General features: G+C 38.4%; 2 protein-coding genes and 3 long non-coding RNA genes across 5 annotated transcripts; 1 reads left to right on the top strand and 4 right to left on the bottom strand.

Moving 5' to 3' along the window:
- Positions 1-492: 492 nt before the first annotated feature.
- On the bottom strand, positions 493-3,525 carry LOC131434056 (ubiquinone biosynthesis protein COQ9, mitochondrial-like). Its single transcript, XM_058600706.1, has 4 exons — positions 3,481-3,525; positions 2,586-3,218; positions 2,305-2,514; positions 493-2,114 (listed from the first exon to the last, which is right to left on the bottom strand). The coding sequence occupies exons 1-4, from the start codon at positions 3,523-3,525 to the stop codon at positions 2,076-2,078; spliced, it is 927 nt and encodes a 308-aa protein (XP_058456689.1). The 3' UTR covers positions 493-2,075.
- A 25,774-nt stretch (positions 3,526-29,299) lies between these two features.
- LOC131437931 (suppressor of cytokine signaling 6-like) lies at positions 29,300-31,307 on the top strand. The gene is made up of 2 exons (XM_058607622.1): positions 29,300-30,120; positions 30,189-31,307. Exons 1-2 carry the CDS (start codon positions 29,408-29,410, stop codon positions 30,481-30,483), a joined length of 1,008 nt encoding a protein of 335 aa, XP_058463605.1. The 5' UTR covers positions 29,300-29,407; the 3' UTR covers positions 30,484-31,307.
- Positions 31,308-33,555: 2,248 nt separating this feature from the next.
- LOC131439071 (uncharacterized) lies at positions 33,556-34,434 on the bottom strand. Its single transcript, XR_009231054.1, has 3 exons — positions 33,951-34,434; positions 33,732-33,865; positions 33,556-33,664 (listed from the first exon to the last, which is right to left on the bottom strand). It is a non-coding gene; the product is annotated as an uncharacterized LOC131439071 (long non-coding RNA).
- A 2,422-nt stretch (positions 34,435-36,856) lies between these two features.
- Positions 36,857-37,506, bottom strand: LOC131438018 (uncharacterized). Its single transcript, XR_009230867.1, has 3 exons — positions 37,252-37,506; positions 37,033-37,166; positions 36,857-36,965 (listed from the first exon to the last, which is right to left on the bottom strand). It is a non-coding gene; the product is annotated as an uncharacterized LOC131438018 (long non-coding RNA).
- Positions 37,507-40,158: 2,652 nt separating this feature from the next.
- Positions 40,159-40,808, bottom strand: LOC131438229 (uncharacterized). The gene is made up of 3 exons (XR_009230892.1): positions 40,554-40,808; positions 40,335-40,468; positions 40,159-40,267 (listed from the first exon to the last, which is right to left on the bottom strand). It is a non-coding gene; the product is annotated as an uncharacterized LOC131438229 (long non-coding RNA).
- Positions 40,809-72,089: the final 31,281 nt, after the last annotated feature.

The raw sequence follows: 72,089 nt of genomic DNA, 5'->3' as shown, positions 1-72,089 counted from the left end.
CCTGAAACGTTTGGCTAAAGCAAACATCAAAGTAAATTTGAGTAAATGCATTTTTTTTGTTTCTGAACTTGGTTATCTTGAACACATTATAAGTGAGAAGGGTTTGCTGCCTTGTCCAGAAAAGGTTTTTAACCATTAAGAATGCGAAAATACCGAAAAATGCCACAGAATTCAAATATAAATGGGTTTAATCAATTATTATAACAAATTTATTCCATATTTGTCCTCAAAACTGCATCATTCGTACAATCTTTTAAGAGATAATGTTAAATTTAGGTGGGAGATAAAGAGCAAAGCTTTTGAAGATAGTAAGAATTCATTATAGTCTACTACATTTCTGAAATTGTATGACCCAAAAAAAACCTTTAGTTGTTGTGTCGCTTCAGGTTATGGTTTAGGGGAGTAATTGCTCACATTGCGGACAAAAGTTTTTTGTATATACAAACCATAAACCTCTGGTTGGAATTTTCGGAAGGGAAGAAAAAAATACAATTTGTGTTACAAGTTACAGCGTTGTATATTGGAACTTTCCATTTATGAGATTCGTTAAAGACCTTCTACGAAGATGAGCAACGCGGATTTTTGTTCACGTTTCCCTTTAGAACAACAAGTTCCAAAAAACTAGGACGTAGATATGATTAAAAGCATTAATTTCAGTAAAAGTTTTCCGATTGATCATGCGAAAATTGCCATGGAGACAAAGAATGATAAATTTCTGCGAAATATTATTGTATTCCTGCGTGATGGTTGGCCAAAACGTATTGATAAACGTTTTGTTGATGTTGTTTCAAATCAACACGAATTAAAAATTGTAGACGAGTGTTTGTTATATAGAGACAGGGTAATAGTACCACAATCTTTACAAGGCGGAATATTGAGACTTTTGCATGCCAACCATGCGGGGATGGTAAAAATGAAGCAGTTGGCTAGACGGTCGGTTTCTTGGTTTGGAATTAATACTGATATAGAAAGCTTTGTAACGCGTTGTAGCACTTGTAATTCTATGGTCATTATTCCAAAAGTTAAAACTACATCTAAATGGATGCCAACTAAGGGGCCATTTAGTAGAGTACACATCGATTTTTTTTCATTTTTCACATCATAAATTTTTATTGTTCGTGGATAGCTATTCCAAATGGATAGAAGTTGAATGTATGAGTAAGGGTACAGATTGTAATATAAAAAATTATCCCATCCTAGCATGATCTATTCTAAGTACAGTTTACATTCAATCCCAAACCAAATGCGACATTTCCACGTTTTTGGATATCCCGGTCATAAACCTTACAGAAATGCGCGTATCGCATTTACCTCGACCTAAGACCGAAAAAAATCTTTACTTCTATATCCGAACCCGACCAATACCTGTCGAGTTTAGGTTCGGCTCGGGTTTCGGGTATTTGTACCATGTCTAATTAGTGTACGTGTAACTTGGAAACAACATTTTTGCCTTTCTCTATAAAAACGTAATAGAACCCGAAAAACCGACCTTCGAAAGGAGCCTCGGAGGCCCATAGTGTTATTTACCATTCGGCTCAGCTCGACGAGATAGGAAAATGTGTGTGGATCTGTGTGCACCTTTTTTTCGTGATCAATTTTCTCAAAAATGGCTGAGTCGATTTCAACAAACTTAGGGTCGTTTTAAAGCTACAATATTTTTGTATGTGGATTGACCGATATCAATAATTTCAGGGTCATTTGCGACTAAAATTGGCCTGTGGGTCAATTTCGAAGATCATATGACTGACATTTCAAGTTTCGTAGATATCGTACAAATGACGTTATCGACAAATCATTTCTTTTTATTTACCCACAATTATTTCAGAAAGTGATCAATGAACAGGTTCAAATGTATTATTGCTGATGGCTTGGCCCGAAAAATATTGCCGAGTATGTGACATTATTGAATGCTGCTGTTTTGGATCTTCCATTGTTGCAATTCGTATCAGCACTGAGTCATTGTCTATTGAACTCTCATATGCTGAATAGTCGTAAATTAAAATATAAATCGACTAAAGGTTAGACAGCTTAACGAGACTAGTACTTGAGAATAAACTATGTGATTAGCTTCCGTATCATCGTCTTTCGAAGTTCAGGCCTAGTATGGTTCGTGCCTGCAAACATAATGTTAATCATTACTATCAACACTATTTATAATAACGGCGTATTGATTTTTCGATCGAGCTTCGTTCGTAGTCCCAAAAACTTCAAAATCAAAGGGAACTTTGATTCAGTTGAAAAATCAATACGCCGTTATTTAGAATAATGGCGTATATCTGAACGCTTAACCGATATGCACATTACCGTAGAAAAAGCAGAACCAACTGCATTCTGTAAATGAGATGTAGCTCCTTCTGACTTGATGAGAAAATCGTGAACAACACTCGCTTCTTCCATGCGACGTTTGAGGAACTGCCAGGTTTTTTCGTAGTCGATTGAATTATCTTGCATCATATATAGTTCAGTTGCTTTGTAGATACTGGCTAAACCTATTCGTCTTGTATACCAATTAAACTAGAATATCAATAGCAAGAAAAATTACTAAGCAAGCAAATGTTTTAGAAAAATCACAAATAAATATCTACATCAACTGATCGATCACCAGCATAGTAGCAAATATCATCCACCAAGGTAAGCATGCTTGCTAATGCATTGGGAACATTCGGTGGTAACGTCATGATTCCCAGTGCTTGTGGCCACTGTTTGATGTATGGGATCAGCATACGCAATCTCAATTCGATAGCACGTCGAGCGAACTCGGTTGGGTTTTGTATTCTATCGATTTCCCCGGCTTCTTGTTTTAGATATTCTACAAACCTTTCATTACATTGTCCGTAAAAAAACTGAACTAGTTCGACTCCACCACGAGGAAATAAACCATTGGTTACGGTTGGGTAATCGATGCTCAAAGCACCTTTTGCGATTGACTGTTTTGACCACCCATATGTGGGCACAAAATTTAGAGCCGCGTTTAAAATAGCTTTTTTCGCAGAATAAATATCCTCGTTGTCATTTTCGTTACCATTGTTAGTAAACGATCTAGATATATTTAACTCGAGGTTTTCCTGTTCCTTTAAAACTTCGCGTGCACGAAAATCGTCCAAACTTTCTCGTGATAGATATGTTTTCGAACTGCTACCGAAGAGTTTAGATTCAGCAGAAAAACTAATCGCGACATGGGAGATGGCGATGGCCAACGCTCGAACATTGGGTATTGTCTCTAATGACGAACAAATTGCTTCAATGAAATTCAATGAACAAAATAAAGGTGGTTACGTTTATGGAAAGTTATCAAAGGTACATAACAGGGCGCAAGCTGAATTGAAACATTCTCAAAGAATTGGACATAGAAGCTCGGTAAAGGATCGATTAGGTTTTAAACCATATACACAGTCTGATGCGATGGCGAAAGGATAGAGGACAACACATAAATCAATGTCGTTCAAGCTTGCTGGTTGGCGGAATAGTCAAGATACCTACCGTTCGGAAAACAGGATCTGCAATTGCTGTGGGATTCGAGGACATCTGAAACGGAAGTGCTATAAGCTAAAAATATTGAGGAAGGAGGCAGTGAAGTTTATGGATTCCGCAGAACCGGGACCGAGTACTTTGAGCGAGCTGTTCGACTGTTTTAGACCACATGATTCGGGAAGTAAGGATGAGAAAGATTCAGGTGATTTTGAATGCATGTTTGTTTCCTCCATAAATCATATAAATGCCACTTGTTTAATTGACGTTGAAATGAGGGCAAATCTCTCAGAATGGAAATTGACTGTGGTTCTTCAGTGTCAGTTATTGGGAAATCTATTTTGCTAATTTTAATAAACCTTTGGTGAAAACTTTAAAACGATTGATAGTTGTGAATGGGGCGAGACCTAATGTCGTTGGTGAAGCAAGTGTTTCGGTTAAATTAAAAAAAAATCGGCTATTTTAAAGCTATTAGTACTAAACTCTGATAACAAGTTTATTCCCTTATTAGGACGCCCATGGTTAGACGAGTTTTTCTCTGACTGGAGGAATAATTTTACTGGTGATTTATCGGTTAATAATATTTTGTTGGACGATAATAGTTGCCATACAGTTTTAAAAGATATTAAACAGAAATTTTCTAATGTATTTCAAAAAGATTTCTCTACTCCTATCAACGCTTTTGCAGCTGACGAAACTAGAAAGTGAAAAAGTAATTTGACGAAACTAGAAAGTAAAAAAGTAATTACGCCTATTAAAACGAGCAATAGGGCTTCTCCGGTAGTAGTGGTTATACAAAAAAACTGTTTTAATTCACCTAGTAGTGTAATGATGCCTTTCTCATGTATAATATTGTGGTATTCTATTCAAAAAATTTCTCTTCGATTTTTGAAAGAAACCAAGAGATTGTTTGTGCATAACATACAGAATGAAACAGTGCTTTGCTCGCGTAGATCATTCTTAAGAAAACGAAGTGGGTTCACTATTATATGAACTTCCGGCACCGGAACCCGAGAACCGGTATAATCAAAGTCGGTTCGTACGGCCACCAACTAACATGACGTACAAACTCTACTTGTTCTTATTCAAATTTTGAAAGATTTATACAATTTTGCCATCGCACTCAAAATGACGATTTGAATGTTTGTTGTATCCGAAAATATGCAGTAATTTTTGGTAGGGCCATAAGACCTTTCATATGACCCTAAGATTGTATTGTGAATAACGGTATTGAGTCCAGTTTACATTTTTTACAGTTTTTGTTCCGCCAGTTTAAGTGACGGTGTACAATATTGAATACACTTTACCCTACAACTCCGGAAGCGGAAGTCGCAAATTCAGGAATTCCGTATGAGACCGGAAGACCTTTCATTTGAATCTAAGTTTATGGAAATCGGTCAAACCACCGCTGATAGTGCTGATTTGGCAGACTGTATAACAAAGTTGTATTTGGTTCTGAAACGTTTGGCTAAAGCAAACATCAAAGTAAATTTGAGTAAATGCATTTTTTTGTTTCTGAACTTGGTTATCTTGGACACATTATAAGTGAGAAGGGCTTGCTGCCTTGTCCAGAAAAGGTTTTTAACCATTAAGAATGCGAAAATACCGAAAAATGCCACAGAACTCAAATATAAATGGGTTTAATCAATTATTATAACAAATTTATTCCATATTTGTCCTCAAAACTGCATCATTCGTACAATCTTTTAAGAGATATTGTTAAATTTAGGTGGGAGATAAAGAGCAAAGCTTTTGAAGATAGTAAGAATTCATTATAGTCTACTACATTTCTGAAATTGTATGACCAAAAAAAAACCTTTAGTTGTTGTGTCGCTTCAGGTTATGGTTTAGGGGAGTAATTGCTCACATTGCGGACAAAAGTTTTTTGTATATACAGAACATAAACCTCTGGTTGGAATTTTCGGAAGGGAAGAAAAAAATACAATTTGTGTTACAAGTTACAGCGTTGTATATTGGAACTTTCCATTTATGAGATTCGTTAAAGACCTTCTACGAAGATGAGCAACGCGGATTTTTGTTCACGTTTCCCTTTAGAACAACAAGTTCCAAAAAACTAGGACGTAGATATGATTAAAAGCATTAATTTCAGTAAAAGTTTTCCGATTGATCATGCGAAAATTGCCATGGAGACAAAGAATGATAAATTTCTGCGAAATATTATTGTATTCCTGCGTGATGGTTGGCCAAAACGTATTGATAAACGTTTTGTTGATGTTGTTTCAAATCAACACGAATTAAAAATTGTAGACGAGTGTTTGTTATATAGAGACAGGGTAATAGTACCACAATCTTTACAAGGCGGAATATTGAGACTTTTGCATGCCAACCATGCGGGGATGGTAAAAATGAAGCAGTTGGCTAGACGGTCGGTTTCTTTGTTTGGAATTAATACTGATATAGAAAGCTTTGTAACGCGTTGTAGCACTTGTAATTCTATGGTCATTATTCCAAAAGTTAAAACTACATCTAAATGGATGCCAACTAAGGGGCCATTTAGTAGAGTACACATCGATTTTTTTTCATTTTTCACATCATAAATTTTTATTGTTCGTGGATAGCTATTCCAAATGGATAGAAGTTGAATGTATGAGTAAGGGTACAGATTGTAATATAAAAAATTATCCCATCCTAGCATGATCTATTCTAAGTACAGTTTACATTCAATCCCAAACCAAATGCGACATTTCCACGTTTTTGGATATCCCGGTCATAAACCTTACAGAAATGCGCGTATCGCATTTACCTCGACCTAAGACCGAAAAAAATCTTTACTTCTATATCCGAACCCGACCAATACCTGTCGAGTTTAGGTTCGGCTCGGGTTTCGGGTATTTGTACCATGTCTAATTAGTGTACGTGTAACTTGGAAACAACATTTTTGCCTTTCTCTATAAAAACGTAATAGAACCCGAAAAACCGACCTTCGAAAGGAGCCTCGGAGGCCCATAGTGTTATTTACCATTCGGCTCAGCTCGACGAGATAGGAAAATGTGTGTGGATCTGTGTGCACCTTTTTTTCGTGATCAATTTTCTCAAAAATGGCTGAGTCGATTTCAACAAACTTAGGGTCGTTTTAAAGTTACAATATTTTTGTATGTGGATTGACCGATATCAATAATTTCAGGGTCATTTGCGACTAAAATTGGCCTGTGGGTCAATTTCGAAGATCATATGACTGACATTTCAAGTTTCGTAGATATCGTACAAATGACGTAATCGACAAATCATTTCTTTTTATTTACCCACAATTATTTCAGAAAGTGATCAATGAACAGGTTCAAATGTATTATTGCTGATGGCTTGGCCCGAAAAATATTGCCGAGTATGTGACATTATTGAATGCTGCTGTTTTGGATCTTCCATTGTTGCAATTCGTATCAGCACTGAGTCATTGTCTATTGAACTCTCATATGCTGAATAGTCGTAAATTAAAATATAAATCGACTAAAGGTTAGACAGCTTAACGAGACTAGTACTTGAGAATAAACTATGTGATTAGCTTCCGTATCATCGTCTTTCGAAGTTCAGGCCTAGTATGGTTCGTGCCTGCAAACATAATGTTAATCATTACTATCAACACTATTTATAATAACGGCGTATTGATTTTTCGATCGAGCTTCGTTCGTAGTCCCAAAAACTTCAAAATCAAAGGGAACTTTGATTCAGTTGAAAAAGCAATACGCCGTTATTTAGAATAATGGCGTATATCTGAACGCTTAACCGATATGCACATTACCGTAGAAAAAGCAGAACCAACTGCATTCTGTAAATGAGATGTAGCTCCTTCTGACTTGATGAGAAAATCGTGAACAACACTCGCTTCTTCCATGCGACGTTTGAGGAACTGCCAGGTTTTTTCGTAGTCGATTGAATTATCTTGCATCATATATAGTTCAGTTGCTTTGTAGATACTGGCTAAACCTATTCGTCTTGTATACCAATTAAACTAGAATATCAATAGCAAGAAAAATTACTAAGCAAGCAAATGTTTTAGAAAAATCACAAATAAATATCTACATCAACTGATCGATCACCAGCATAGTAGCAAATATCATCCACCAAGGTAAGCATGCTTGCTAATGCATTGGGAACATTCGGTGGTAACGTCATGATTCCCAGTGCTTGTGGCCACTGTTTGATGTATGGGATCAGCATACGCAATCTCAATTCGATAGCACGTCGAGCGAACTCGGTTGGGTTTTGTATTCTATCGATTTCTCCGGCTTCTTGTTTTAGATATTCTACAAACCTTTCATTACATTGTCCGTAAAAAAACTGAACTAGTTCGACTCCACCACGAGGAAATAAACCATTGGTTACGGTTGGGTAATCGATGCTCAAAGCACCTTTTGCGATTGACTGTTTTGACCACCCATATGTGGGCACAAAATTTAGAGCCGCGTTTAAAATAGCTTTTTTCGCAGAATAAATATCCTCGTTGTCATTTTCGTTACCATTGTTAGTAAACGATCTAGATATATTTAACTCGAGGTTTTCCTGTTCCTTTAAAACTTCGCGTGCACGAAAATCGTCCAAACTTTCTCGTGATAGATATGTTTTCGAACTGCTACCGAAGAGTTTACTGTGCGGTATAAGACATGAAGACGACTTGATTGCTAACGGATGTCGATTTATTTTCAATTGTCCAATAGAACTATTAAATCGCTGTACAGCTGCTGAAAAAGACAAAAAATCAAATTACTGTTTGCACTTTTTCGTCGTTAACCTTTAGCATACAGTCCTCCAAAAACTCTAATAGCGTACATCGGGAGTGAGGGTTACCGCACGCGACTTTGATCGCGTAAAACTTTAGTTTTTTGGTAGATTTTGATTTTTTTATAAAACTTGTTTTTGCAGTTTGTTTCTAGCCTCGGTGAGAAACAGTTGTTCGACACTCATGCTACAACAAATTTTGTTTAAACAATAGCACTTTCGATTCTATTGCTCAGCTGATAGAGAAAGCTGATACAATCCCTCGCCGTTTGAGGCTATAACCATGTTGCCTCTGTCTGTTGAGGGGGTTGCAGAAACCTCAACAGTCCCGGAAGGCTCTAAAAAAACAAGCGCTCACAAAACTGATAACAAATAATTTTCATGCTCAAAACTAAATTTTATTGTTGTTGCTCTTCCGCGTTCTTTCATTCTTCCTCATCTCATCCATCTACCCTATCCTCCTCTTCTACTCATGCATGCCTCCTTCTTCTCTCTACTCCCACGCTACAATATTTCGCATGTTAAATCTCTGCTTACGGACTAAATAATTTCAGCTTACTCACTAGTTACTACTTATGTGACTCACAACTCTCGGGGCCTTCTGCCGTCACTCACGCGCTGTTGCTAAGTCTCCCGCACTATTCCTCGTTGCATTCCGAGCCCTTTGTCTGGGTCACAGGCATTGCGCGAGCCACACTCCAGCGCATTGGCCTCATATGATGATGATTCTTTCGTTCAGCTGCGATTGTCTCCTTCAGTTCTCGTTGGATAACAAGCGCCGTAGGGTTTGTTTCCTATCTCGTGCAACTGCAACGTGCTACTGCAATCCACTAGCAAAGAGCGAAACTAAAAAGGAAAACCCTACGATCCAACGCAGTTAGTTTTGCTGGCAAATCAGAACCGTAATAAGCGACTTACTTCCAATGGAAGGTTTTTCGTATTTCCTCTTCGTGAGAGCAATTCGTGATCCTTTGCGTGTGTTGCTAAGTTTGCTTTCGTGCCGTGCCTATTTACCGTCCTCCAGATTCTGTTAATGTGCCGGAAAGAAATCTGAATCTGCCACAAATGAAGCATTCAGTTTTGCTGGAGTTCTAGTTTTACGTACAATTTAGACTCACTACAACATCCACCTTTGCGGGTTGTTTTTTCGGCGGCCTTTGTCCCCATTTACAAAATGGCGGTGCTGACGCCAGCCATCCGGGATTTTCCTAGATTATCACGCTAGCTTTGTGCCGTAATGTGATTTTTAGTTCGATTACCTTTTATAGAAAGTTGTGTGTCTACGCCGAATTGCGGATTTTCCTTGTTGGCCTTCTGACTGAGGGATAAGTGATGTTTTGGGAGAAATCGTGCGACGGAGCGTGATTGAGTGAATGTAGTACAATATTCTGACGGAGGGATAAGTGATGTTTTGGGAGAAATCGTGCGACGGAGCGTGATTGAGTGAATGTATTACAATATTTTGTCCTCTAATGCTATGCCCCAGTTCTTATTCTGACTTAGTCTATTTGTGCTTAGAGCAAAACAACATTAAACGTAACACAACTCCAACAAAGCGAGAGAATTTTTCATAAATCGGTGATCTTGCGATTTATGAAAAATTCCAAAACCATAAGCCCATCCGTGAGGAAGGCGATCAGAGACAAATCGGCCAACTAACATTTGAGCAAACCTCAAATTACTTCCGTACATTTCTAAAACGTATACGCATAGCCTTTGTTGCTAGCCAAATCGATTCTCCTTAATAGCTAAATTTTCAATCTTAACTTCATTATTCTGCTTGTTTCCGCCAACTTCATATGGCATACTCTATGACCTCGCAAATCATCTCTGATCAAAATCCTTGATTGCTTAAGGATTAGTAAACTTCGAAATTCGATTCTAACCAATTTTATTGCTAAAATTGGTTCAATCGTACACAAATCATTAATTACTTATGTTTATACTACAATTAAACGAAATTAGTTTGATTTGGTTTGTGCGGTATACTGAGAAACGAAGCATTTCCGCTACTCAATCGTCATGAGTCCTTAAATAGGGTTTTACCGCGCCCCGATTCGCGTTTCTTTGGGATGAAGATTTCATAACGATCCTCAGATCTTTAACCCATGGCCATGCACAAAATTACCCGATACACTTTAGAGGCTTAGTAGGCACTAATTCCGACTTCGGCGATGATTGGCATTGTCGTGTTTTGTAATTTTGTGACCGGTGCTGTCATAGCTGTGTTAGACAATTTTAGTATCTCCCCCTCTGCGTTTCTTTTACGGTACGCTAGCGGACTGCCTGAAGAAGACTCGTTCCGTTGTACTTGGGTGCGTTTTCTCTCGGTACGCTAACGGACTGCATAAGAAAGGCTAGTTTCGTTGTACTTGGGTGCGTTTTCTCTCGGTACGCTAACGGACTGCCTAAGAAAGGCTAGTTTCGTTGTACTTGGGTGCGTTTTCTCTCGGTACGCTAACGGACTGCCTAAGAAAGGCTAGTTTCGTTGTACTTGGGTGCGTTTTCTCTCGGTACGCTAACGGACTGCCTAAGAAAGGCTAGTTTCGTTGTACTTGGGTGCGTTTTCTCTCGGTACGCTAACGGACTGCCTAAGAAAGGCTGGTACGTAGTACTTGGGTGATTTCTTTTTTTGAGTTGTCGACATAACTCAAACTATTTTTAGCTTGAATCCGTTTTCTCGCCGAACGGTAACGTGTGGACATCCTCAGTCTTTCCAGGGAGGAAGTCCGATCCCGTCCCTGACGTCTCGACAGCAACTAGCTGCGACTGTCAGTTGTCTTGGGCCTTCCCCGACCAATCTGTCCACCTTATGATTCGCTATCTTCCATCCTGTGCTTGGATCGACCAGACTCCCGAGCCTATGTTTCGACTATCCGTTTTCTCGCGTTACGGTAGCGGCCGCCCTACTTGAGGCTCGCTTCTGTACTATTCCCTGTTCTTGAGTGCGTTTTTCTCTCGGTACGCTACCGGCCCGCGTGTGGAAGGCTTCTTATTTCGAGAATCGTAGTATAGGTGTGCGTTTTCTCACGATACGCTAACGGCCGGCCTACTTGAGGCTCGCTTTTGTATACTTCCTTATTCTTGGGTGCGTTTTTCTCACGGTACGCTACCGGTGAGCCTGGAGAAGACTCGCTTTCTCACTACTTGGGTGCGTTTTTCTCCCAACCCGCTACCGGTAAGCCTGGAGAAGGCTTTGGTGGTGGCTTTATTCTATTAAGCAAGGCTAGTATAGACTTGCTGCTCACCGCACCCTGATGGTCTATGGTTTATCCCTTTCACTTACGGTATTTCAGGAGCTTTCCAACTCTTTGTTGACAGGCATGGCCTGCGGACATAGCTGTATAATTTTGCTTTAATCGGGTTTAATGTCTTTTGCGTGATATCTGTCTTTCTTGCCACTCAGGACATCTTCCAACACGTAAAGATTCGTTCCGATGATTTCTTTGACGATTGCTGGAATGAACTTCGGCTCTAGCTTGCTATTGATCTTATCCGTTTTAGATGAGAGAATGAACGATCGTCTCCATACCAAGTCTCCGATTTTGAATGTCACTGATCTTGCGCGGAGGTTGTATCTATATTACACCCTGATGGTTGTTGTATATTACACCCTGATGACTGTTTTTTATGCGCTCTATAATCAATTTCTGAATCCGGCGAATCGTTGATAATCTCATGTCCTGCGCCACCTTCGAATCTTCAGGTGTGTTTAGATGTTGCTGCGTGTAAAGATCCGTGTGTAACAGTAGGTTTCTTCCGAAGTTGGCTTCATGTGGACTTATCCCCGTTGCCTCATGCCTCGCGGCGTTTATGGCAGCCGTGATTGCTGGTAGCTTTTCGTCCCATTCTCGATGATCGCCATCTAGGAGTGTCCGAATACATGTGACTATGACGCGATTGACGCGTTCTGCGTTGTTAACTTGAGGACAGTAGTAGGCAGTTTTCATGTGACCGATTCTGTGCTTTGCAAGCCATGATTTGAAAGCCATTGATTCAAACTGCTTCCCGTTATCAGACAATATCAATCTCTGGCGCGAAAACTTTAAACACACATCCTCCTCAAGGAATTCCACCATTTTCTGTGAATCTGCTGATCGCATTGGCTTGACAACTACGTAGTTGCTTATCCAATCAACTACAACTAGCAATACCGTATTTCCTAGTTTGGAGCGCGTCAGGGGTCCAACAAAATCCACGGAGATCATTTCCCATGGAATCTTTGCGGGTTTCTGATTGCCCATCTGCGGCATCATTCTTATTCCCGGAGCTTTGCTTGCTTTGCAGGTTTCGCATTTCCTTATATAACTGCTGACCTCCAGTTGCATCTGCGGCCAGTAATAGTGATCTGGCAGCTTATGCCAAGTCTTGTAGAACCTTAAAGGTGCTGCTGCTGGTTCATCATGGAACCTTCGAAGTAAGTCTAATCTTTGTTTCTTGTGTACGACCTGTTTCCATTTGTGGTACACTGCGCCAGTTTCATCCTTGCAACGGCAGTTTTTGAACAGTATATCGTTTGCGATACGAAAATCAGGGTAACTGTCACCTTCCTTTTGTACTTTCTCTAGGAGCTTTCTATACCAAGTGTCCTTCACCCGATCTGTTATGAGAACTGCTTCCGCTACGATTCTTGAAAGCGGAACTGGAACTACATTTATGGAGCCTTTTCTATAGCGGATTTCAAAGTCAACCGCGTTTTGCCGCAGAAGCCATCGACTCATCAAAGCCGTTGGGTTTTTCATTGACTTTAAATAACTGAGTGCTGCGTGGTCACAATGAACGACGAACTTGATTCCTTCCACATAACCTCTAAACTTTTCGATAGCTCGAATAACTGCGAGACACTCACGTTCAGTGACGGAATACTTTCTTTCCGATTCTGATAACTTTTGGGAGAAGTAACTGATTGGGTGTTCCTGACCGTTGATTTCCTGTGTCAATACTGCACCAATCGCTGTGTCGCTTGCATCACATGCGATCGAGAACGGTTTATCGTAGTTCGGCATCGCTAGTACTGGAGCTGAAACGAGAGCTGCCTTCAGTTTCAGAAATGCTTCTTCAGCTAAAGGTGTCCAACAAAATTTCGACTTTCCTGATGTTAGATTCGTAAGCGGTGCTGCCAGCTGTGAAAATCCTGAGATGAACCACCGATACCAGTTACAGATGCCTAGAAAGCGCTGCACCTCTTTTCTTGTAGTTGGTGTTGGGAATTGAACGATGGCCTGGATTTTTTCTTCGTCTACTCGCCAACTATGCTCATCAATGACGTAACCGAGATACTTCATGTTTTTTCTGCAAAACATCGACTTTTCCGCGGAAATCGTAAGATTTGCCTGTCGTAAACGACGTGCTACTTCTTCGAGCAGAGTGATGTGTTCCTCGAAGGTCTCCGAGCAGATTATTATGTCTTCTAGGTAATGGAAGATCTTTGGCTCTAGATCGGCAAACAAGTGAGTCATTAGCCGTGCAAGTGCTTGGCTAGCTGTACATAATCCGAAGGGTACCACCTTGAATTGGAAATGTCCTCGTGAAGGCACCGTGAACCCCGTGAGGGGTCTCGAGCTTTGATTGAGAGGCAATTGCCAGAAAGCGTCTTTGAGATCAACGGATGAAATGTATTTACTAGCTCGAAGGTTGTTGATGATCGCTGAGATCTGCGGTATGGGGTATCCTTCGTTCACCATTATTGAGTTGAGGTAACGGGCATCTAAGCAAACGCGATATTGTCCTGTCTTTTTTTTCACGGCGACCAAGGGGTTGTTCCACGGAGAGAACTGCGCTTCCTCGATCACATCGAGTGCGATCATTCGATCAATCTCTTTGTTCACCTCTTTCAAAACGTAAGGCGACATGGGATAGTGTCTTTCGCGGCACCGCGTTCCCCACGTCGATTCGGTGCTCATACAAACTCGTTCTTCCTAGTTTTCCTTTTATCGCCTTTGGAAATTTCCGAATTGCCTCATCTAAATGTCTATTCTGTTCCGGAGTTAGCTGTCTCATTTCAAGATTTTCAATCTTACCGTCGACCTTTTCCGTTTCTATCGTGCAGCATACCGCTTTTACTCCGAATTTATCCCAGAAATTCATTCCCAAGATAATGCAGTCTGGAATCGATGGAACCAATAGAACAGGTAGAACTTCATTCCGATCATTGTAGACTATTGGTAGATATACGTAATTGGTAATTGCGTGCTTAGTGCCATCTGCTGTTCGGATTCCAGCACTGATAGTTCCTTTCTGTAAGCTGAGTTTCTCAACCAGTTCAACTCTTCTCCAGAGAAGCAGTAGAGGATGGCTTGCGGTTTCGGGCAATCCATAAACCTATGACCTTCTTCGTCGCAATTCCAGCAAGTCGTGGTTAATCGTGGGATATTCGTGTTGTCTCGTTGTATCTCAAAACTCTTCTCTACTTGGTTGGTTGGATCACGGTGATTTCGATGAGCTATTTGGTCATCGGCATTTGACTCTTCCACTGGTGTGAAATTACTCCGATGCGATTGCCAGTAGCGATCTTTTGTTTCCATTTGCTTCAGCTGACATGCTGAGGTGCGTGGTTGCATGGGTGTACTAGGTAGCCGTTGCTGCAGCCTTGGAGATGAATTTGCTTGCCTAATGTGGTATTGTTGTTGCTGATTCTCCGTTATCGTCTTGCAGTTGTTTCTTCCGAATCTTGTGTGTTGATATCCTGGCCCTAAGCCGTTTGTTCTTTTCGCTCTTGCCCGTGCATACCAATCTATGGCATCTCCTTCTAGCAAGTGCTTAATGGAACTCAATAAGGTGGCATCATTCATGCCTTCCGATCGAGCAAAGGTCTCTACCCGATCTAGAAAAACGTTGAGTGACGAAGTGTCCTTGTCGCCTCTGAATTTAAACGGCCAATTGTTCACTGCTTTCTGCTATCTTCTTTCCTCCGCCCGTTCTGGAGCGGCTCTTTCCCGCTGCATGATACGGTCTATTTCGCTGCGCATTCTGCGGTAGTCTTCTTGAATTCGCTGTTCCATGATCTGTATTTCTCTCATCCTTGCCTCCAACGCGCGAGTATCCAGACCGTTTGTAATTTGTCGAGCCCTTTCATTCTCCCTTTGGCGGTAGGTAGGTGGCGGTGAACTATACCGGTCTGGACGTATCTGCCTTCTGTCGCCGTCTCGTGTTCGCCCACGAAAGAAGTTGGATAGCAGTGGCTGTCTGTCTAATGAAGGTTGGCGGCGCTGGTGATCGTTGCGATGTAGGCGGCGTGCATTGTTGAATTTGGTCTTCGCCAACCTGATTCGTGTTGTCTTCAGTTCCTCCCGTTGCTCCCTGTTCTTCGTCATTTCTTCTTTCTGGGGGGCTCGCCTGATTTGTTACACTTTCATTGCTTTGATTTCTATTCACTGCACTTGTTTCGATCAACTTATTTAACAGCACCTCGACGTGCATGGTCAATAGCGCGTGTGTCTCTTTCAATTCACCCGGTGGTCGAATTAAACGTAATCGGTCGCGGTAATGGTTAAGACGTGTACAGATTTGACTCAATGCTGCATTGTCGTCAGTGCGGATAGCCGCTTCTGTGTCAATGTGCAATTGATGTATTTGAGCTTCACACCGTTCGATATTAGACTGTGAACTCATTATGTGATCTGAGCAAGTGGGCTTGTTGTCCCTCAGAGATTCTTCTTCCACAAGCGCCTTCAACCGAAGGACTTTGCCTCTATGTGTCGTGGGACCTAAGTTTAGCACGTGACGTAGCGCTAACTCATAGCATACCTCTTCTTCTGTCAAGTGCGTGTAATCCATTTTGTGTAATTATGCATATGTGTTAAAATTGGATTATTTTACGAGACAATAATCGAAAACACAAACCAAAATTACTATGATAAAAACAAACCAATTTTCACAAAATGCTGAATTAAATTTTGTGGATTTTCAGTTGGGCGCCAATGTTGCCTCTGTCTGTTGAGGTGGTTGCAGAAACCTCAACAGTCCCGGTTGGCTCTAAAAAAACAAGCGCTCACAAAACTGATAACAAATAATTTTCATGCTCAACACTAAATTCTATTGTTGTTTCTCTTCCGCGTTCTTTCATTCTTCCTCATCTCATCCATCTACCCTATCCTCCTCTTCTACTCATGCATGCCTCCTTCTTCTCTCTACTCCCACGTTACAATATTTCGCATGTTAAATCTCTGCTTACGGACTAAATAATTTCAGCTTACTCACTAGTTACTACTTATGTGACTCACAACTCTCGGGGCCGTCACTCACGCGCTGTTGCTAAGTCTCCCGCACTGTTCCTCGTTGCATTCCGAGCCCTTTGTCTGGGTCACAGGCATTGCGCGAGCCACACTCCAGCGCATTGATCTCATATGATGATGATTCTTTCGTTCAGCTGCGATTGTCTCCTTCAGTTCTCGTTGGGACTATTGTCGTCGGATCCCTATGCTCTGCAGATAACCAGCGCCGTAGGGTTTGTTTCCTATCTCGTGCAACTGCAACGTGGTACTGCAATCCTCTAGCAAAAAGCGAAACTAAAAAAGAAAACCCTACGATCCAACGCAGTTAGTTTTGCTGGCAAATCAGAACCGTAATAAGCGACTTACTTCCAATGGAAGGTTTTTCGTATTTCCTCTTCGTGATCCTTTGCGTGTGTTGCTAAGTTTGCTTTCGTGCCGTGCCTCGACTCGCCCTTCCACCTCACGACGCTATTTTTACCGTCCGCCAGATTCTGTTAATGTGCCGGAAAGAAATCTGAATCTGCCACAAATGAAGCATTCAGTTTTGCAGGAGTTCTGGTTTTACGTACAATTTAGACTCACTACAACATCCACCTTTGCGAGCTGTTTTTTCGGCGGCCTTTGTCCCCATTTACAAAATGGCGGTGCTGACGCCAGCCATCCGGGATTTTCCTAGATTATCACAACTCACGTTAGTTTTGTGCCGTAATGTGATTTTTAGTTCGATTACCTTTTATAGAAAGTTGTGTGTCTACGCCGAATTCCGGATTTTCCTTGTTGGCTGAAATTTACTAGCACCACGCAATTATGCCCTGCCGTTCTTGTATCGTTCTTATTCTTGCATCAAGCTGAGTTGCGCTTGCAGTGTCTTTCGTGAGCTTGCTATGACTGCTACTGCTCACACGGAAAAGGTATTCTCCATCCAATGTCCGAACGGAGAACGCTTACGAATGAAAGAGCAACCGTGCCCAATTCTCTTTTGTTGCTTAGACCATGACAGCGCTATATCGTGCAACCTTTCTCCTGTGGAGTAGAAATGCCGGAGCCATGCTCTTCGCTTCCAATGTTGCTTGATTCCGTCGCTCTTGATTCTGCTCTTTTTGATTTTCCGATACTGTGTCTGTCTCTTTCGAGTACATGCATAGATTAGAGTGCGCACGACCGCATTCCTTACGATGTGCGTCTCTCACTTTCTTCTGACTGAGGGATAAGTGATGTTTTGGGAGAAATCGTGCGACGGAGCGTGATTGAGTGAATGTATTACAATATTCTGACTGAGGGATAAGTGATGTTTTGGGAGAAATCGTGCGACGGAGCGTGAATGTATTACAATATTTTGTCCTCTAATGCTATGCCCTAGTTCTTATTCTGACTTAGTCTATTTGTGCTTAGAGCAAAACAACATTAAACGTAACAACCAGTTAACTCAATGGGTCCTTTGGTAGTCATAGGAGGGGCCAGTGGAGATGCCAATCTTTCACCTACTACAATCGCAAAAAAAATTATCATTTCATTTTGTGAGCAATATCTAAGAGCGACGTCGTATGAAAATTCTGATGAACTCAGCGGAATGCGAAAGAGAAACGTCCGCCTTTTCATATCACAGAGGTTAGTCGAATTATTAGGCGTCGTACGCATTAAACTGAAAGCCGATAACGAAAAAAAAAATTTTGATGCAAAAAGTCTTAGAATTGCACATGGAACGTCGAGATTTAGTGTCACCTTGAAAAAATTTTTTTTTGAAAAAATCGACTTTCTGGGATTTTTCAGAATTTTGTTCAAACGAGCCTAAGCTTGTTAAATCGGTTTAGCCATCAACAACGCGTTTTGTCGGTTACGTCACTTCAATCATCATATCTCCGAAACCAAAAGTCAATGCCATTTGATCCTCGAAGCCTAGGCATGTTAAAATTGGTTCTGCCATTTTCGAGAAACTTGCGCAGTCAAAACATAACGCGTTTTGTCGGTTACGTCACTTATACCATCATATCTCCCGAACCAGAAGTCGCGGTCATTTGATCTTCGAACTTGATCAATGGCCCATTACTAGCTTTCATACGAACCTAAGCTTGTTGAAATCGGTTAAGCTATCTCTGAGAAAATTGCGCGTGTAAAAAATTCGTTGAAAGGTGCACATACATACACACACACATTCACACATAGACATTTTCCTATCTCGTCAAGCTGAGTCGATTGGTATATAACACTATGAGTCTCCGAGGCTCCATTCGATAATTGCTTTTTTAAGCAATTTTAATACTAATAGCTCTTGCCCTATAGAGAAAGGCAAGAGCTATTCTCAAGGAGGACATGCCGCAATTGGAACTACATATTGAGAGTGGACTCCGCACTTTAAGCTCAGAGCCATATATTTCGAAAGGACCATCAACGAAATTCAATGGCAGTGCTAGAGCTGAATTTCAACCAACTACTTTGGTGCTCTCCACACCAACACAAATAGCTTTCATGCTTTCGCAAAAGCTATGAAAACATGATAACAGAGAGGATTGAATGACATAATGACATAAAAATAAAGAACAGGTTATTGCATGCAGCAGTGACATCCAAGACGCATATGATAATGTTAAGCAAATGCGCAAAATGAGAATTAACGAGTGCCTCATTAAATCAGTGCACAGCCTTTTAGAGACGTCGACTGACAGCGGCATAGGAGACATCGAACCCACTTCAAAGGACAACATGGGTGGGTCTCCACATGGTTCACCTCTTTGAGTCCTCTTTGCTTCTTAATCCATAACTTGTTCGAGGCCCGAAACCCTTGTGTAATACGAATAGATTTCACTGACAATGTAACCGTTTCATATAGAGTGCCAAATCTTGATGAACATATTCGTTCATGCAACTGTAGAAGCAATCAACGATCTCGCCCATCAGGTGGCTCCCAATACATGCAGCTCTTTAGTGTTCTCAAAAAGTTTCGGCGACGTTGATATAATTCCAACGATAAGTATGAGCGGGTTACAACTGCCATATAAACAGTACTACAGGGTCCGGCACTCGAAGTGTAACCAACTTCAGACCGCTCGCGCAGCTGACGCACGGGCATCAGCTCTCTAGAAATTTGCTAAATGACAGTTCGGAGTTGTATTGTTTACAAGCGCAAGAAAGCATTTTGCCAAAAGTGAACGCGAAAAAAAAATCTTGACTTGAGAGAGCGAAGGAGTTGCTTCGTTTGGCCGAAAGCGGTCAATTTCCGAACATTGTATTTTCTGACGAGAAAATTTTTCCAATTGAGCAATTCGTAAACTCTCAAAACGATAGGGTTTACTTGACCGACCGTTCATACGAGAATTTGAGTCATCGATTGGCCACCAGAAGGCAGCACCCGCAACAGATAATGGTTTGGGCCGCTGTAACCGCAGATGGGCGCTCTCCAATCGTTTTCATCGAGCCTGACGTCAAGGTAAATGCGACATATTATCGGGAAAGTATTCTGGAGGTTGCTTTGAAGCCGTGGACATTTCGGTGGCAGACCATGGACGTTTCAGCAGGACTCGGCACCGTCTCACAAAGCTCGAGTGAACCAAGAATGGCTGGAAAACAACGTTCCGAACTTCATCACGTCCACACAATGGCTCTCGAATTCACCAGATGCGAATCCAATGGATTATTCTCTTTGGGCCATTTTGGAGAGCAAAGTCCGAACTAAAAGATACACCAGTCTCGAGGCGCTGAAAAAAGTTATTGTCCGCGAGTGGGCCTAAATACCTGCAAGTCACATTCGGCAACTTGCGATTCGTTTTTTGATCGTCTCAAGGCCATAGTCAAGGCAAAAGGTGGTCATATCGAGCAAAAGTGAATTTATTCTGAATTTTGTATTATTTTTACACATTTTGTACTTTGAATTAAGTAAAAGTAATTTTCCAAACTGAATTTATGGCCTTTTTAATTGGTTACACTTCGAGTGCCGGACCCTGTACTAGGCCTTCATCTAACACCGACATTATCATGGCGAAAACACTTTCTGAGGGCAAAGCATCGAGCAGCCATATACACTAACTTTATGAGATCAGTAGCCGGTCAGAGCTGGGGATCTAATTCAATGGCAATGTTGACGATCTACAAACCATGTATCAGACCGATCCTAGAACACCCTTCAATTTTCTTCGGAAACGCACCAGAAGCGGATACGATCATACTCGATACAATGAAACTGTATAAGAATTGCACTGGAATCAACCAAACTGGTTCCTTAGATGTTATCAGGGGAATAACACCGAAGAGACATAACAACAATGAAATTCGTTGAACGTCGGTATCCCCTACAAACATGGGATGAAAAGTTCGTCAGGACTACATTAGAAGGTCACTCAGTCAGCTGTATACGGCGGAATGTTTTTCAATACAGGTCCTACAGCGGATAAGTAGATACTATCGACACTCTACCATGCTTTCAATGTGATTTGGACATTCGACATAAACTGGTAAAAGTTCTTTATACCATTCACTATGCCATCTCACGGGATGTAAATTATACAGCATCTAAAGCAGTGAAGCGAATACGGAATATGAAAGTGGCGGCGCGGTAACGAACTTGGGAACGCGTGCGGAGGACGATAGACTGCCGGTCCCAGACCTCCAAGAAGTCGAGGAGGTGGTAAGCCGGTTGAAAAATAATAAGGCCGCTGGCGTTGACCAACTACCAAGCGAGCTACTAAAACACGGTGGTAATGCACTAGTGAAAGCACTGCACTGGGTCGTTACCAAGATCTGGGAGGACGAGATTTTACCGGAGGAATGGATGGAAGGAATCGTGTGTCCCATCTACAAAAAGGGCGATAAGCTGGATTGCTGCAATTACCGCGTGATAACTCTGCTGAACGCCGCCTACAAGGTACTCTCCCAAATCTTATGCCGTCGATTTTCACCGATTGCAAACGAATTCGTGGGACAATATCAGGCAGGATTTATGGGCGAACGCGCTACCACGGACCAAGTATTCGCCATCCGCCAGGTGTTGCAAAAGTGCCGCGAATACAATGTGCCCACACATCACTTATTCATCGATTTCAAATCAGCCTACGACACAATCGATCGAGAACAGCTATTGAAAATCATGCACGACTACGGATTCCCGGACAAACTGATACGATTGATCAAGGCTACAATGGATTGAGTGATGTGCGTTGTTCGAGTATCGGGGATAAACTCGAGTCCCTTCGAAACTCGCAGAGGGCTACGGCAAGGTGATGGCCTTTCATGTCTGCTATTCAATATTGCTTTGGAGGGTGTGATAAGAAGAGCGAGGATAGACACGAGTGACACGATTTTCAGAAAGTCCGTCCAGCTACTTGGTTTCGCTGATGATATTGATATTATAGCACGCAACTTTGAGAAGATGGAAGATACGTACATCGGACTAAAAGCTGAGGCCAAGCGGATCGGGCAAGATGGATCGATCAAATTGAGGACGACCTGCGGACCCTTCGCAGCTACCGAGGCTGGCGGCGAACAGCCATGAACCGAGTTGAATGGAGACGCCTCCTGTATACATATATACCCGCGTGGTCTACGACTGAAAGAGTAAGTAAGTATGTTTAACAGTAATGTTTCGGCCTCATTTAAGTTTCAAGAACCTGCATCTGTTTATATAGAAGAGTTGGCAGCAGTTCATTAAAGCTTGCGTGTAAACGCCACATCATCTTCAAATAATTATTTCCTCTTCACAGATAGTCTGATCGCAATAAAAGCCAAGACTAAACCGTTTTTCTTGGGCAAAATAAGACAGTATCTGAACGAATCACTATAGTCTGGAGAACCGATAATTTAGCCAAATGTGGTGCGCTTAAGAGTAAAATCTATGTGCGACTAATTACGTTCAACGAACACTATAGCGCGTCTCGGCAAAGTACACTTGCCAGCTTCTTGGAATAAAGATGCACTCAAATATACCTGAAATATCGACAAAGGCATGGTTCAGGAGGCTGGAAAAAATTCGTGCGACTCTGACTCATATTGCAATCGTTCCGCAACTCCGTCTAACTTGAGCAAAGACTCTCTACATGTTCATCTGTGCATAGGCCAAGACAATTCAATACAATCGCCAATCTAAATCCCTCTGTCTTTGTTGGACGGGTAAAATTTTTGTAACTAATTATCGTTTTTTTATACTTAATGATCTCGACCGATGCGTGACAACATTGATGAACAAATCAAATGCTCATTCCTTTTTAATGATTTATTTTTGTTGTTGAAGCGTGAGTCACCGTGAAATAGTTTTTATTAAAGTATTCATTACAATTTAACGAGAAAAGCAGACAATTTTGCGAAAGAACTGCCGCAGAGCAGGTGCTTTGTGTCTGCTACTCTGATTTTGAGTTGCGTCTCTTTCGCTTCATATGTAATTTATGTGTATCAGAAGCATAGGGTGAATTAGACTGGTCATGCGATATGTTGACTGATCTCTTGCAGGAAGTGTATGATTATTAATTGAACTGCGTGGTGCCATCTGTATTTAGACTGTCTCTTCTTGTGTTTCACATGCAGTATAGTTTAATTGGCATAACAATTTGCACGAATAGGGGAAGTTCGATTTCCGTCATGGCGGCAACTTTTTCGCAAAATTTTCATTTCGCTGTTGCATTCGTCTGTTTTTTTCAATTTGTTTTTCTCGCTTAATACTGATAAAAACTTAAAATAAGCTCAAGGCGTAGTTTCAACTTATCAATACCCTATGTGGAAACAAACTGGAATAGAACAGAGGAAAATACCGAAATGAAAAGACGAAAAATATTAAAAATATGTATTATTTATTTCCATACCGATTGAGATTTTAATTATTTTGTAGAATTAGTTGATTTGCATCTATACATTCTACGACTCTGGCCATCAAACAGTTCATTAAATCGAGATTATTCAATGCTCTTGTAAGTAGCTCTATTTTTTTCTCTTTAGTCATTTTTGGGACCTGATTACCGTGCAGAATCTCAATGTTGATTTCTATATCGTTAACATCTCCATTTTTCTGGACCGTCGATTTTTCTTTGCTAAAATGAGCCCTGGCCAAATCAATCGATCTTCTCAATGGATGCAGAAAGTTATCTTCAATTTCATTGATGTAGTTCCAAATCGATGTGCGATTCAATTTGTCACGGATTAGGAGGAAGCGCAGAATGTTCAACCCTGATATGATCGTGTCAGTGTTTTCTACTAAATCCGTTTCAATTCCTTTTTTCAAAATGCATATCTCTTGCAATAGTAGATTCTTAAGTGGTTTACCGATAAACCAGTGGCTTGGAGTTCCGGATGAATGGAGCTCTTCATGTATTATATCTTTAAATGTTGTTGCAATGAACGAATGTAATCCGTTGTGCTGTACGATTTTAAAAAGATTTGTGATTACCAAGTACCTGCCCTCGGTGTCAAAACGATATATATAATCTCGCAAAAGAAGCGTTCCTTCCTTTCGACTACGTTCGATACTAGAGTAGATTATAATATTTGAAAGACTTTTGCAGAATAATTGATGAATTTTCAAATCCAAATTATCCGATTTTATTTTTACAGTACCAAGTATGTTGCATAGATTTCGGGCCAACAAGATTCCTTTGTAATGAACTACAGTATGATCATGATTCATCAATTGCATAGAGTGATACAATCCAATTTCATAAATGTAGTCTGGTAGATATACTTTCGGGTATGATGTAGCCATATTTTCACCGATCAGCAAATAGCACATCATAGCCAGCGAAAGTAGGGAGCATTTTTCATCGTTCATAAATATATCACGCGAAGAGTCCTTACTGGCATTTTTCACTGGCCAACGAATGCGTTTTTCGCTATATTGATACAAAGCAAAAGGATTCCCTATTAATCCAGTTAAGTTTGATGCGAGATCTTCAGCAACCTGGCGAGTGTATGTCTTCACGTCTAAAATTTCAAATGGGAAAATATAAAGCAAAGCAATGACCTTAACTAACAAATACTAAGTACCTAATTTTATCGAACTTGCATTACTACAGTCAGTTATTTCGGAACGATGAATTTTAAGAAATATAAGCGGTTTACTCATTAACTTTAAAATGAAACAAATTATTACATTCCTTCGCGTTGTACCATTGTTTCGGAAAGTTTCATGAGGAGTATTTTTCAATTCTATGACAATCGGCTCCAAAAAAAGGTTAACTGTAATATATAGCTGTAAGATGCGTCGTATTGTTTCGTCGCTCTCTAGAAGTTTTTCTTCGTGTCCTGAAACATTTGCCATATATTCCGGTAGGGTAATCCTTTCGATATAACAATAAACCGAGTTAAGACTCAGTTCTAGAGAACGCGCTTTAGTTTCTTTCAACCTTAGCAATACAACTTGAAGTATCTTGAGAAAACTGGTAAATATATCATCGTTTTTCGATAGTTCAATTCGTTCCAGTAATTCAAAAAGAACTTCTTGTGGAGTGCATTTTCTCGCAACAATTTTTAGAAGATCTTCGCACGTTGTAAATAACAGTAAGTCATTCGTTAAATTTTCTTCCGTCAGGTTGATTATTAGTACCGAAACGATATCCATACAATCCGCATGCAACAGTGATTCATTCTTTCCGTCTTGTATTAATGTACGTGCTTCCTTATAATCTCCATTTTCCAACTTTTCTTGTAACAACTTTACAAAGCTCATGACTTCACAAGTACAATTAAAAATAGAAACAAACGCTCTTATAAAACGCAATTCTTAACATAAGTGGATTGTTTCGATTATTTTGACAGGTTAAACTCTACCAGTATAAAAACTCACGAATGACTGAACATTGAATATAACTACCTTAAAATTGCTCGATATTTTTTCTAGTGCAAATATAATTTGTCACTTACCAGTAATTCTGTACCGATAATGACGAAAAATGAAACTTCCGACAGTGTTCATTATTAGAATACTGATATCCTGCTTGTAGTTTTCGAAAAAATACTACCCAAATTATTTATTCTTGAATATACATACTAATACTAGAGTGACTATAATCAGAGCTGTTCGTTTGGAATGACAGCAGAGTTACCATATTCACAGATTTTTCTATAAAACTGCAGATTTTGTTGCATATTTTGCCACACAGATTCTGTGTCACAGAACACAGATTTTATCAAAATTCACAGATTTCTACAGATTTTTGTGAATATTTCATAAAAATGGCAGATTTTTAAAATGTTTTTCACAGATTATGGGCGAAAATATGTAACACAGATAGTACACAGATTTTTCAAGATAAAACCGAGAGAACGACACTTAAAAACTTTATTCCTGATCCAAAAGGATTAATCGTCTTTTTCGGTTGTGCATTTTCTTGTAGCTACTTTTTTTATGTTTAGTGATCATAGTAACGGATGGTTATGGATCGATCGTTTTTTTGTTGGGTTTTTGATGGTTCGAAATATTACCTTAGTGATTGATACGTTGTTGATAACTATATTTGTGTTAATGAAGCTACAGAATTGTCACTAGAAGAATAATGACCGGAAGAGATCCTAATTGATTTATTATAGAGGATGCATATTTCAATCAGTTCTTTGTCGAAAGTAGAGAACAATATCACATAATAGAGTGATAAATACTTCCGAGATTATCTGTTAAAATTTCTTTTCAGCCGAGGGGGACGACAGATCCGGATGATGCCAAGAAAAACTTGAAAAGTCAATGGAAACTAATCAAATTGCATTTATCCTCATTAACCGTTCAAAAGCGCATCCAACCGTAGATAAGAAAGTCGAAGCACATGGGATTTCCCCTAAAGTATTCTTGTATTTTCCTTCATGACATTTAACGAGTTGTCAATACAACGCAACCAATCACGAAAATAAATTGCTGGATAAAAAAATACGTTTCGTGGTGCATTAAATAATAAAAAATTTCATGAATTTGATTATTTGACTTGTTAAGAACTATAAACATGAACGCGGGACTATGTTTGAGATTTTAAAGTAGGATTTTGAAAGGCGGTTGTTACAGTTCGATAAAAAAAGCTAACTATGTACAAATACAACTACTCGAGAATAAATTGCTATTGGTTTCGTATTAGTAAAACTGTCCTAATCGCTAAATTTTGCGTGAATTTTAGACGAATTGAACATCATCTCTACCGCAGGTTGACATAAATCGAGACGCCAGAACTAAAGCTCTTGCACGAAATAAGTCTTTACGCATAGCTGTAAAGTACCACATCAGCAAATGTTTCGCAACTAATTTCTGCAAAGAATATTGAAACTACTACTTTTATAGTTTTACACAATAGAACTATTTGTATCGAATGCAATTACAATTACAATTGAGAGAGTATGGAACTGTTGGAAGGTAAACATATTGATTTTAGCGAGCATATTTTCCACCGTATATTCATCCGGATGGTCTTCTTCGCGTTGTCTGAATCAACAGAACAGAAATTCGATTGTGCTAACTGTGATGTTTGTTCAGAAGGTCATAAGCATAGCTTCGCGTCGAGCTTATAGCTGGTTTGATAGCGATCTCCTCTTGGCTGAAAACGGTGTAGTGGAGATAATGTTTCGTCCATGAATGAGGAAATGACGTATGATATAAGTTTTAGAAACTCGACGGTTCTTTCGGAATTAGCAACTTAATCTTTGAGGGTATTTAGAACATCGATGTTATCGATGTCATTTTCTGTACTGGCTTGAAGTTCATTTTATCATTTTCGCTAATATCTGATAGGGACAATCCGTGCCTGTCCTTCGATACATCGGCAATCAATTTTTCTAGATGTAATTTAGATATTCGAAACTTTTCTACAAAGACAAGTTAATCAATTAATATTTATATCGGCTTATTTTGTATTTTCACAGCACGATGAAAAATCTCCTGTTAGAAGAGTTTTACAAAAATGAATTTGTAAAAGTAGTATAGTATAGTATAGTTGGAAAAATATATAAAATCGAAAAACAATATTTCTTATGATCACTCTTTACGTGGAAAGTAAGTTTAATATTGTTGTTTTATATGCAAACAATGAAAAAATACAAATATTATGTTCGTAGTCTTGCAACGGATCTAGACTTCGAAATCCACCTTATAATCGCCCGTTCTCCCGAGAAAAACCGGAATTAGGATGGAGATTGAAATCTTTCTGTGCACTTCCATGCGTCTGGACTCGCAACATGAGCTGAAAGTTGACGTAAGTCAAGTTCTATAGCGTCCAAATAGCTTTCAGTTATGTTGGCTAGAGCACCGTTCACAAATCCAACATATTCCAGTATAGTTTTTATGTTACACGGAATCTCTCCTACTTCTTTCTCCAATCTTTACCAAAAAATGTTTCTGAAAACTAATGATTTAAAAAATATCATCATTGTATTTAAAATTTAATACCGTTGTTCCTTGAATAATAAAAAACGTCAGTCTTTGAATTTATGTTTTCCTTCAAGTGACATTTGAAACTTTCAAGTTTCATTGCTTATTACGATACATCATATCTCCATGGTTATGTTTTTAACCAGCAAAAACCCAAGAAAAGACGATCGATCCATATTCAACTGTTACTATGTGTAGCAAAGAGAAGGAAAGTGTGCACGATCGTATGCAGCGTAATCGAAGCGAAGTGCATATTTTTAGTGAATTCTGGCAGAACTCCGGCAAAAACGACTGGCAGACATAGCCAGCCGACTGGGGGGAAATCTGCCCGCCGAGTACAAGTGGGACAACAAAAATGTCTACAAAAAAAGTCTGCAGATCTGGCATCTGTAATATGATCTCCCGGTGCCAGCCATCTGACACCGGTATGTGAGCACCAGCCATTTGAAAGTATACCGATTACGTTGAGCCCCTCACGTTTCGAGCCCCAAACACTGCGATGTTTTGATACTCATCGCGACTCTCAAATTGTGAAAATTATCTTCACTTGATGTCCCAAAACACTGTCTGCTGTATTTTAGGTAAACCGACAAGTTATTGTGAAAGAGTCGACACAAAATTCACTAAATTTCGTGCACTAAACAAGGTGAACGCGTTAAACAAATGCATTACTATTTGTTTGTTTACGTTGCAATCAGCTGATTTTGAAGTTCCGATTTTGATCTCATCAAGATGGCGTCGTGACAGGAGGCCGCCCGGTGCAGATTTACCAGAGATGCCAGATCTTCAGACTTGTCTGTAAATCTGCAGATTTCGTATATAGTGCTGCAGACTTTTTTTGTTGAGGAGACTTTTGCAAACTTAAGAAAATCGAGTTTTTCGCAGACTTTCGTCAAAATGTACAGACTTTTGAAATTGCCACCTTCTTTTTTGCTCGCCGACGAAGTTCAGTGTATCATATTTGATTGAGAAATTGGTGCCAGCAAAATATACTTGCTGACTGCAGAGCTATTTGAAATTTTTACCTGACATCTCTGAAATTTACAGATTTTTCTGCTGAGAAATTCAAGTTTAAATACGGCAACCCTGTCTGTTCTAGGCCACACCAACACATTCACGCGTGGATTGGACTATAGTCCAATCCACGTGCGAATGTGTTGGTGTGGCTATTCTCAGCAGTTGAAAGGTTAATGCTAGTGGGAGTATGTCGAAATAACCCAGTGAATTTTGTCGAGCCGCATCGTGTCAATTATTGAAGACATATATGCAATAAAAAACACTGCAATGCCACGAGAACAGTTGAGAAAGACAAAAAATTGTTCATGAAACTCTATATCACGTAATGGAACTGTCTTCTACTTGGTTCATTAGTTCATAGCTTACGAAATTCTATATGCATTTTTCGCAGTGTATGATTATGAGTCAAAAATGTTTTACCTCAGTGTAAAATTGAACCCACAACAAACTTTGACTTCGGCTCGCACACATTCTAATTTCGTATATGAATAGATCCGGGCACTCTGCATCGGTGTGAGTAACAGAGACGTCAAATTGCTCAATAATTGTTTGTTTATGTGACCTTGTTAAATGTTCACGTCGAGTTGTATGAACTGTCAAAAATAGATATTCATGAAATATTTTTATTGCTAGGTACTACAAAAATATAGCAATTTTTAGTATGGAGGAACAGAAGCGAAGTGAGAATGTGTATCGATTCAAATGGTTTATGTCATTATCAAGAAAAAGATCACCTAGATTGAATAATCCCAAAGAAAATGGGAGTTCCGATAAAATGGAAAACAATACCAATGGAGTTTTCTTTACCCTTCGCAAACGATTCCAGAAAAAACTTACGTCTATTAAAGTGAAGGCATACGAACCTGAATTAGGCTCGAATACAATAAGTAATAATAGTATTTTAGACAGTGATCGATTTGTAACTGGCTCTTCAAGCTCGGTGGGCAATAACGATTTTGCACGTATAGTTATCGAAAGACACAGTCAAAATCCGATTCGTTTCTCTTCCCCAAACGCCCATGTACCTGTGATACCATGCGGAGATTCGTCAAACTCGTTACCTATGTTGCCAAATTCGTCAAACTCGTTTCCTATGTTGCAAACGGCAACATCGGCAGTTACCAGATCGGATACAATTTGTAACAATGTTACTAGTTTAGATACTACGATGGAACAAATGAAAATAGAATTGCTCAAATATGGGTGGTACTGGGGTAAGCTGACGCGTGCTGCCGCGCAAAAACGTTTAGCCAGACAGGACAATGGAACTTTTCTTGTGCGAGACTCACAAACTGAGAAATATCAGTTTACCGTTAGTTTTCGAAGCTCAGGAATAACTCTGCATTGTAGGATTGATTATAAAGATAATTATTGGTAAGATCAATTAAATACCAGCATTGGAGAAAAAACTTTCAGTAACACTAACTTATTCTCAATTTTAGGTCATTCTCAGGTTTAACTACACCAACTCAATGCGAAACAATGATTGACCTGATTGAAGACACTATGAAGAAATCCGAGTTCGGCATGATTGGATTTGTGAAACAAACCTCACCACTTACTCCACCTTTTCCGGTTCGTTTGACTAAACCAATCAATCGTTTCTATGAAGTTTCTTCATTGCAACATTTATGTCGATTCATTATTCGACAGCGAATTGATACTAAAAATATACATTGTTTGCCTCTTCCAAGCAAGTTGAAAGATTACATTGAAGAAAATTTTTATGACTTATGAATAGAATAGGTTTATTAAGCAAACCTTAAAAGACGAATGCAGCATTAAATTTAAATGTTCTAGAGACCTCAAAGGAAAACACATTGCAATGAAACACTCAAAATTGGCCAGTTTTAAATGTATCATCTAGGTTGTAGCGAAATTACTAACACTGAATGTAGAAATATGTTTAAATTAAAAACAACATGTCGTATTATTTTTAGTTCATCTACAACAATTAACAGAGCGTTACATTCTACATGTATTGATATTTTGTCCTGTAGGTGTATTTATCTACATTATGCATAAGGACATTATAAGAGTATTTCTTAATAAAACATGTTTCAATCGATTACTTTAATGTTTGTTTTAGCGGCATCTTCGATAGATTCCAACATAGTCTATTCAAAGCAGCGAAATGACTGTTTTCGTCTCCTTTAGGAATTTTATTCACATTTTTTTAAAGAATGAGTAACATCGAATTTCGGTAAAAAATTCTGTTTTGCTGAATTTCTGAATTATTTGAAATTAAACAAAATATAAAATGAACAATTAGTTATCTCTTTCGAACTAGCATTAAGAACGCTCAACAAATAATAATTGCCATGCCATATGAAGAAAAATACCCAGTAGTCGGTTAATTATCTAGTGCAAAAATAATAGAGCCAGCAAAACTATTTCGCTCAATATATAAATGCTGAGCAACTAAGAGTAAATTCAATGAAACATGGCCAGATCGGAAACTAAAACCGAAATCGTCACGGATGAAAAATTCGAAATGTATGAATGTCATAGCTAATGTTGATTTGTAAAAAAACATTTAAACAAGGAAGATGCATTTTGGCTAGGATTTATATATATAAGTATATATATATATATATATATATATGTATATATATATATATATATATATATATATATATATATATATATATATATATATATATATATATATATATATATATATATATATATATATATATATATATATATATATATATATATATATATAATATAAAAATAAGGTATGTTTTATTGTAACAACCAAAGAAATGTAAATAAAAATGTATCTCTACTTAAGCATAAAGCTCTGATATGTATCTTAAAATCAAAAAGGGAGATTCTTTGTTTCAATAGCCTTACATGAGACAATGTTATTGTAAATCCAAAGTTTTGTCAATACCGCTTCAATACAACAATTCAACTCGAAAGGAACAGTTTATACCATATTTGAAAGAGACTATAAACAATTTCATAAATTTCAATCCTTCAACAGCACTGAGTAAAAAGCAGTTTCATAAGACAATGACTTATGAACAAAGTAGAAAACATTTCCTTTAGGGGTAGAGATCAGTGCGGTAAAACATCATTTCAATCAAATATTGTTAGATGAAAATGAAATTTATGGCCGTTGGCTGTCAGCAGATCCCTTCTCATTCATTTTACTATTGTTGCCGAAGCTCCCAGGATTCATCGTCAAATGAATAACCGTACCTAGTCTTGAAGTTTTGCTTGCTCAGTTCATAGTGCCAAGTAGTCTACCTGTTTTATTGTCTTCACTGTGGGTAGTGAGCAAGTACGAATGAATAGGCGAAAATATCAACTCGTTAACACAAACTCTCGCAAACCCTAATGATAAATAGAGGGTGGCGGTTCTCATTTGAGTTTTCAATTATCGCCAGCAAGTTAAACTCGATAATTCCGACTGTATGAAATGTATTGAGATCGATATATATATATATATATATATATATATATATATATATATATATATATATATATATATATATATATATATATATATATATATATATATATATATATATATATATATATATATATATATATCTATATATATAAAAATGCAGAGATCATTCTTTGTAATCGAATCACGTAAGAACGGATGGACGGATTGAGATGCTTTTTTTTTGTTTGATCAGTTTTTTACCCCCACCGGGTTCGTACATCAAAAAAATTAGGAAAACTTACCGGAAAAGTGGGAAAAACCACTAAAGTTATTTTGTATGGACAATGGAATTTTCCACTGAAAAAGTCGCCAATGATTGCTAGATCTACAATTGATGTTTGGCGCACAAGGAGATGCTCAGTATTTCACCGTTGAAGAAAAGAATACTAGATCGTTGGAAAATCGTTTGGCGCGCAACGAGTAGTTTTGGGTGGAGATTTTACATGCATGATTGATTCGTCATTTGGAAACACGTGCCTAATAGGGTATCAAAATCATTACTTGCCAAATGACCTTATAGTTGAATGCACATGATTGTTTTAGCTATACCGTAAACAGAAGCTAAAGTTCTAATATATTTTACCAGTAGATGTAGTTAGATGAATAATGTTGGCCATCGTGGTCTTGAGTTGAACAAATCAAATAATGTAACGATTTTTTTTACGTATCAATGATAGGATTCTGCTGTTGAAATAATGAGTTCAGATGAAAATATTTTCCTGGTATTTATCATGCTGAAGTTTGTTCAGCCGATTCGGGTAAGTTTTCAAGAGTGGTTTACTTTAAAACGGTCTGCTTAGGATGCTATTCATGACATTTCTGTATGAAATGTTCAAAACGACGAATGTAACAATGAGAGATTCTCTTTGTTTACTTTCTCTTTCGATTATTGCGAAACATTCCTGCTTTTTGTCGGTAATTTATTCAGTGCAGATTCAAAGATGATACACTCAGAAAAACAGTATGGTAACTGTTACTATATAGAGGGCCAACTTGACCATGAGCGTATAGTGGTTTTCAGCCGACTATGAAATCAGATGATTTCAACAATAGTCAAGTTCATGTTCACTATGAATGGTATCGGCTCTAGAATAGTAATATTGAACAGTGTATTGCATGAATAACTAATACGATTGAGATGGTTAGCCTAACCATGACCGAATATTTTTTTAAATTGTAGTTTTTGCTATAACCAGAGTCATGGTATTTTTGACATTTCACTTCTAGTTACTTTGAAACTAAAAGCAGTGATTGATTCAACAATGCTGAAGATCAGCAAAACATGAGATAATGTTGAAAAGTTTTATGAATTTAAATTCTAAAATAAGAACAACAAATTCATTAAACTCTATTTTATTTTCGCATCAAATCAAATGATATTATACCTGGTGAAATATTGCTTAGCATTGCTTGATAGTATCAGTTGATCCAAGGCTCTGTCCGGTCGAGTTTTTCCTGAAGCAGGAATTGGCAGCAGGAAAGAAATTATTAGCCAAGTCCAGATGTAAACCTCGATACCCACCTGCGATTGTCCGTCGGATTCGAGCGAATTGAATCCGGGAATCAAATGATAATCTTCCTTTTCATCAATCGCTTGATGTTGTTTCTACAGCGACCGATAATGAATAATAAACCGTATACGAGATGTTAATTTCACTGGAAAACATAACCGTTGCCGGAAAAATTGTTGAAAAATTGAATTTCAACGACGGAAACTAGTAAGGTCACAAACTTTACCTACCTGCAAGTCCTACCAAAGTACACAGTCACAATATAGAATATTTTGTTCAAATCCATCACTGATGTGTTACTCATGTACGAAATTTTCTGCTAAATTGTAACTTTATGTGACAATAACAGTACACCCGTTCATTGACAATTTGTATAGTCAGCACAAATGTAATACATAGTAGGTTGAAAAACACTATACGATAATGTGTTTACTACATAAATTCTGTTGATATGGACTACATGAATAGTGTTTTCAAACTTCATAATCGTCTTTTAAACCATGTATCTATTTATGGTAACATTATTATATTGTGAACATATTTACTAGTAGCAATAACTATTTCGCTTCTCATCTATATCAAGGCTCGAGAGCAATTTCACCTTACTAGAAATTGTGATTTTAACTATTTGTTCTTATATTTGAGATGACTACCATTGTCAGGATGACCATGCCAGAAAAGTCATAAATACAAATAGTTTAGTCAAGTCGTAGTCTTTGTTGTCTAGTAATTTATACAATGTAAATGGTGAATAGTCATATATCATGATTGTTGACACTTTTTAAGCGTATAGTTGAAATGAAAATGAAAAACAGGTTACGGTTACTATGGTTCTTTTCTTAGTGTAGCTTTAGTTATTATTATCGGTAAATAATTTGAGTGCAGGATTGCTAAGAGTACCGTAATAATCCAAAGAGAAAGTAAACAAAGAGAATCTCTCATTGTTACATTCGTCGTTTTGAACATTTCATACAGATTTGTAAGCTGCTTAAGCCAAATCATTTCATTTTCCGAACTTTTAATTACTTGACGAATTACCTTATGCGAATCATGAATATCATATCAGAAAGAGAAATCGTGGCATGTAAGAACCATTAGTTGTGAGATGTGATGTTCTGTACATTGGCTTTAACGATAAGAAGAATACTGGTATAATCACTCCTCATGTTCACTCCGCTAGAACGGAATATTGATTCTCAGGACTGAATACTAAGCAAAACGATGTGAGAGGCCTTTTAATACAATTCTTGAACGAATTCAGCGTTCATGTCAAAGTTTATGGACACAATATTTAATAAAAGGGTAATTTGAACTATCGAATGTCCAAAAATTTTTCATTTTATCGTTAATTTGTTAATGGAAAATTGATCCTGACATTATCATGCTACGAACATTCATCAAACACGACTAAATAATATCACTAGCGGTAAATCAGGTTATGGACAACCGTTCAAAACCAATTTATTACTTTCGATAATCCCTAAGGATTTGCTATTACATTTTTAAAAATTTACAGTATTTATCTTGGTCATCTCTTTTCCATCCATCTATTTATTTGTCTATTTAGGAGCAAGGGAAAAGCCCGCTGGAGCTGAGATTTTAATTCTCCTTCTCCAGCAGGCATAAACCTTCTCATCTTTTGTATCAACAGATAACATTTGTCCAAATGATACATAACGAAATCTTAGATTACCGTTATTTAAACTACAAAGCTAACTAACAACTATTGATATCGTCTAATTATCTTAATAAAACTAGCAGGTAAAGATTCGAAGAAAACGGGTTTTAATGGACGTTGACGTTGCACCAGTTAGAAAATACATCCAACTGTGACTGCAAGAAATTTGAGTCTTTCAGATCTTTGATAAGATGAAACAGCTTGAAATCGTCGACGAATGATAGCTTCATCATTGCAATGCGTAATTCAGATCATTTAGATATAGCAGAAATATGAATGGTCCTAGATGGCTTCCCTGAGGAACGCCAAAGCTCACGATGAATGGGAGTAACGCAGTCACCAATTTTCACGGTCGCACTACGACCAGTCAGATATGATTCAATCCAATCCATCATCGCATATGTCAAATCTTCAGTTTGAGATAGGTCTACAATCTCTGTTCAATACACTGACCCGAAGGATGAGATGGCAATCGGTGCATTTGTTTAGTTTTTGCTTAACAAAAGCATTGAACATATCCACAATAATTCTTGATGATATTTCTTCATCGGGACGAAGTTAATGTGTTCGATATGAATTTGTCGTAATTCGTTTGTTGTAAGCCAAGTAATCAGTAAAATAATGGAAAGAAACATTAACGTTTGACAACTCTGCTGTCCGAAAACATAAATTAAAAAAAAAATTCAGGCGAGACGAAGTTCGACGGGTCAGCTAGTATATATATAAAAATGCAGAGATCGTTCTTTGTAATCGCATCACGTAAGAACGGATGGACGGATTGAGATGCTTTTTTTTTTGTTTAATCAGTTTTTACCCCCACCGGGTTCGTACATCAAAAAAATTAGGAAAACTTACCGGAAAAGTGGGAAAAACCAATAAAGTTATTTTGTATGGACAATGAAATTTTCCACTGCAAAAGTCGCCAATGATTGCTAGATGATCGATAGGTGTTTGGCGCATAACGAGTTGCATAAGTGTTTGGCCGTCGAAGAAAGGAATACTAGATCGTTGAAAGAATCTTTTGGCGCGCAGCGAGTAGTTTTGTGTGAATATGCATACTTGAATTATGTGATTATTCATTTCAAGCCACGTGCTTAATTGGGTATCAAAATTATTGCTTCCTAATGACGTTTTCGCTTCAGAAAGTTAAAACTGACCCAGGGTAGTTTCATCAACCACTTTTAACGAAGCTGTGTTGGTTTCGCATTTAGTATATGGGATCTGAGCAAACCTCACAGAAAGAAATAATGTAATTTACACGACATGTAAATCAATAGCAACATGGAATAGACATGGGTTGAATCGAAAGTTTGATTGAAAACCATCATTTCACTTCTAGTTATTTTGAAACTAAAAGCAGTGGTTGATTCAACAATGCTGAAGATCAGCAAAACATGAGATAATGTTGAAAAGTTTTATGAATTTAAATTCTAAAATAAGAACAACAAATTCATTAAACTCTATTTTATTTTCGCATCAAATCAAATGATATTATACCTGGTGAAATATTGCTTAGCATTGCTTGATAGTATCAGTTGATCCAAGGCTCTGTCCGGTCGAGTTTTTCCTGAAGCAGGAATTGGCAGCAGGAAAGAAATTATTAGCCAAGTCCAGATGTAAACCTCGATACCCACCTGCGATTGTCCGTCGGATTCGAGCGAATTGAATCCGGGAATCAAATGATAATCTTCCTTTTCATCAATCGCTTGATGTTGTTTCTACAGCGACCGATAATGAATAATAAACCGTATACGAGATGTTAATTTCACTGGAAAACATAACCGTTGCCGGAAAAATTGTTGAAAAATTGAATTTCAACGACGGAAACTAGTAAGGTCACAAACTTTACCTACCTGCAAGTCCTACCAAAGTACACAGTCACAATATAGAATATTTTTTTCAAATCCATCACTGATGTGTTACTCATGTACGAAATTTTCTGCTAAATTGTAACTTTATGTGACAATAACAGTACACCCGTTCATTGACAATTTGTATAGTCAGCACAAATGTAATACATAGTAGGTTGAAAAACACTATACGATAATGTGTTTACTACATAAATTCTGTTGATATGGACTACATGAATAGTGTTTTCAAACTTCATAATCGTCTTTTAAATCATGTATCTATTTATGATAACATTATTATATTGTGAACATATTTACTAGTAGCAATAACTATTTCGCTTCTCATCTATATCAAGGCTCGAGAGCAATTTCACCTTACTAGAAATTGTGATTTTAACTATTTGTTCTTATATTTGAGATGACTACCATTGTCAGGATGACCATGCCAGAAAAGTCATAAATACAAATAGTTTGGTCAAGTCGTAGTCTTTGTTGTCTAGTAATTTATACAATGTAAATGGTGAATAGTCATATATCATGATTGTTGACACTTTTTAAGCGTATAGTTGAAATGAAAATGAAAAACAGGTTACGGTTACTATGGTTCTTTTCTTAGTGTAGCTTTAGTTATTATTATCGGTAAATAATTTGAGTGAAGGATTGCTAAGAGTACCGTAATAATCCAAAGAGAAAGTAAACAAAGAGAATCTCTCATTGTTACATTCGTCGTTTTGAACATTTCATACAGATTTGTAAGCTGCTTAAGCCAAATCATTTCATTTTCCGAACTTTTAATTACTTGACGAATTACCTTATGCGAATCATGAATATCATATCAGAAAGAGAAATCGTGGCATGTAAGAACCATTAGTTGTGAGATGTGATGTTCTGTACATTGGCTTTAACGATAAGAAGAATACTGGTATAATCACTCCTCATGTTCACTCCGCTAGAACGGAATATTGATTCTCAGGACTGAATACTAAGCAAAACGATGTGAGAGGCCTTTTAATACAATTCTTGAACGAATTCAGCGTTCATGTCAAAGTTTATGGACACAATATTTAATAAAAGGGTAATTTGAACTATCGAATGTCCAAAAATTTTTCATTTTATCGTTAATTTGTTAATGGAAAATTGATCCTGACATTATCATGCTACGAACATTCATCAAACACGACTAAATAATATCACTAGCGGTAAATCAGGTTATGGACAACCGTTCAAAACCAATTTATTACTTTCGATAATCCCTAAGGATTTGCTATTACATTTTTAAAAATTTACAGTATTTATCTTGGTCATCTCTTTTCCATCCATCTATTTATTTGTCTATTTAGGAGCAAGGGAAAAGCCCGCTGGAGCTGAGATTTTAATTCTCCTTCTCCAGCAGGCATAAACCTTCTCATCTTTTGTATCAACAGATAACATTTGTCCAAATGATACATAACGAAATCTTAGATTACCGTTATTTAAACTACAAAGCTAACTAACAACTATTGATATCGTCTAATTATCTTAATAAAACTAGCAGGTAAAGATTCGAAGAAAACGGGTTTTAATGGACGTTGACGTTGCACCAGTTAGAAAATACATCCAACTGTGACTGCAAGAAATTTGAGTCTTTCAGATCTTTGATAAGATGAAACAGCTTGAAATCGTCGACGAATGATAGCTTCATCATTGCAATGCGTAATTCAGATCATTTAGATATAGCAGAAATATGAATGGTCCTAGATGGCTTCCCTGAGGAACGCCAAAGCTCACGATGAATGGGAGTAACGCAGTCACCAATTTTCACGGTCGCACTACGACCAGTCAGATATGATTCAATCCAATCCATCATCGCATATGTCAAATCTTCAGTTTGAGATAGGTCTACAATCTCTGTTCAATACACTGACCCGAAGGATGAGATGGCAATCGGTGCATTTGTTTAGTTTTTGCTTAACAAAAGCATTGAACATATCCACAATAATTCTTGATGATATTTCTTCATCGGGACGAAGTTAATGTGTTCGATATGAATTTGTCGTAATTCGTTTGTTGTAAGCCAAGTAATCAGTAAAATAATGGAAAGAAACATTAACGTTTGACAACTCTGCTGTCCGAAAACATAAATTAAAAAAAAAAATTCAGGCGAGACGAAGTTCGACGGGTCAGCTAGTATATATATAAAAATGCAGAGATCGTTCTTTGTAATCGCATCACGTAAGAACGGATGGACGGATTGAGATGCTTTTTTTTTTGTTTAATCAGTTTTTACCCCCACCGGGTTCGTACATCAAAAAAATTAGGAAAACTTACCGGAAAAGTGGGAAAAACCAATAAAGTTATTTTGTATGGACAATGAAATTTTCCACTGCAAAAGTCGCCAATGATTGCTAGATGATCGATAGGTGTTTGGCGCATAACGAGTTGCATAAGTGTTTGGCCGTCGAAGAAAGGAATACTAGATCGTTGAAAGAATCTTTTGGCGCGCAGCGAGTAGTTTTGTGTGAATATGCATACTTGAATTATGTGATTATTCATTTCAAGCCACGTGCTTAATTGGGTATCAAAATTATTGCTTCCTAATGACGTTTTCGCTTCAGAAAGTTAAAACTGACCCAGGGTAGTTTCATCAACCACTTTTAACGAAGCTGTGTTGGTTTCGCATTTAGTATATGGGATCTGAGCAAACCTCACAGAAAGAAATAATGTAATTTACACGACATGTAAATCAATAGCAACATGGAATAGACATGGGTTGAATCGAAAGTTTGATTGAAAACCATCATTTCACTTCTAGTTATTTTGAAACTAAAAGCAGTGGTTGATTCAACAATGCTGAAGATCAGCAAAACATGAGATAATGTTGAAAAGTTTTATGAATTTAAATTCTAAAATAAGAACAACAAATTCATTAAACTCTATTTTATTTTCGCATCAAATCAAATGATATTATACCTGGTGAAATATTGCTTAGCATTGCTTGATAGTATCAGTTGATCCAAGGCTCTGTCCGGTCGAGTTTTTCCTGAAGCAGGAATTGGCAGCAGGAAAGAAATTATTAGCCAAGTCCAGATGTAAACCTCGATACCCACCTGCGATTGTCCGTCGGATTCGAGCGAATTGAATCCGGGAATCAAATGATAATCTTCCTTTTCATCAATCGCTTGATGTTGTTTCTACAGCGACCGATAATGAATAATAAACCGTATACGAGATGTTAATTTCACTGGAAAACATAACCGTTGCCGGAAAAATTGTTGAAAAATTGAATTTCAACGACGGAAACTAGTAAGGTCACAAACTTTACCTACCTGCAAGTCCTACCAAAGTACACAGTCACAATATAGAATATTTTTTTCAAATCCATCACTGATGTGTTACTCATGTACGAAATTTTCTGCTAAATTGTAACTTTATGTGACAATAACAGTACACCCGTTCATTGACAATTTGTATAGTCAGCACAAATGTAATACATAGTAGGTTGAAAAACACTATACGATAATGTGTTTACTACATAAATTCTGTTGATATGGACTACATGAATAGTGTTTTCAAACTTCATAATCGTCTTTTAAATCATGTATCTATTTATGATAACATTATTATATTGTGAACATATTTACTAGTAGCAATAACTATTTCGCTTCTCATCTATATCAAGGCTCGAGAGCAATTTCACCTTACTAGAAATTGTGATTTTAACTATTTGTTCTTATATTTGAGATGACTACCATTGTCAGGATGACCATGCCAGAAAAGTCATAAATACAAATAGTTTAGTCAAGTCGTAGTCTTTGTTGTCTAGTAATTTATACAATGTAAATGGTGAATAGTCATATATCATGATTGTTGACACTTTTTAAGCGTATAGTTGAAATGAAAATGAAAAACAGGTTACGGTTACTATGGTTCTTTTCTTAGTGTAGCTTTAGTTATTATTATCGGTAAATAATTTGAGTGAAGGATTGCTAAGAGTACCGTAATAATCCAAAGAGAAAGTAAACAAAGAGAATCTCTCATTGTTACATTCGTCGTTTTGAACATTTCATACAGATTTGTAAGCTGCTTAAGCCAAATCATTTCATTTTCCGAACTTTTAATTACTTGACGAATTACCTTATGCGAATCATGAATATCATATCAGAAAGAGAAATCGTGGCATGTAAGAACCATTAGTTGTGAGATGTGATGTTCTGTACATTGGCTTTAACGATAAGAAGAATACTGGTATAATCACTCCTCATGTTCACTCCGCTAGAACGGAATATTGATTCTCAGGACTGAATACTAAGCAAAACGATGTGAGAGGCCTTTTAATACAATTCTTGAACGAATTCAGCGTTCATGTCAAAGTTTATGGACACAATATTTAATAAAAGGGTAATTTGAACTATCGAATGTCCAAAAATTTTTCATTTTATCGTTAATTTGTTAATGGAAAATTGATCCTGACATTATCATGCTACGAACATTCATCAAACACGACTAAATAATATCACTAGCGGTAAATCAAGTTATGGACAACCGTTCAAAACCAATTTATTACTTTCGATAATCCCTAAGGATTTGCTATTACATTTTTAAAAATTTACAGTATTTATCTTGGTCATCTCTTTTCCATCCATCTATTTATTTGTCTATTTAGGAGCAAGGGAAAAGCCCGCTGGAGCTGAGATTTTAATTCTCCTTCTCCAGCAGGCATAAACCTTCTCATCTTTTGTATCAACAGATAACATTTGTCCAAATGATACATAACGAAATCTTAGATTACCGTTATTTAAACTACAAAGCTAACTAACAACTATTGATATCGTCTAATTATCTTAATAAAACTATCAGGTAAAGATTCGAAGAAAACGGGTTTTAATGGACGTTGACGTTGCACCAGTTAGAAAATACATCCAACTGTGACTGCAAGAAATTTGAGTCTTTCAGATCTTTGATAAGATGAAACAGCTTGAAATCGTCGACGAATGATAGCTTCATCATTGCAATGCGTAATTCAGATCATTTAGATATAGCAGAAATATGAATGGTCCTAGATGGCTTCCCTGAGGAACGCCAAAGCTCACGATGAATGGGAGTAACGCAGTCACCAATTTTCACGGTCGCACTACGACCAGTCAGATATGATTCAATCCAATCCATCATCGCATATGTCAAATCTTCAGTTTGAGATAGGTCTACAATCTCTGTTCAATACACTGACCCGAAGGATGAGATGGCAATCGGTGCATTTGTTTAGTTTTTGCCTAACAAAAGCATTGAACATATCCACAATAATTCTTGATGATATTTCTTTATCGGGACGAAGTTAATGTGTTCGATATGAATTTGTCGTAATTCGTTTGTTGTAAGCCAAGTAATCAGTAAAATAATGGAAAGAAACATTAACGTTTGACAACTCTGCTGTCCGAGAACATAAATTAAAAAAAAAAATTCAGGCGAGACGAAGTTCGACGGGTCAGCTAGTATATATATAAAAATGCAGAGATCGTTCTTTGTAATCGCATCACGTAAGAACGGATGGACGGATTGAGATGCTTTTTTTTTTGTTTAATCAGTTTTTACCCCCACCGGGTTCGTACATCAAAAAAATTAGGAAAACTTACCGGAAAAGTGGGAAAAACCAATAAAGTTATTTTGTATGGACAATGAAATTTTCCACTGCAAAAGTCGCCAATGATTGCTAGATGATCGATAGGTGTTTGGCGCATAACGAGTTGCATAAGTGTTTGGCCGTCGAAGAAAGGAATACTAGATCGTTGAAAGAATCTTTTGGCGCGCAGCGAGTAGTTTTGTGTGAATATGCATACTTGAATTATGTGATTATTCATTTCAAGCCACGTGCTTAATTGGGTATCAAAATTATTGCTTCCTAATGACGTTTTCGCTTCAGAAAGTTAAAACTGACCCAGGGTAGTTTCATCAACCACTTTTAACGAAGCTGTGTTGGTTTCGCATTTAGTATATGGGATCTGAGCAAACCTCACAGAAAGAAATAATGTAATTTACACGACATGTAAATCAATAGCAACATGGAATAGACATGGGTTGAATCGAAAGTTTGATTGAAAACCATCATCGTTGTTAAACTAAACTGGATTACATTGAAATTTCAATGAATAGAACTGTATCTTTCAATTAACGCTTAGCTTTACGATTGAATTATATTGAAACGTACAGCATTGTAAAGTAAGTCTATGTTTAGTTGCCTGCTCCAAACATGTGCATGAAAATATATGTAAATTCACAAAATATGTTTGAAAAAGATTCGATTTTCAGCTCAACAATGTTGAAACTAGGTTCGAAACTAGCTTCAAACAAACGGTTTGACAGCAGTTAGGATGGAAACTGGGTTAGGCTCAGAAACAAACGAAAACGACATAAATGATTGGCGGAATGTATATGACTGTTCTAGAAATACCGATGTAGGCAGGAGAAAAAGTTCTGATATTGTTCACCAGTTATCGGATTCTGTGTAATGGAGTCAGATGAATAATATTGGTCATTGTGAGCGTGAGTTTAACAAATTAGAAAATTTTTGAATGAATCAACGAAAGGATCGTGCAGTAGAAGTGCTAAGGTCAAACTAAGAGACATTCCTCGCATTTTGCCATAGAATGAATTAGATTACACTAAACGCACATAATAAGTGGCAATTACAACAATGTTCAAGATGATTAGCATAATGGATTGAGACTGCAATTTTATATTTCATATTTTGTGAAGAATGTTCGAATTGGAATGATAATTATCAAATTAAAATTTAAGCGTCGTCTCTCCAAGCAACCAAAAGTTTCACAGTACTTGAAAAATATCCACTTTATTAGAGCTATAGAGTACGTGTGGCACTTTTTGGCAACTTGAACGCACAGAAAAATTTCTGGGAAAACTTTCTCGCTGCTTAAAAGCTGTACAAGGGACCGCTTCGAAGTTTGTTCTGCTGCATCGGGTGAACATTCAAGTATGAGTAATTTCTTAAAATACATTGTATGCTTCATAAGCCAAATCTTCATTTACGAACTTCTGGTTACTTGGACTAAATACAAATTGTAAATACATCCTACTCTACCGAATAAACAACCCGAGAAATTCTTCAACATTGTATTAAGTTTATCAATACAAAATTCTGGTTAAGGACTTTTTTTTGTCGATTACCGAAAGCAAGAATCACATCTGGAAGAGAAAACATGGCACCTTATATCGTTTTTGTCGAAGCCATTAGAAAGGGAACTCCGTTCAGTGCATTGACTTAAAGGATGAGATGACAATCTGTGAATTTGCTTATTAGAAGTATTTCACATTTTCACATTAATTTTTGATGATACTTCTCAGTTGGTGATAGTATTCAGAAAAATAATGGAGAGAAATGTTAACCACTTAGTCGTTTGACAATTCTGCTGTTTGAAAACATAAATTCGAGCAAATAATTTTTAGGCGAGACGAAGTTCGACGGGTCAGCTAGTTAAAAATAAAAACTGAAAGAGGGAACAATTCGACAGTCCTACCGACGACACGACCTGCCACTCGTCTATCAAAACTGTATCGTAAATTTAAGTACCCCTCAGTAACTGGAAATGTCAAATCGAAAACGCTAGTGAATTTTTTTAAACTGGCAGCACAAGTTGATATATTTATTGATTTTGAATAACAGTCGCCATAACTAGGGATGTCGCGTTTTTTGAAATACTCGATTAGTATATAATCGAATACAACTTTTCAAACTAATCGATTTGCTTGATTAATCGTACAGAACTACTCGATTAATCGATTAGCTTGCGATTAAGCATGACCACCCCCTGCTAGGGAAGCTGGTTCCTGAAACCGACGCATTTTGTTTTGGTGGCGTTGTTGTCAACAACATTTTAAGTTACGTTCATACCATACAATCAAACCACACTGGTGTCAAAAGTTAATTTCTTCAAACCCAATATAAATATAACTCTTCTCTAGTATTCTCTGCAAAAATATGAACTCTTTTTGAATAAGAAAAAAAGTGGTTTGTTATAGTTTGATTATATTCCATCGAAATCATTTCCTTATGTTGGTGCAACCGCATGAAGAAAGATGTGAACAATGCTTAAACACAGCATTTGACAGCGAACTAGAACCAAAAGAACCAAAAATTTCGGCTTCAAGCCAATTGTATGCAGATGACAATCGCACCACCGGGGTGAGCATGACTAAATTTGATGGGCGATCTAACGATGTGTTTCACTGCTAGATGCGTACGTGTGCGAGGATGATGATTGCAATATTAGCTGTCAAAATACAAGGGAAAACGAATTTTCACTTGTAAATTCCTTTATAACTTACATACAACGTCATTTTTTCAAGCGAAAAGTTAATTTTATTGTGAGAAAAATCAATTTCTATCTATGTTATTGTAGCAGCACCCAAGATTCTGTTTTAAACCATATATATTTTCAGATCTGATCTTAGTATGCGAGAAAACGTTGATACCTTGGAATGAATTTATTCGTTGCGTACATTATAAAATATCACTTGAAAGACCGCACAGATGCGCAAACCTAAGCGAATATGCGATATTATGATGAGGAATAGTTTTTTACTAAGAACTAATTCCGGATCTCGATATTGATCAACATATCATTTTATAAAAACAAAAATGATTACACGAAACGAAACGAAATAAATTTTCTTACATTTTAAAATAAACAGTTCTTATAACAAGTCCTAGAATTCTACAAAATAATTAAAATTATATAAAAAAAATCAATCTTAAGAAAGGTTCAAGTAATGAAACATAGATGGCGGGTCAGGTGAAATTAGTTCTACGTTCGATTGTCAATTTTGTTTAAGTCGATTTGTTGTTTCAAGTGGTGCCAGATTGTTTTCGAAACAACTTACTTATTTCACGCACAAAAATTAAACAAATGCCTAGTAATTAGAATGAATAGATATTCTAATTTGAATCAAATATTGGTCTCGTTTTTATAAACACCAATAAGTCACATGGCAAAATTTTCTTTGAAGAAATGCAGGCGAACTATTCAAAATAGAGCATATTTTTAACGACCAAACGAAAGGGAGAACTTTTCTTCTTCAATTACTGTTATGATATACACTCAGCCAGTACATAACAGATCTTCAAGTAAGTGGCAGGGTGCTTAGTGACTTTAAAACAAACACGACATATTTTTGTAATAAGCACAATTATTTTGGAGCAACCATGTCCTCGATTGAAGTAATAACATTCGAGTTTGAATCTATTGATTTGATGTTTGATGAGCAACTAACCGTTTCATCGTTTTCATTATACTGTTTTTTCTGAATGAAGTTTAAATTACTTAATTAAGCTCTCGGTCCTCGTACACTAAGATTACTAGAAATCAATAAATCAATTTGAGGTATATAAACTCAAAAACTAGTAATATAAACTAGAAAATAAGTATATAATAGCTTTTAATCAAAATATGGCTCTTTCAAACAAGAACAAACTAAGAAAAACAAAATATCACGCGAAACAATATACATTTGTTTGTTTGTTGCGAATGATATCCTATGTAGCAAACCTAATTTACTATTCTCATCGTTTGAATAGAAAAATACTGTTAAAATCATAGTTTTGAGTAACGCAAAGGTTTATATGACAAATCATATCCTTCGAAAAGGTGAATGTGAGAGCATGGAACTAAAGCTTTCAGAATGTCAATTCAGGAAACCTGAATTATCTCAGGTTTAAAATTTTTAAGCAGACGATTTATAGGTAATAGATTCAAAACAATTTTGGTTTAATTTTATTAAAAATATTGTGCGATTAGTAATATAAATAAAGAAATGTCAATATTTTTGATAAAAAAGCAGTGTAAATATTTTTGATGAACCAGAGATTATCTATTAGAATAAAAAAAATCAACAGAATTTTGTGCAGTTTTTGATAACTGTGTACAATGAAAATCTGTGCACATGGCATCCATTAAAACCTCTCAACTCATTGACAAAATGAAACGAAACCAAATTTGAGGAATACAGTTGAGAAGATTATAATGAACATAAGTGAAACTGGAGTCATTTCTTTCATTTTATTGTATTGTAATTTTCACTGGCGGTTAGCAAAGACTGCGATGCGCCAAAAAGCGACAGAATGCGAACCTGTCATTCGCATCAATTCATCCTCTTCGAGACCCCAAGTCACAAACATAATTTTTAAATTGGTATTAATCAAAATCTTAGTGTTCACTTACTGCTCTACTTGAAACACTTTCGATTTTAACTAAAAAAATATACTACTATACAAAATTGTATATCATCTCCTTTAAAATTAAAGTCATCTTTGACAGATACATATACTCATTGAGGCTTCAAATGAACAAATAAATATTTCTTGTCGTAAAAGAAAATTGCATGTTGAATCTTTAATTGCCCTTGGTTCATCAGACGATTTTTTTCTAATCGATCTAGATTAGACGACTGTCTGAAAAAACTTCGAAACCCTCTAAAAAGTCTGCAAAACTGCATAGTTCGCTAAAAAAGAAAATTCATCAAATTCACATAAAATCTTCAACTTGGTATCTGTAATTCTGACGCTCATTATTTCGCAATTCTACGACGATTCCGTCGCATTCTATGCTAAGCTGAAATTCACAATACTAATCGAACCAATAATCGTAGGAAATTAATCGATTACTGCGATTATCGGAAAGAATTCAATCGATTAAATTTCATTCGATTAACTGTGCCTTTACTCGATTATTCGATTAATCGATCGATATTACGACATCTCTAGCCATAACCTTGGTTACTGCATATCGAAGGCAAGATGAATGTAAACAAAATAAATTTCAGATAAGTTATTATATTACGGAACATTTTAATGGATTTACCTGACTCGAGCGGAATGTAAAAATTGAGGAGTATGAGTTATGTCTTTAATAAAGCCAAGTTTAAAATTCAGGTTTTGACTTGAAACCGTTGTGTGAGAAGGAAGACATGGAAATCACCGACAACGAGCTGAGCGAGGCTAGTGCTCTGCGGTACCTGCATAACGTACGGTAAAATGATTTCTTTGCGGAATTCCACTAGTAATCCTCGAATAGTGGCCAACAAGGTGAAATACTGTTTCCACTGCTGCGCAGTCAACCGACACAACACAATTTTGACATCGGCATGTTACACCGAATCCTACTACCCAGAAAAGCTAGCAGTTGAAGTGTACGACTGAATCGCTGGGAGCAGATCATTGTCCTCGTTCGTTGGTTTCATCCATAGTTTCGATTAAATTCCGAAAATCGAGTTCGTTAATATGCATTTCTGCTTAATTTGGACAAAGTTTAACACTAATAGAACTATTCCACCGCTTTCAAAACATGTTTATTTGTTTTGGGGTTCCTTGGTAACTAGTCCATAGCAACTTAAACAGTGTTGCTCGAGAAGATTATTTTTATCATCTACAAGGGGTCGCTAGATTTGTGGTAACTGGCGGTGAATCTTTAGCGTACAGTTTTAATGCTGATTTTTCTTCGGAGTGCCTGGTCGTGTCGTCGGTCCTACCAAATACAAATTATAATACGGAATACTTCGACAAATTTTCAAGGACACATTTTGCATCGTGCGGTACACTGTCATGATACACTGTCAGAGTAACAATGTACTTTAACGAGTTTTCTATAAAACTAGCAACACTGAAGGGTAAGAACAAGTTCACCATAGTTACTGTTTAGTGTAGTGAAAAATAAACTTGAACTAGGGATGGGTATCGAGAGGTAAAGTATCGATACTTAGTATCGCGATACCGTTTTGTTATTTCAGGTATCGGTATCGATACTATAGGAAAAAGTATCGATACTTATTATCGGTATCGGTATCGATCGAAAATGCAAGCTAGGCCGATTTTGTTGATTAAACTAGTCTTCAAATAATGACCTCCCCAAATAACCAAAACGCTGTTGATTGGTTTTGAGATCCTTTGTTCACCTTTTCAGTTAAAGACAATTTCAGTTATTTGAGAATATCTTTTGCAATTGATCAAGAACTTTTTTTTAATATTTCAATACCTCGCGAGAATACCTTTCCAACGAGATATAGATGAGTTTTATCAAACAAGTTCGCGCTTGCGGAGTTATTAAAAACGGTATCATCTCACTTCTTAGTTGATTGAGTCTGTTTCTTCTATGAAAACCAAAATTCGTTACCCAAACTGGATAAGAACACTAGTATCGACAGGTATCGACCATGAAAATATCGATACCACGCGATACCACTTTGCACGGTATCGATCCTAAAAAATCGATACTTTAGGCTTAAGTATCGATACCTTGAAGTATCGCAGTATCGATACCCATCCCTAACTTGAACTATGTTGTTGTGTATGAGATATGGTGAGAATTTTAATTGTATGCATTCCTATTATTAACGTTCTGTTACTTGCAGGGTTTAACAGTTTATTTACCTATAGATCAGTTTTGGAGAGCACTTTTGGAAACACACTGAAATGCTTCTTACGAAAAACTACCATGGGAACCGACAAATGCAAAACTGATTTCCTAGCACAGATTAATCAGACGCTAGCAATGTTCTTAAAACGGGCAGAATGGTTATGTAATTCTCAAGCAAATCATTGTCTCCAATAATATCCACATCCGCTTCGAAACCAATTTATATGAATCAAATGCCTATTGATTTTTCTACAAGTGACTATTACAATAATCTCAAAACGTACACATTTAGCAGATTATCACTTTATTTACCCGTAGTTAGCACTTCAATGGAAATCGTTTCGAATGCTAGTCTGGCTCACGGATTCGTCATTCCTCGCCGGCAGACCAACGGAATCGGTCTCCAAAGTGATATGGAATGTTCTCAATCCAACTGCATGTTCCACTGTCTAGTCTGTTGGGGTTGCCGCTAGCTCAACATTTGGTTGCGATCGCCATAGTTAAGGCTATTCATGAAAGTGTACCGGGATATGATCGGTTGGGTCCCCGACGATGGATCTAGACTACTCCGACGAAGAGCTTCCCGACGAAGAAGGTTCTCCCGGACCGACGTTTATTCGCTGATCCCTCTTGAGCCTGCTACGGTACGCGGCTGATCTGTTGTTGATCCGCACTCCATTTCTGCTGCAATATGCCCGCAATTTGGGATGCCACGGTCGACACTGCGTTCTAGTTCTCTACGCAGTGGCACATTCTCTGGATCAGGTTTTCCGGTGTGGTGTCCCTGCCGCATGCCTCCAGTAGCTCACTCCTTTGAGCCGCGAAACGGGAACATGCGAACAAGACGTGTTCAGCCGTCTCGATCTCGTCTGGGCAGCCAGGACATACAGGGGATGTCGCGTGACCGAACCTGTGGAGGTACCATCTGAAGCACCCGTGGCCTGTGAGGAATTGCGTCAGGCCGAAGCTCACTTCTCCGTGAGGTCTATCTAACCAGCTCGAGACCCTAGGTATGAGCCGATGTGTCCACCTGCCCTTGGTTGAGCTGTCCCACTCTTGTTGCCATCCGCGTAGAGAAGCGGCTTTGGAGGCCCTACGGGCGTTCCTGTCTCCTCGCATGCTGTAGCGCTCCGCGTCTTCCTTCACTATCAGACCGATAGGCATCATGCTTGCAACCACGCAGGCCGCATCCCTCGATACAGTGCGGTATGCACTGATTACGCGAAGACACATCAGTCTATGCGTACTCTCCAGCATCTGTGCGTTGCGTTCCACATTCAGTGCCGACGCCCATACCGGGCTGCCATACCTGAGGATCGAAACTGCCACTCCTGCTAGTAACCTTCGTTTACTGGAGCGCACAGGCGAGCTGTTGGCCATCAAACGGGAGAGCGCCGCGATCGCTGTTGATGCGCGCTTGCAGGCGTATTCAACGTGCTTGCTGAAACTGAGTTTGTCGTCGAGCATCACACCCAATTGCTTCAGTGATCTCTTGGAGGGGATCACGTAATCTCCGGCATGTACCAGCGCCTCCTGTTCCGATTTGCGGTTGTTTACCACCATCACCTCTGTTTTGTGGTGCGCGAGTTGCAGTTTCCTGCTACGCAGCCAGTCCTCCACCAAGCAGATTAAGTGTGATTCGATGGATTCGCCATAGACTGTCAGCGTGACGTCGTCCGCGAACCCAACTATCTTGACACCCGGAGGGAGCCTCAACCTCAGTACTCCATCGTACATTATATTCCACAGGATCGGGCCCAAGATAGATCCCTGTGGTACTCCAGCCGTGATTGGAGTGCTACGTGTGCCTTCGTCGGTCTCGTTGAGCGATACTCGGTTCTGGAAGTAGCTTTCCAGAATCTTGTACAGCCCTTCCGGTACTCCTAGTCGAAGTAGGGAATCAGCAATGTCTGCCCAGCAAGCACTATTGAACGCGTTCTTGACGTCTAGCGGTACTACCGCACAGTAGCGGATCCCTCGTCGTTTGCGCTGTATAGCTACCTCCGCCGTGGTTACCACCGATGTTATGGCGTCCGCCGTCGACCTGCCTCTGCGGAACCCGTACTATTGACTGGACAGTCCTCCTGCCTCCTCTATGAAGGGGGCTAGCCTGTTGAGGATGATTTTCTCAAGGAGCTTACCAACAGTGTCTATCAGACAGATTGGTCTATACGCCGAAGGATCCCCTGGGGGTTTCCCAGGTTTCGGTAATAGTACCAATCTTTGTCTTTTCCAAATGTCTGGGAACATACGCTCGTCCAGACATCTCTGTATGATCTCCCTGAACATGTCCGGTTTCGTCATAATAGAGAGAGCCTTTAGAGCCACGTTCGGGATACCGTCTGGCCCCGGGGCTTTCTTTGTATCGAGCGATCTCGCCGCAGTGAGCAACTCCTCGTTCATCACCTTTACGACTTCATTCGCTGGTAGCGGAGCTGGCTGCCAGGGGGACGTGTCGTGGTGGGGAAAGAGAACCGTTATGATTTCCTTCAACCTCGCCGGACTACGTTCAGGGGGTGCTAGCGCCCCTCTCGTTTTGGCCATCACCATCCTGTAGGCATCGCCCCATGGGTTGGAGTTGGCTCCCTCGCATAGCTTGTCGAAACAGGCTCTTTTGCTTGCGCTGATGGCCTTGTTTAGTGCAAGCTTCGCCGCTTTGAACGCCGTGTTCCTCTCCATCCTCATCTCCGCTGATCGAGCTCTTTGCATCCTTCTTCTAGCCCTGAGGCAGGATGCGCGAAGGCGTGCAATTTGCTCGTTCCACCAGTAGACCGGTGGTCTGTTGGTCCTCGGTTGAGCCTTTCTAGGCATGGTCGCGTCACACGCTCGTGACAAGATAGCGACCAACTCGTTTCCTCTCAGGTTCGCGTTGTACTCCTCTAATTCAAGAGCAGCGCAAAACGTTTCTCGGTCGAAGTTAGCTACCTTCCACGCTAGAGTTTTGGGAGTATTACTCCTCCTTGTGCTTCTCGCCAATTGGCCGATCGTGTAGCGAATGGCTAGATGGTCGCTATGGGTGTAGCCATCATCAACTCTCCAATTAAGATCTTCAGCTAAGCCGGGACTACAGAAAGTCAGGTCGATGAACGACTCGACTCCGTTCCGCTGGAAGGTACTTTTCAGTCCATCATTCGCTAACACGACGTCCAACTTGGCGAGGGCCTCCCGTAACGTCTGTCCTCTCCTATTGGTGAAGCGGCTGCCCCAAGCCGTTGCCCAGGCGATGAAGTCTCCGGCTATCACCACCGGCTTCCGACCCACCAGGTCTGCGGTCAACATGTCGACCATCCGAGTGAACTGGTCTATTGACCATCTCGGTGGAGCGTAGCAGCTACAATAGTAAACTCCGTTTACCTTAGCTATGGCTACTCCCTCCGCTTGTGTTTTCACCACCTCTTGCACTGGGTATCGACCAGTCGTCAAGATCGCCACCGTCTTGGATTCGTCAGACACCCAGTTCCCGTTATCTACCGGTGTGTGATAGGGATCCGAGAGAATCGCGACATCAATGCCCCATTCCGTCACTGACACTGCAGCAATTACTGGCCAGCTGCACAGTGATTTAGGTTCAGCTGTACTACTTGCATGTAGTTTTGCTCCCTCCACTTGTTGAACAAGTAGGTCCGCCCATGACGTGGTTTGTGGCCTTCTTCTTGCTCGCGCATAGCATGCAACGTGGCGTTCTTTCGCATGCATACGCCTTGTGCCCCTCGCCGCCGCAACGCTTGCAGAGCTGGCTCCGGTCTGGGCCTTTGCAATTCCACGACTTGTGGCCAGGTTCGAAACACATGAAGCACATGTCGACCACCGGCGGTTGGTAAGCGGTCACTGGGCATACCGACCATCCGACCTTTAGCCTGCCCACTTTGAGGACCTTATTAGCATCCGTGGCCGATAGCTTAAATGTAGCTATCTGGGTGCCCTGTGGTCCTTTCCACATGCGGATGGATTCCCGTGAGACATCCACACCTCCTTGCTCCTTGATGGCCAGGGCAAGTTCTTCTGCGGTGGCGATTTCGTCCAACCGTTTGCACTGGAGTGCAACCTCGTTACGCATGGCTCTTACTTCGGCCGTATCGCCCAGGACTTGTTGGGCAAGCGCAACAAGCTCCGTTCCGCCCTGAGCTCCCTTTTTAAGCTCGAGCAGCATCTCTCCCGTCTTCGTACGACGGATACTGCGAACTTCTTTGCCAAGCTCGGCTAGCTTTGCCTCACTCCGCATGGTCTTGAGCACATCGGCGTACTTTTCTTTGTCGGCCTTAACCAACAGAGCCTCACCTTTGTCCCTAGCCTTCCTCGCGGGAATGGGCCCGGCCTCTTTTGGGACCTTTTTCTTCTTGGCGTCCTTCACCCATGGATTCTCGCCGGGTTCGATTACTTGACTCGGAACTGGGGGTCGAGTGCCGAGGTTTGGGTTGAGCCCCTCACCACGTCCCTTCGCCCCATCATTTCCGCCATGGTCTTTACTCCTCTTGGCCTTGGGAGTCAGGCGTTTACTTCCAGGAGAATCCCTGGCGCGTTTTCGGCGCTGTTTATTCCGCTCAATCGTGAGTCGGAGCGCATAGTCGACCGCCTCCTGTTTTTTATCGGTATCGAAGGTGAAGGGTGAGAACACTTCTCCGACTTTCCGCCACCCTCTAGCCGCGCTATCAACGCCTCTTGGTCCCTTTTAGCTACGTTCACGGCCTTACGTAGCTTCAGCAAGTTCAGCTTTAGCTCCTTGCTGATGTTTGATTTCTCCTGCGCGAATTCAATAATCGCGTCGAGTTGTTCTATGACCGCTGTCATACTCGGCTTGATTACTTCCTTCCCTTGCTCCTGGGACTCAGGCAGGTCCACTGGTTTGACATGGACATTGCTGTCGCTCGTCTCCTCAGCTACCGCCTCACTCTCCTCTCTCGCACCCGTTCTGGATGGAGACCTCCTCAAACCCCCTCTTGCGAAAGGGTTTACCTCCTTACTCGACGCCGATGTTGATGGTGTGGAACTCATTTTATATGGGTCCCCCTTATGGCTACCGTCAAACCCAGCCGAAAGTAGTCGCTATCATGATCCCATGGTTATCTATGTGGTGCAGTGAGGCCATGCGAGGGTTGGCTTTACGCTCAGAGCCGGATCAGCGCAAATCAGGAAAAGGGCATCTGAACCTACTTCCACCCAGTCATCCCAACCAGGTGGCTGAAAATGAGACGGCGTGCCATAAGGCCTGCCACGGTTTTATGGGACGGAAGGCAGCTGCGACATTAGCCTACTCGCTATTTCAAGCCAGTTCCACCCTGCTTTACTGAAGGAGTAGAATACCGCAGCTGTCAGCCCTAGTTTCTCTATATATTCCAATCTACCGTATCGTATCCATGGATGGTATGGTAGCCAGTATGCCATAGTTAGGACCTCACTGGCGTTAGTCCTAACGTGCCGAGTCGGCACTCCCGTTGGGCTTGTGCACTTTGAGCGGCACACGATCGCTTTGGTAGGACTTGCTTGCGGATACATGCAGCTTTTTGTAGAGGATTAGCAGAGCCCACTGCCAAACCCCACCGCATCCTAGGCAAGCCCTACAACTCGCAGTTGCCGGGGGAGGGGTCGTCAAGCCCTTAGACATAGTCCCTGCTGCCCCAAGGTGCGAGTGCTATGACAACAAAGAATGCTACTCTAGAGTTATGGCATCGGAGATATGGACACATAGGAGAGACAAATCTTAAAAATCTATGGAAGCATAATATGACAGAGACTGCGATGACGATCCAGGATTGGTCACACAAGAGTTTGTGTGAGGTGTGCTTGGAAGGTAAACAGATAAGACAACCGTTTGAGGAAATTTCCAAGACACGTTCTTCTCGATCGTTAGAACTCATACACTCCGACGTATGTGGGCCGTTCACACAAACGACATGGAATGGAAAGCGTTTCTATGTGTCATTTATGGATGACTACAGTCACTTCACAATGATTTATTTGCTAGCATCAAAAGATGAGGTTCAAGAAAAATTCGAAGAATATTGTGCATTGGTAACATCTTTCTTTGGAACAAGGGTGTCTAGATTACGATGCGACAATGGCGGAGAGTATATCGGAAAGTCATTTAGAAAGTACTGTGCCACTGAGGGAATTCGAATGGAAACAACCGTACCATATAGTCCGCAGCAGAACGGAAAAGCAGAGCGTTTAAATCGCACCTTGTTAGAGAAAGCTCGTTCCATTTTACAAGATACTAAATTACCGAAATCTATGTGGGGCGAAGCAGTGCTCACTGCTGCCTACATTCTGAATAGAAGTCCGACATCCGCTCTGAACGAAAAGAAAACTCCATTCGAAAGGTGGTATGGCAGAAAACCGAACGTAGATAAGATGCGTGTTTTTGGTTCAACAGCATTCACCTGGGTGCCCAAAGAAAAGCGTGGCAAACTGGATCCAAAAAGTGAGAAAAACATTATGGTTGGCTACACCGCAAATGGTTACAGGATTTGGGATCCTAGAAAGAGGATGATTTTTACTTCTCGTGATGTTGTATTCGACGAAAACATGAAAACGATTCACAACGAAGTGCCAGAAAAGATAGCTTATGAATCAGAGGATGACGTTGAACTCGCTGCAGAAAAGGAAATCGTACCAACAGAGTCTGAGTTGGATGAGAACGAACCGATAAGAGAAAACATTTCGACAAATGAGGAGTACGAGGAACCAACCGGTGCGCTTCCTTCGCAATCAGATTGTGGAAATATCCCCGCAGAGGCTTCCACGAGGCATAGCGAACGGGAGCGCAAAATTCCCGGAGTATTTGGAGCAAATACTGGTGTCCAATGTTTCGCAGGTCCGTCTAAAGATGAACATGTGCTAGATGAAATGGAGGCTTTCGCATTGAACGCAGAGGCTTACGTAGAGGATCTACCTTCAACCATAGACGGTCTGTAGAAACGTAGTGACTGGAGTAATTGGAAATCTGCAATCGACAGTGAGTTAGCATCTTATCAAAAGAACGAAACATGGAAACTCATCAAGAAACCGGAAGGAAAACACTTGGTGGATTGCAAATGAGTGTTCAAGTTAAAACGAGATCAAAGTGGAAACGTAGATCGCCACAAAGCGCGTCTGGTGGCCAAAGGATACTCGCAACGAAAGGGATTCGATTTTGATGAAACTTATGCACCCGTAGCCAAAATAACCACAGTTAGAACGCTTCTGGCTAAGGCAAATAAGAAGAAATTCTTTATTCACCAGATGGACGTGAGAACTGCCTTCCTCAACGGTTCACTGAAGGAGGAAAACACAAATCCACATCTTGTATGTCATCTGAAGAAGTCATTATGCGGTCTGAAACAGGCTCCAAAAAGCTGGAACGATAAATTTAATTTATTCATTGAGAAGCTCGGATTCAAGCGATCCAATGTGGACACATGTTTGTATAAGATTGCGTTAAATGGATCTGTTGTATACTTACTGTTATATGTTGATGACATAATTCTGGTATCAAATCAAATGGACCTGATTGAGAAGTTCAAACGGCAATTATCGAAACAATTCGAAAGGTCTGATATGGGGGATCTGAAGCTGTTTCTTGGATTGAAAGTAGATCGCGATTTGAGAGGAGGTACAATGAAAATTAGTCAACCCAAATATATCGCAGATCTATTGCAAAGGTTTGGCATGGAAGACTGCAAACCGGTGGCAACTCCATTGGAGCCTAATTTGAAACTCGAGAGCAGGATGCGTGAAGATGTGACAAAGAAGCCATATAAAGAACTTGTCGGTTGCTTAACATGCTTGCGTCACGACCAGATATTAGTGCTGCTGTAAATACATTTAGTCGATTTCAATCCATGCCAACCGATGTCTATTGGTGTCACTTGAAGCGTATATCGCGATATCTGAAGGGGACAATGAACATGGGTTTGATTTATCAACAGCATGGTGAAGAACAGCCACTAGTTGGCTTTGCTGATGCTGACTGGGGAAATGACCAGAATGATCGTCGATCGGTTTCCGGTAATATTTTTCAAGTTTATGGAGCTACAGTTTCCTGGATGACAAGGAAGCAAGCAACCGTTTCACTTTCATCAACAGAGATAATCAATCTTGCATTCGCGTTGCTGAGGAACCAAGAAATCATAAACGAATGAAGCACATTGACATTCGATACAATTTCATTCGTGAAAAGATTCAAGATGGTGTGTTTAAAATAATTTACAAGCCAACATCAGAACAAATTGCTGATATCTTCACCAAAGGATTGACGATTGACTTTCGAACAATTAAGGAACAAGCTAGGATTATTCGGTTGAGCGGAGGTGTTAAGAATACAACCGACCTAACGTCGTCCATAGTTACAGTAATGTAACAAATCAAGGTAATCCCTGATGTTTGAAGAATAAATTTTAATTCCAATTCACTTCTTCGTTCAATAAACAAGCCTTTCAACGTTTGCTCTGCCTTTTAATAAAAAGTACGGGTGTGTAATGTCAGAGACATAACTGAAAGTCGTGAATACGAATATGACACGCTTTATTTATGCTTCCGAATTCGAATTGGTAGTTGATCGATTGTTTGAATTGTACAACTTTCCCCTCTTTCATTACTAGAAATTTAAACGATGCGCTTAGACTAAATTACAGATTAGTTACATTAAACATTCTGAAACGTAATTAAATAATATGAAATAAGCAGTATAGTTCTTTATAATAAAATAATGGTGGCTCTGAAAAAAAACTTGTTATGAAAGCGTTCGTGATGGAGAGTGACGAGTTGAGTTAGTTCAGCACGCAGACTCTGAATTCTAAACATATATTCCGGAACTAAGCTCTGAAACTTGAAGACGATTTTTCGCCATGACTACCAGAATGGGTTGTATAGAGTACAGTAAAGTAAATTTCTTTAGGAGTATTATTATGGTTCTAATAGGAGTATTATTATGGTTCTAAAAAAACCGAATAGAATAAGTCTGGAATAAAGAACTGGACCCTGAGCTCAAGAACTAAATTTAGAACCAATAACAGACTCAGAATCCAGTTTCAATTCTAGAACTGCAATTTCAGTTCAGAAATACAGTTCCAGAATCCAGTTTCAGCACGCAGGCTCTGAATTCTAAACCTATATTGCGGAACTAAAATCTGAAACTTGAACTTCCCCGTTACGACTACCGAAAAGCAAATAAGAGTTGCGACCTGAGCGTTTGAGGTTTTAACCACGCAGAAGGTGCACTCTCCGTCGCTGCTGGTTGAAGGTTTAACTTCCACGACGTCTGCTTCCATCGAACGCATGAAAAGAAATGATCGATTTTCACCACGGTTCCCCTTTTATACGCATTCAGTTGAAGATATGTGCCTGACTACCTCAAAATCGTCGTCCTTGCGCGAAAAACCCAAACGAAAGTAAAGAGTTTTCCGCATTGTTTCCAAATTTTGAGAAAACTTAATTTTTGAGTTGTTTGTGGTTATCTCACACTGTTCAAAATATTATCCTAAATTCCTGATCATATTTCTGATGAAATGGCGAAAGAATTATGTTGCTGCCATTAATACAAGTCGAGATATTCACGATTAAGTTCTGCCCATTCTTCCATATGGCTAATTTTGAAAAGGCACCCCATAGTAAAGTAAGTCGTATTCACGACAAAAGGGCCTAACTGCACATGAGAGCCTCTCTTTGTTTAATTTCTCTTTTGATTTTGACGGAGGCAATGTTGCAAATTCTCTAAAGTTTCCAATATAAATCGAAAGCTTGTAGTTTTACCTTGAAAGTTTTGCGAAGATAAAGCGTCAAATATAAAATCAGTTCGGTAAATCGTGAAAGAAAAAGTAAACAAAGAGAAACTGTCATTTGCAGTTAGGCCCTTTCGTCGTGGGACGGTCGAATTAATTCATGTCTTGACAGTTGAGATTTTCGAGAAATTGTGACAACGTTTTCGTAAAGAATATCAATTTTCGCATCGTTTTTATATCAAGTATAACAGTTTTGATTCCGAATTTGACAATTTTTGTGTGAAGTAATAACACACATACCTCTCATATACGGATTCACAATGGAAGCCGCAGTGTTGTGCAGGAATCAGTAATCAGAACAAATTGGCTCAAATGGCACGTTCCCCTTGATATTTGGAGATTTGTGCCTTGCCTAAAATTTGTTTTAGCATCATTTTCCCGATATATAAGAGGGAAGGATTGAAAGGAAATGGTAAGGGTTGGTGTTACGGCGCAACGATCCTACAGATTAATAGCTGCCGCGCTGCAAGTGAGTTAGACATTGCCAGCCATCAGTTGCGCATGTGCGAAGCGGCTCAGTGATCAGATGGGCACGTGGAAGAAAAAGAGATAGAAGCGTAAACACGTGCTGGTCGATAGCGACGCACGCGCAAGAATACTTGAAATAACGAGTATGCGCGTGCAGCATTTTTTAGAAGGATCTCTGCGAGAGGTCCAATTTTTCTAGACTAGGAATTAGTGTATGAGACCCAAAATTTGTAAATAAAATCAGAAGTTTTCGGAAAGTCAAATCGAATAGATGTTTGAGGCCGAAATTTCTCATCTCCTTGTCAAAAGTCTTTTCGCTAACACAATCGGTAATCCTCCGAAAAAGAAGCATAGGTCTCCGCACAGAAGAGACAACTAGCCTTTTTCCGAGATTTAAGGTTGTGCTTAGTGCTAAAATGACTGCTTTCAGCTGGTCAAAAACTATTCCACCACAGAAGCATAGGCTCTCATTACGCAAGAGCAACTAGCCTGCGGTTTTGAAGACGTTATTTCACAGCTGAGAGCTTGCACGCTCGAAAGAAATCAAGGTCCCTGAACACAAGTTCCGAATCTCGTTTTCGTTTCCTTTGCACGAAAACATTGGTGGCTCCAGAGAGGAGATTGACCTCTCTTGGAATAATATCGGTATGCTCGGCGCCATTGAGATTGAGCGTAAAAATCTGGTGTGCTCGCACTTCGACAAATTTTTAAGGACACATTTTGCATCGTGCGGTACACTGTCATGATACACTGTCAGAGTGACAATGTACTTTAACGAGTTTTCTATAAAACTAGCAACACAGAAGGGTAAGAACAAGTTCACCATAGTTACTGTTTATTATAGTGAAAAATAAATAAACAAACAGTTTTTATCTGATAATCAAGATCACAAGCGAAATGTAAGTTAAACAATAATCTAGAATGGTTAACACTCCAAATACCAAGCCTAAAAAAAGTTGGAACGGTAACTTTGAGCTGTCATAGCTCAGCTGTTTTTCAACGAATCTCAATAAATTTTACACCCTCGAATTTTGTGAAGTTCGTAGATTGATTTCAAAACTTTGTAGCAGACGATTGGTAAAGGAAAACCAATGAAACCAATTTGATTTTTCCCGTTCCAAGATTTTTTCACGCGCTCAATATGCCCTATTTGCTTTAAGATTTTCTTTCCTTTGACATAAACGTCGCATAGAAAATATTGAATACTTCAACTTTACCGAGTCATAACTTTGTTGTTAGTCAACCTATCTTCAAAATTTGTTCACCATTGGAAAGGTACTACTTCCACAAATAAAATGCACTGAAAAAAAACTAAAAATAGGGTTGTCTACCCAAAGTTATAATGAAAACTGTAGATAGATGACCTAAGAAAAGATGATATTTTTTACAATGATCGTAAATATCTCGAAATTCAAAGCGATGCCCTATATATTTTTATACATTATTCGATTGCTAGTGATACCCGCTACAATTTTCGCTCAACTACCATTCCTGCACAATCAAAAGAAAACATTAAGAAATCGTTGAATTTATAAATATATATGAATTTTTCATTTTTTTTCACATGTTTGTATATAACTCAAAAATTAAAGCGATGACATGTACATTTTTTTGATTCAAAATGTTGTAATCATTACCAGAAACAATGTATTGATGATCAAAATTATATATCCATTCAAAGAATCTCACGAAATTTGATACAAATACAGAGAATTTCTATTATTGGGAAAATTTTGCCAAAAAAGCAAATCAAAACTTTGAAATTTTATGACATATATTTTTTTATTATTTTAGTTGGAAATTTATTACGAACAAAATTTTCAAAAAAACTGAATCCTAAAAATTTTGGTAAATATACCTAAACTCTAAAAATAATTATGTTTTTGTATTGGACAAAAGATCTAACCAATTTTTATGCACAACCCAAACGGAATTGATAACTACTAAAATTAGGTTTTTTTGTTTTAGGTTTTCCGTAAAATCTCAAAAAATCGGTAGAAGACTCGGTAGAAGATCGGAAATTTCAATATTGCTGACATATATTGCGTTCCAACGTTTCTGCAAATCGAAGTGAAAATATTGGAGTCCGTTTTGATTTCATCTGTTACAAAGAGACGTAGAATTTGTTTTTTATTAATAAAATAAATTTTGTGACAACACAAAAATTTTAAATTATTTCAATGGCATTGTACAATAAGAAATATATTATAATTATATGAATATCATATACTAACCCATGGTAAAAGAAACCAACTACAATTAAAAAAAATACTGCTTGATTTTTGTTTTACAAGCAATTAAAAACAAAAACATATATCTTAAATTTTCCGCTATCCTAAACAACATCAATTATAATCGATAGGATGTTAAAATTTAAAAATCACAAACTTAGAATTGTTTTGGAATTTATAGAATTCGAAAATTATTTGAATTTTCTTTTAGTAAACAATTCAGAAAAAGTAGAATGCTGAATTAAGCACAAAAAATCACACGAAATTAACTAAAACTTGTTTTTATCCACCTAGTTGTGTAATGATGCCTTTCTCATATCTATCTTATTCTCATATAAAAAATGTATTCTTCAAACAGTTTTGTTTGATTTTTGAAAAACATGAAAGCTAGTGCATGAACTAGTGTAACCTACAAAATGAATTAGTTCTCAAATAGGTTAGGCCATCTTTTTCAGTGAAGTGAGTTCCACTATTTCAGGTACATATGAAACAGGAATCGCCCCGAATATAAGCTTTGCAGCAGCCTTTGCGTTTAGCACCAACCAACCAATCTATTTGCAACTTACAGTTGTCTTCGTCTCGAAAAACAACCTCTTCGTTTGAATGCTTTTTACCGAATGAAACCCTGCACCTATGTTATCAGAACTAATTGGCTTAAGTGGCATGTTCCCCTAGTTATTTGGAGATTCGTGCCTTGCCGTAGTAGTACGAAAAGTGAAAAATATAAATGCTAGAGCAAAAAATCTGATTTTGTGAGGAACACCCTAGGTTGCTTTTTAAAAATAGCTGTAACACCAAAACCGTTGTAGATACTACTATGGTGTCCTCAGCAAAGCTGCTCGATATAAGTCTATCTACAATTTTGCTGAAGAATGCAGTCCTCTATCTCAACACATCCGGAAAATAAGTTTTGCATCACCTTAATAATAAGAGCCACCCTAATACCATGTACATCGACATATGGTTAATATTCACTGATCATTTGTTTTGAAGACAGCATAGCTCTAAAGTATAAGGGTAAGTCACAAATGTTTTTGTCCCCCTAAATTGTGGATCCAGACCACTGTGCAATGCAATTTAACTCGGAAGTTTTAAAATTTCCTATCTTTTACCTATTTTTGAGATTCTACGGCAAACCTACAACAAAATCAGAATTTTAGTAGTTATCAATTGCGTTTGGTATGTGCATAAAAATTGTTTAAATCTTTTGTGCAATACAAAAATATAATTATTTTTAGAGTTTTAGGTTATTTACTAAAATTTTTAAAATTTTCAGTGAAATCCTAGTTTCAGTTTTTTCTTGTAAATTTTGTTTATAATAAATTTCCAACTAAAATAATAAAAAAATATATGTCATAAAATTTAAAAATTTTGAATTGATATTGTTTGGCACAATTTTCCCAATAATAGAAATTCTCTGTATTTGTACAAAATTTCTTGAGCTTCTTTGAACGGACATATAATTTTGGCCATCAATACATTGTTTCTGATAATGATTCCAATTATTTGAATCAAAAAAAATGTACATGTCATCGCTGTTATATGAAAAATACATGTCGAGTTATATGAAAAATTCATATATATTTATAAATTCATCGATTTCTTAATGTTTTCTTTTGATTGTGCAGGAATGGTAGTTGAGCGAAAATTGTAGCTGGTATCACTAGCAATCGAATGATATATAAAAATATATAGGTCATCGCTTTAAAATTCGAGATATTTACGATCATTGTAAAAAGTCTCATCTTTTCTTAGGTCATCTATCTACAGTTTTCATTATAACTTTGGGTAGATAACCCTATTTTTAGTTTTATTTTTTTGCATTTTATTTGTGGAAGTAGTACCTTTCCAATGGTAAACAAATTTTGAAGATCGGTTGACTAACAACAAAGTTATGACTCGGTAAAGTTGAGGTTCTCAATATCCGTTTCGCGATGCAGGTGCCGCATGAATGCAGATAGGGCACATTTTGAGCTTGATAAAAAACTTGGAACGGGAAAAATCAGATTTTCATTAGTTTTTCCCAAACGATCGTCAATAATGATACACTCAAAATAATCTACAAACTTCACAAAATTCGAGGGTGTAAAATTTATCGAAATTGGTCAAGTAACAACTGAGCTATGATAGCTCAAAGTTACCGTTCCAACTTTTTTTTAGGCTTGGTGCTCCGCGTAACTTTTTTAGGCTTGGTATTAGGAGTGTTAAGCCACCATGAATATACTAGGGTAACAGAGGTATTTTGGCCCACTTTAGGGTTGATTTTATTTTGGCCCACTTTGAATAAATATCCCCCAAATGTTGTAATATCTTTGAAAAACCCTTCCGCAATAGGTAATTTAATGGGTTTACCTTCAAATTTATGTAACATGAGTTACTTCACATCAATTAAATCCGATAAAATCGATAAAGTTTGTTAGGTGGGCCAAAATATATGAAGTGGCCAAAGTACCTCTGTTACCCTACTAGCTGTATTGATATTTGTAGATTCGTGGGTGTTTGTGTTGATTTTTCATCTTTTGTGCTAGTGCCGGTGATATTTAAACTGATTGTTGCAGTTTAATACAGTAACGATAAACATAAACAAACAAGTTTGTTTTGCACCGTAGCAACTAGCATAAAGTGTTGCCAGAAACGATCTCCTTCCACATTTTCAAACTATCGCAATGAAAGGGAGTAATTTGCTAGGCTTACTTGTTCAGGCTGTGAACCAAACTTTGGCGGTTCGTTTGTATGGGACATAGGGGTATTATTATTTGTATTTGGTTCCACCACGGATGCGCTGGGTTGGGAAGATTACCAACCAAAGGAGAGCGCTGGATTTGTACCAAATGTGCTGCCACAGAAGAACAATTCCCTTCATTGGAGAAGGCCGTAAAGGTCAAAAGTAACTGCAACAAAAATGGATGTAAAGGAAACCACAATAGATTGCTGCATAAAACCGCAGTACAGATAAAACCTAAAAAGTTCGAGGACCCGGTGGCTGGAGACATCTAACGTGCATCAGACTAAACGGACAAGTGTTTTTTACCAGATCATTCCGGTAACATTGTGGAACGGGAATCGCAAGACCCAGACGTTTGCCTTTTTAGATCCAGGCTCATCACTTACTTTGCCTGATAAGCAAGTAGCAGAGGAATTACAACTAAAGGGTAAGATCGACCCTTTAAAATTGAAGCGGACCCAAAATTTTTCAAGAGAAGAAACAGAAAGTAAAAGAGTCAATCTGCAAATAAGTGGCAAAACGACTACGAAGTACGCCTTGAAGGATGTAAGAACAGTCAAGGACATAAATTTACCTTTGCAGTCAGTAGATTATGAGCAGTTGGCCGGGAAATATAAACATTTAAGTGGATTGCCAATCTCCAGTTATCATTACGCAAGGCCAAAGGTTCTGATCGGATTAAATTATAGTCATTTGTTACTTCCACTGGAAAAAAGAACAGGAGGGCATGAAAAACCAATTGCTATTAAAACCAAACTCGGCTGGATGATATTTGGAGCTATACCACAGACTAACAGACAGGACACTCAAATTAGATTCTTTAACCATATAAACGGTCATTTCGAATATTCCTTTAGTTGGGACAGTACTCGGATATGTCATGATGGCGCCACGTTAGCATATCAAATACATCCTGTCTGTCATCTAGACTGTGTTTATTTTTTTCATTTACCAACCGAGTTGCCATTCATACAGAATTACCTGTAATGTATTGATTTGTATACCTCCATGCGAATTTCATGCAGGATACAGATTAATTACATATTGCCAAAACTATATACAGAATTGTGCCTACTTGTCATCCTACAACGCAATACAAAATCGAACCCGTTTTGTTACAATATTTACTTGCTTCTGGTCTTAATTTCGGATGGAAATTACCAACACAATCAAAAATAGTCTAGATGAACAACGTTGAGTAAAATAAAGGTTTACTTTCCAACATCGCTAAAAAAGTTAAATATATTATCAACGTACTCCAATAATTTATTGTGACGATTCATTATCAAATATTTTGATGAAATCAGGCAACCCTGTAAGCAGCTGATCGGTGTTGACAAACGAGGGGAAACCAACTAGTAAAAAATCTTTTACGTAACACAAGGGGTGTACCGATAGTAAATAGTTCGCGCAGTACAATATAGGTGGAACTAGTGCATCACGAAAAATGATTTTTATAACAATTTACTCATACTGTCATGTCTGTTAGTCTGTGGCTATACTGAGCTAAATTTTCGTTTTCACATTATATGACATTCTAATGATTTTTCACTATTAGCATTTCCAATGATAGCTACAAAGTTTATTAAACATCATGTCAAAAATATAAGATAATCGCTTCCAATGAAAATTATAAGTTTTCACATGACTTTTAATAAACATAATCAGTATGCGATTAAAATGTAATGTAATGAATATTAAAATTATTTTGGTTGAAGTTTTATCGACTTTTCGCATAACTTGTATATGGTATGATTATCAATATCATAAAGATGATGAAGATATAAAATTTATTGAACATCATTTAGATTTTATGTAGAAGTCCATTAAAGGTCATAAGTTGTCATATGTCTTTTGTGAAATACCATCTGCGTACCTAACTCGTTATATAATTTATATTCATTGGATGTGTCTTATGAATCGCCACATCCAATGAATATAAATTGTGTAACGAGTTAGGTTCCATCGGATTTCAATATACATTATATAGAATATTCTTATAACTTTCATTATGGTAACGTCTATTTCGATTTAACGTACACTTTAAATAAAGATTATAAGTTTTCACATAACCTCTATAAATTATATTCTGCATACGATTCATATGCCAAATCTGATGAATATAAGTAAGATTTTCATTTCAGTGTATATCTGGATATCAGTAACCGGTGAACATTTGATGATAATTCAGGAGGAAGACCGGCTAATGAGATATATGATGAAAAGGTATTTTTCTATTGAAGATTTTGGTGTAAAGATTCCGGCAAATCCATTGGAATCAAAACAGCTTACTAGAGCCAGAGAAATTATCGATAAAACACTAAAGTACACCGGCAAACTTTATGAAATTAGGCTGATAGCTGGAAAGGCACGAGTTGCTCCAATACAGAAACTATCGATACAAAAATTGGAGCTTCAAGCAGCGTTGTTGGGTACCAGACTAATGGAAACAATACTCAAGGAATTGCGCATGAAGTCGACCAAAAGTTTAATGTGGTGTGATTCACAAGTCGTATTATCATGGATAAATTATGACCATAGAAAATATAACACATTTGTGGCAAACAGAGTTGGAGAAATTTTGGAGATTAGTCCAAATATTTCAATTTGGATAAGTGGCCCTGAATTTCTGAAGCAACCTGAAGGCCAAAAACCAACCTTCCACATGGTACCCCGGAAGAAATAAAAAACACGGTACTTGTTCATTATTACGAAGATGCAGAACTCGACTTCATACAAGAAAATCGATATTCAAATTGGGAAGCTCTTCTTTACCACACCTGCATACTTAAAAAATTTGCGGATTGGACGAGAGACAGAAAGGGATTTGTGAGAAATGTTTCCCTAAAAGATCGACAAGTGGCAGAAAGCGCCATCATACGAAAGGCGCAATGGCATGTATTTACCAGTGAAATGGAAGAACTCTCAAGGTACGGAGTTTTAAATAAGCCCAGTAAATTGACAAGTCTAAATCCCTATTTAGACGAATAAGGAGTGATAAGAGCAAACGGACGACTTGACAAGACCAACTTTCTCCCAATCTATACTAGACGCCCGATAGTACTACTACCAAAGCATCATGTGACTCGGTTAAATATAAAAATGTACTACGAAAAATATCTCCATCAAGCAGATAATACAGTAGTAGCAGCCATTCATAAAAAATATTTTATACAGTTTGGTAGAGCTATGCTAAAAAGAATTAAAATCAACTGCCAAAAATGTAAAAACATAAGGGCAAAACCGACACCACCTCAGATGGCCAACCTACCAAAGAGGCGGTTAGACATCTATGCACATCCTTTCACACACACTGTAACATAGTAGACTACTTCGGACCATTTGAAGTAGCAGTAAAACGTTCAATCGAAAAAAGTTGGGGAGTAATTTTCACATGTTTATCAACTCGAGCCTCTCATATTGAGTTAGCAGAAAAACTAGATACGGATGCTTTCTTAGTATGTCTAAGAAACTTCCAATATAGACGCGGCAAAATTAAACACTTATACAGCGATAATGGAACAAATTTTGTCGGAGCAGAGAAGGAAATGCATTCTTTATTGAAGGAAATAAATATCACAATGGATAAAAAGGAAGCTGCAAAATTGGAGATTGGGTGGTCATTCAATCCACCTTCAGCGCCACACTTTGGAGGTGTTTGGGAAAGATTAATACGAATAATTAAAAATTGCATCTACGAAGTTTTAAATACATGTGGCGAACGACGACCTCAAGTGGAAACCTTACGCTCTGCCTTAATACAGGCTGAATTTATGCTTAATTCCAAACCTCTCACGGATATCGCCATCGACGGAATAGATGATGAAGTATTGACACCTTTCCACTTCGTAATCGGTCGTGCAGGCGAATACGTTCCACCATTTGACCCAGCTCAACAGGAGTTGACAACAAAGCAATGGAAAATGGTACAACACTACTCTCGACACTTTTGGAATACTTGGAAAAAGGAGTACATCCCAACGCTGTTAAAAAGGAACAAATGGACAGGGAAAATAGTACCGATTAAGGTAAATGACATCGTAGTAATCGCCGATGATAACATTCCCCATGGGAAATGGCTGAAGGGCAGAGTGATTGAAACTCATGTAGCAGCAGACGGTCAAGTACGTTCAGTTATGATACAAACCGTAAAGGGAATATATAAAAGACCAGCAGTAAATGTAGCTATTTTAGATGTACGTAGAGACGAAGAAGAACAGAATAATGAAACCAGCACAGTAATTATGAATTATCACCAAGAAATACTGCCTGAAACCAACAAAAGAAAATTTGAAAAGATAAGACAATTTGATCCCCATCGAACCAATACAGGAGCCAGGAAAGATCTTGATAGATGAATCAGACCCGTCGATAATGGAAAAGGCTGCAGTTAATTTCGCATCGTGGGGAAAACGCCAAAAAATTGATATAGATGCCGTCAAGGGTATGAGAGACAAAGCTATGAAACAAAAAAACGGCCATTTTAAGAAAAAGAGCCTAGTTAGACCACCTTTCTGATGCGCAACCGTGTTAATGTTTTTAAATTTTCTGGCATCAGCTTTCGGGGAAACAATGCAAGGATTGATAGCTTACGACTGTGCAAACCCGGAAGTCAATATGACAAGCTACTCATTAATGGACGTTTCATCATGTCTTCCGTCAATCAAAAATTTAACTATCACTGAAGTACCGATTCAAGTACTTCAACGCAATGATTCTGTACACTAAGAATCGGCTGCGAAGTCTGTTGAAACAAAAAGGCCAAATTCCACAAAAGGAATGTAATGCCAAGACTATTCTTTTTTGTTTCCGGAAGTAATTGCAATGGAGGCGTTTATAGAACTTCTGAGTATACATGGAGCAGCGCATTAGTTTACTATTGATACGAGATTTCATTATACAACTATCTCGCTGCAGTTGACAATGAAAATGATCAAATCATATTACGACATGGAGTAATCTGTCCGTATTCACACGGAAAATGTTTAGATTCAGAGAATGGTTACACAACTTAGGATATTAGCCTCAATCAACGATGTAAAGATTCAGAGTTCGAAGTATTAATCGAAGGATTTGTAAACAAAACCTTGAACTTGGATGGCAGCCAAATCCAACAAATTCAGCATGCAGTATACACATCTATATCAGATACACATCTATTTTCAATAAGAACCAAAGGCACATCGAAAATCTGCGGTTATAATGGATACAGAACCGACCATCCAAGAATATTTATTTTGGAAGCGTCAGAATTTAAATCACCATTTCATCGAAAGCCTGATAGTGCTAAGAACCACGACATATTCACATATTTCAACTCAAAGATAACCATGGTTGAGAACTATATCGTCCAAAGACTGGACGAAGTTTATAATGCAGTAATGACAGAGACGTGTAAAATAGATAAAGCACTACCTGAGACAAAGTTGACACTTGCACGTTTAAACCCAACGGAATTCGTTACAAGTATAATGAAGAAATGAAGGATTTTCTTCTGTCGTAACTGGAGAAGCTCTACACGTTTTCGAATGTAAGGCTGTATACGTAAAGCCATTTGCAACAGAGCGGTGTTATCAAGAATTACCTGTAAAATAAGGCAATGAAACAATGTTTTTAACTCCTGTAACAAGAACATTGCAGCTGAGAGGAAATGAAATCGAATGCACTCCGCTTATGCCGGCTAAATTCCAATTTGGAGGCCGGTGGTACACAATAGATGGAAAAATGAGGGAAACTATTGCACCTCAAACGTTAACAACGGATATAGTAACAAAATGGAAATACACACCCTTACCTAACTTGATGGAAAGAGGAGTCTATGATACCGACAGTTTTCAGAAAATGCGAAATTTAATATATAATCAAGGTGATCGCCGTATAGCATCAAACGTTCTTCACAAAATTCTGTCAGGGCCAATACCTAACAGACAAGGATTTCATTTCGACGCTTTGATATCAGAGAAGATAATTGACAACGCGATTAATCGATACTGGAGCAAAATAAAATCATGGTCAAACTGGATAGGAAATTTCACGTCAACTATCATTGGATTGTATGCAATCAGACGAGCCATCAAATTTATCGTAGACACGGTAATGCATGGAAGAATTTTGTATGACATTTATGGTCTTGGATGGCAATTACTAGCTGCCTTTTGGGACTTCCTGACATCATTCTTAACACATCGGAATACGATTACAAACCTACGAGCGGCCAAAACTACAGCTACAGCGCCAAACGACAGGGAATCATCAGATGATAGATCACCGTCACCAGCACTTTATAGAGGACAACTTTATCCTAATATTTCAACAGTGTAAACATTGCAATAGTTTTTATTGATTATTATGAGTGAAGTTATGAATTATGAATTGAAAATTATGTGTGAATTATTATTATGTAACATTACTAGCAATAGGAAGATCGTTGCTTGTTTTCAATATTTTGTAAATTATATCAATTTACGGAGGCCGGGATGTTACGGCGCAACGATCCTACAGATTAATAACTGCCGCGCTGCAAGTGAGTTAGACGTTGCCAGCCATCAGCTGCGCATGTGCGAAGCGGCTCAGTGATCAGCTGGACACGTGGAAGAAAAAAGGCGGGTGGGTAATGTCAGAGACATAACTGGATGTCGTGAATACGAAAACAACTGACATGTTCCTTAACACTTCCGAATAAAAATTAGTTGATCAATTGTATGAATTATGCAAGCATTCCCCTTTTTCACATTTTTCGCAAAAACAAAGAAGGCTTCACTTGATCTCGATTACTGTGAATTTCACACAACGAAAAGTGCACAAATCTAATCAAAGTGTTCTAGATTTGCACTAAATTAAGAATAGCACTAAACTAAGGATGGATATTTTTGCACTAAACTAAGGATGGATAGATTTGCACTAAACTAAGGATGGCGGTAGAATCCAAACTGATTAAATTTTTGTTAAGAGGTTTCTTTTTACGTTATTTCGTTTGTAGCTTTTTCACTAATGGGCAGTCATGACGGCTAGAAAAATAGCAGCATATAGAATTTTATTTCGATTATTTCATTTCGGATTTGCTTTTCATTGAAAGAAACCATCCGTATGCTGTACGGGATTCATTCCTGCCTTTCAGAAGGACCAAATTGTGGAACTCACTAAGATATTAAACGCTGTTCGGAACATTTTCCTCGATCGATTTGTTGTACAGCAGCAGATATTTTGTTCTCTTCCTCAGAACGCGTTCTGATTGGCTGGTGTTAATATGGGTCAAATGAGACAG

This window comes from Malaya genurostris, chromosome 3 (assembly GCF_030247185.1).
Source record: "Malaya genurostris strain Urasoe2022 chromosome 3, Malgen_1.1, whole genome shotgun sequence".
Lineage (NCBI taxonomy): Eukaryota > Metazoa > Arthropoda > Insecta > Diptera > Culicidae > Malaya > Malaya genurostris.
Note: the sequence above shows the minus strand (reverse complement) of the source record. Positions and strands in the feature narration are given on the sequence as shown.

Bases quoted from the DNA above. Each gene is read 5' to 3' on its own strand.
- LOC131434056 (XM_058600706.1), bottom strand. From the start codon at position 3,525: ATGTCCTCGAATCCCACAGCAATTGCAGATCCTGTTTTCCGAACG. The intron at 2,515-2,585 runs GTAGATATTTAT...TTGATATTCTAG, and splicing joins CTGGTGATCGATCAGTTGAT to TTTAATTGGTATACAAGACG. The intron at 2,115-2,304 runs GTAATGTGCATA...TTATGTTTGCAG, and splicing joins TTGGTTCTGCTTTTTCTACG to GCACGAACCATACTAGGCCT.
- LOC131437931 (XM_058607622.1), top strand. From the start codon at position 29,408: ATGGAGGAACAGAAGCGAAGTGAGAATGTGTATCGATTCAAATGGTTT. The intron at 30,121-30,188 runs GTAAGATCAATT...TCTCAATTTTAG, and splicing joins GATTATAAAGATAATTATTG to GTCATTCTCAGGTTTAACTA.